The sequence below is a fragment of the Wolffia australiana genome, chromosome 6 (genome assembly GCF_029677425.1).
Source record: "Wolffia australiana isolate 7733 chromosome 6, ASM2967742v1".
Classification (NCBI taxonomy): Eukaryota; Viridiplantae; Streptophyta; class Magnoliopsida; order Alismatales; family Araceae; genus Wolffia; species Wolffia australiana.
The window spans coordinates 15,759,848-15,831,936 of record NC_135840.1 but is presented as its reverse complement, the minus strand read 5'-3'; the positions used below and the strand labels follow the sequence as shown (position 1 = coordinate 15,831,936).

Below are 72,089 nucleotides of genomic sequence, written 5' to 3'. Positions count from 1 at the left end.
AAGGCCTAGTTTTATACTTCATGGGATCCACTAGGTGTTAGTGAGATCTGTTAGGAGATACAATAGTCAAAAAAAGGCCGAAGAGGGACATAATATATACTTATAGGGTTAGATAATAATGAAGAACATATAGCTCCACCAACATTACCTTTTAAGCTGGAGGGTGTATATTCTTTATTTCCAGCTTGGAAATAAGGCGTTGTGATGTAGTGATGTTGTGCCCTTTTTTGAACACCAGCACATTCATCTTCTGAATTGACATATGGTAAGCTGATTAAGTCACTCTCTAATTTTTCTTTAATAAACCGTCGTACCAACTCTATGTACTTGGGGCGATCAAGTTGAACTGGGTTCATAGCTATATCAATTGCAGACTTGTTGTTGCATAAGAGATGGATAGGAGTCAAATGGAATTTGAGGTCTTCCATGATGGATTCGAGCCATAGTGCTTCACATATGCCATGTGCCATGGCACAGAATTTTGCCTCCACATTGGATCATGACAGGATCAGCAGTTTTTTACTTTTCCAAGAGATGAGATTCCCCCCTAGGAAGGATCAATACCCTGTAGTAGAGCATTAATCATCAATGATACCTGCATAATATGCATCAGTAAAAATTCCAAGATTCGGATGATTTTTCTCTTCAAGTATCCAAGTATACACAATACTATCCTTTCATGCAATTATCTATGATCTCACGTAAATTGGCTGACACGTCTGATGGCATACGAGATGTCACGCAAGGTGTGTTAAAGATAATCTAGTTTTCCCACTAGCCTTTGATACCTGCCCATGTCAGTTGGTGGGGTATATGTTCCTAGCCCTAACTTAAGCCCAGGATCCACTAGTATAGATATAGGTTTACACTTAAGCAACCCCTATCTCAATTAAAATCTAAAGTGTATTTAAGCTGGGATAATACAATCACTCCATCTGAGTGTGTCACTTGAATGCCAAAATACTGAAGTTTACCTAACCGTTTGATCGCAAAATCCTTTGCTAAATGATCATTCAACCTCTCTACCTCTATTAGATCATCTCCTATAAAAATCATATCATCTACATAGACAATTAACATGACTATGTTGGCATATGTATGTTTAATGAAAATGTGGGATCATCATCACTTTGTGAATAACTGATGTGTTTCATTGATTTGGTTTATTCTCCAAACCACACTCTTGGAGACTACTTGAGGCCACACAAGGTTTTATGTAGTTTGTAGACCATATTCTGGGTTGTATCTGTGTTGAAGACTGGTGGGCTATTCATCTATATCTACTCCTCTAAGTTGCCATCGAGAAAGGCATTATTGACATCGAGTTGATGCATATTCCAACTTTTAACTGCGGCAAGGGAAACCAGAATCTGGATTGTCTTCATTTTTTCCACTAGGGTAAACATCTGTAGGTAGTCAATGCGTAAGGTTTGTGTGTAGTCTAGCCTTTAGGAACTAGTCAGGCTTTTGTACCTATCGGTGTGACCATTGGGACAATACTTAATGGTAAAGACCCACCTACATCTGACTGGTCTTTTTTCGTGTGGCAGCCGAACCAAAGATCAAGTTTCATTTTTGTGTAGAGCTGACATTTCCATTGTCATGTTCCTATGGATATTTTGCAAGGCTTCAGTCACAGATAAAGTTCGGTAAGTAACTAAGGGGAGATGTATGCCTGAACAAGGTATGGACTTTCCACTTTCCAATCCACCATTTTGGTGACAAAGGTGAATGAACCTGGATCAGCCCTCTGACACCAGGCCTGCTTACCAAATATTCATATTCAATTCTACTGCAATAGGTGTAGGAACAGATTGAATGACATGTTCCTTCACTGTAGTATTGTGGGTCATAATCACTTTGATATAGAAGTGCATTTAATTGTGCACTGGTAGCAGCTGGAAGTATCATGGTCAGATACATATTTTTGTCACACTGACTTGAAGTACTCATATGGAGTAATACATGTTCATGTAAGGTAACATCTAGTGTCACATAGTATTTTCGGTTCTAAGGGTCATACAGATGATACCCCTTGTTTGTCATAAAATAACCTACAAAGATACATCTTAGTGCATGGAGTTCAAATTTCGTGATGGCACAATGATGTACAAAAGCCTTGCAGCCAAAGGTTTTAAGTGGAAGTGAGGATCGTAATCGGATGCTTGGTAGGTGTTTTTGAAGTTCATTAATGGGTCTCTAATGTCCCAAAACTCTTCTAGGCCATGTATTTAACAAGTGTGTGGCAGTAGACATGGCATCACCCAGAGATATTTAGGCACATGATTATAGAAAAACAGAGCCCTGGTGACACTAAAAGAGGCCTATTATGTTCAGCAACACCATTCTGTTGTGGGATGTTGACACATCACATCTCATGAAAAACTTCCTGTGTTTGGAAGAAACTTCATAAATCATGGTTTAGATAACCCTTACCATTACCGAAGAAATATTGTTGGATGATCTTGTTAAAATATAAGAGAACCATTTTGAAAAATCTAATGATTGGTAGAAGGGAGTCCAATTTCAGAGACATTAAGAATACCTTAGTTATCTTTGTACACTTGTCTACAACGGTGATAAACCAATGATTGCGTCCCATAGCACATCTAGGAGATGGCCCCTTGATATCACTGTGAATTAATTCAAACCGTTATACACATCTCTGATATAACAGAGGATAGAGAGCATGTGTGCTTAGCAATTTGAAAATATTCACAAACAAAATCTAAATGGTTTACGCAAGTACAAACTTGAAAAAATAAATGCAAAGTTGAAATAGATGGATGTCCCAGAAGTTGATGATGTAGGAGTGCCTCTCTCGGGGGTGGCATGGTTCTTTGAAAGGCCGTAGCGACAGATTTAAGGTGCACACAACATGATGCTCCTCTAAGTAGTACAACCCCTGCCATTGAGCAGTGATTGTAATCCTTTGCCCAATATACTTATTCATAATAATACATCCATTTTTATTAAAGTCAAGTCATGCACAATGGGTTCTCTCAGCCAACTCAATAAAGTCTAATTAGCTAAGAGAGATGGAACATGAAGGGTGTGTTTAAAGGACCTCATGATGAATCAAATAGTAGGTGCTAAATGACATGCTTGAGTGAATTGTTAAATGACTAAATGATTAAATTTATCATTAAAACATAATTTACCAATTAATTCATGAACTTGGCCTAAATTAGTGAGTGAGTATTTATAAGTACTCTTTTAGACTAACCCCACTTGACTCTATGAATCAAGTGGAACGAATCTCACTTCTCTTTTATAGTTTTTGACATTTTTCAGATTTAGGTCTCATTTGATGATTATTGGGCTACGGAAAAGGGGTTCAAGAAGGCCCAACCCCGTTCAGAGCCTTAGGAGTGGCCTAGAATTGCATCTTGCATGACTTTACTGAGCCTTCAATCTCATTAAGGCCAAATCTTCAAAAAAAGGCAAGCCAAGTGAGCGACCATAATGAGGAGTGACAACATGCATTTTTAGTACCTCTAATGATAATATTTACATATTTATATGCATTAAATTACTCATATTTGCATGTTATCAAGCTTAAAATTATTGAATCTATTTTAGAAAGCATTTCTGAATTTTCTGCATTTTTTGGGATTTTTCTCACAATAGATTGTAAAAGAAAATAATTTTTGAGACATAATATGATTTTTGTGGAATTTTATATATTAAATTTGAAAAGATAAGATTTTTCTGAGTCAAAATATATATTTATACGTATTTTTGGGGCTTTAATCTATTTTGAATCTTTGAAGATTTTTGCCGTTATTTTATCTTGCGCTGCCACGTGTCATTGTTCGATTTGTAGAACAACGATGAACCACAGTAATCACTGATGATTGGCGACAGCCAATCATTAATTTAGTTAATGATAGGCGGCTGCAAATCATTCAGCTAGGCAATCATTGCTTCGCAATTTTCAAAGCAATGATTGCATTTAAGTCTGACACATCGAATCTTGAACGGGGCGACGTGGATGAATCAAAAAAAAGAATGCCTTTTCTTGTAAAAAATGCTGCGAGAACAACATTTTTGATCCCAACGGCGCTGACGTGGCGCACGCACGTCCACCCAAAATAAAGAAAAAATTCCTTCGTGAAGAAAAATATAAAATAAAAATAAATAAGATAGAAGATTTGCACTAACATGGCAGCGTGCCTGCGCGCGCCTCATCAACGCGAATCTTCTTTCTTCCTTTTTTTTTATCTTTTCTTTCCTTTGTCCTTTTTTCTTCTTCCTAGAGTACGTGGCATGGAAAATTACAAGCGCGTGCAAAAGACCAAGTGGTGTGAAATCTGGAGGGCTTTGAATTCTCAACGTGCATGGAAAACGACACCGATAATGAGGAGAGAGAAAATATCAAAGGATAGGATTCTTTTACCTTCAAATGGCCATACCTTTTGATCTAGAACTCTGATTTAGATGAAATTTTCAGCGTTGCTTCGTCTCCCCCTCCTATTTCTATCCATACCATCTGATATATAAATAGAGGCCTGGATCATTGTAAAATTCAACTTGAAATTGCTTCCTACTTGTATGGGCTGATTGAAAGATACTGAGTTTTGAAATCCATCAAGAGTGTTCTTGGTATCCTGGGTGTGTGGTGAGAAGCATTGGTGAAGAAGGAGAGCTTATTGGCACTCGTAAATCATCATGATCCTGGCGGAATGTAAGGATCTAAGGTAAGTATCCTCGCCTTATGTTGTCTCTTTCCTGATGCCGTAGTTAACGTAATCAGGGTTTATCTTCGTTCTTGTACTCCCATTTTACTCTCTTTTCCCGTCTCTTCATGCTCGCCATCGTACCATTCCAAATCCAATCGCTATGGTTATTCATACCATCATCCATCATCATGTCCATCACGTACACTTACTCTTTTATTTATTTTAAATTAACTTATAACTTACTTGTTTTTAATTGATATCACTAACTTACGTCCTCGAAGCTTACTTTCATCAATCCTCTCGTTCATCATCACTAGTATAAGAAAGTAACTCCTTGATCATCATTCCCTATGGAGACGATCCGTCCTTATCACTAACTATGTATTTTCAAGTACGGTTCAATATATATATATATATATATATATATATATATATTGAATAATCTCAATCACGAACGATAATTTTTGCCCAAAAATTGAGATTACCAATTGGCGCCGTTGCCAGGGATGACGACGAATCACAGTCCAATTGATATCATATTTTTCCCAATATCCATTCCCTATGGTGATGACCCGTACTCATCACTGACTAAGTATTTTTAAGTGCGGATAAAAAAAAACTTCTTTTTAAAATGGATTTAGCATTTATTGTATTGCCTCAATATCAAAAAAATTAATATAATATTTAATTAAGAATTATATTAGAAAGAGAAACCTTTTATTCAAACTTTACTAAAATCAGGAATTTATATTATTAAACCAGCAATAAAAATTTTTATTCTTTATACTAATAAATAAATATTTTTATTGAATAATCTCAATTACCAATGACAAATTAAAACCCCTAAAATTAAGATTATCAAGAAGCAACAAGAGGACTCAAACCTGATTGGTGGACACCTATTCACCAAGATTGAGATGCAGAAAAGATATGGACTACTCAAGGCTTTGGGAGATCCAAGGGTCATCATTTCTCTCTCTTCCCTATATAAACCCCTCACAATCCAGTGTAATGCTGATGGCAGATGTCGTCAATGATGTCATATGGTTGGCACCAAGTATGATGGCTCTGTACCGAAAATAGATAGTGGTATCGAACATCGACGTTGTTGTCGTCTGACAGATTATAAATCCTAATTGGGTAATATGTAACTACAATGCAATGCGTGAGTCATCCTACGTGTTGTACGTACAGGCTCTGACTCGAGGGAGGCACCGAGCTCCGAGCTTGGACAGGGTCGAAACTCGTCAGAGGGACGAAGACGTCTACGACTGAATGAAATCAATATGTAGGGCTCGCACGTAACAGATGAACTCGTCCGTACTAATAAAGACACTCACTGATCGTAGTTTACACTCAACTTATCTCTGTCACCTACCTAGCCCGAGCGCGGTGGACTCAAGGATAATATAACGAGCATGCCGGGAACAACGTACCTCATTGGTGCATGGCTTGTTCTGCAGATTTCTCGTCGATGTCAGGAGACGGTGCGGGTGTGGTGGAGAGGGGCTAGAGAGGGTAGGCGGCTCGACTGGCAACAGGGGCTGGAGCGGTAGGGGAGATCGGAGGAGAGGGAGAGAGAGTAAAACCAAAGGTCGGCGGCAGGCTGCTTGAGTGTCCGACCAGTTGTGGCGAGCGCTTTCTAGAGTAAATAGCACGGCGAGACCTAGAGATAGTAGTGAGCAGCAGCACGCGACACCGGAGTTGTGGCGTGCAGGTTTCGCGGCAGTGACATTCGTTGTGGCTCTGTGTGGCAATCGATCGAGCAGGTGGCATTGAACTAGAGGGGCGGGCTGTGATAGGCACGGCCACGGGTGGATCCGTGGTATGAGTCGGGTGGCGGACTCAGGCGAGAAGTGGTCACTCATGGTACAAACAGTACCGAGGACAATGGCGACATCAAGCTCTGTTTGATTCTGCATGCATCCCTTGAAGCCTTGGGCAGAGGCTTCGCAAAGGTATCTCCTCAGCAGTAGAGAAGATCTTCTGGATGTCCCCCCCCCCCTTGGGCGGATCCATCGAGCTGTCCACGCGAGGGCACTTTGGGGTCCGCTGACGAGCGATGAATATCGACCGCAAGGTCGATGAGCCATCAAGTGAATTGAGTTTTCCATGCCTGGACACTTGAAATTTTCTGTCCAGCAGTGACTATTGACCACAAGGTCGGTGAGCCGTCGAGTGAATTGAGTTCGCCGTAGAATTGCACATGGTCAGTGGCGATCTACGGCACCACGGTCGTGCACAACGATTGTTGTGGAGTGGTATTTCTGTGAGTGTGAATGCACTCGTCGATACGCCTGCGATATCTCAGTTGGTGGCTTCACAACACGGCGAAGGAGGAGAGGTGAGGAACCACGGTGCGGCACGGGTTGCCTCGAATCGCACGGGAGAGATTCAGTGTGGTCGGAGGCGATGGTTGGATCTCGCAGGTCCCCTCCCTCCTTCAATTTTCAGCTCCTCTCCCTTCTCTCTCATTCTCCCCTTTCTTCTCTCAAAGGGTGAGACCAAGAAAAAAAATAACAACACAAACTTCTTCGATTTCTTCCTGGTCTACCTCCCAGGGCACTCCCCTCTTCCCTTATAAAGGGGGAGGTCAAATGGGCCCTTAAGTGGGTCAACAAGGGGGAAAGTCTGGTCCATTAGAGGGGGGAGCTTATATAATGGGCTCCCCCATTAAAAAATAAAAGAAAATGAAAACATAAAAAGAAAACGAGGGGGGAAGGACTAGGAGCCCCTCCAAGTGACATACTGGACGTGTCACAAATGTGACAATAATAAGACTACGAATACAAAAAAAACACAAAATATGACTAACAAAAACGAGGAAAATTAAAATGCAATAATGAGCATACATTCACCTGGGTGTTGACGATGGTGGCAGGCGGCGCAGAGTACGACATCATCCACGATTCGAAATGGGGTGCGCCATCATATCTCACTCTTGTTTCAATCTAAATCCAAGATTTACTGGCATGTGTGCAATTGTTCTTGAGTCCTCTGAGCTTTAGTCAGAGTTGGGTAGAGCACGGGCGTTCCAGAGCAAGAGCTGCTACAGAAGTGGAAGAGTCTTTGATCATTTGGGCCTTGGCAGGTGTGACAAAGAGGTTTGATCACTATTTCTTTCCCTCATCCCTTTCTATTTGTCTGGAGGTTACTCTTGGAAAAGCTAGCCAACATCCAGACGGTTCCTTCGCCTCCAACATCTAGACGGGTAAATTTATTTTATTTTTGTTATTTTAAATTCAAAATAATTTCTTAAAAATGCCCAAAAATCACATTTTGTCTAACATTACCTTCTAGCATTAATTTTCATCTGGATAAAATTTCTTAATTATAATTTTAGTAAATCTAGTTACTTTGCTTTATAGGTGATAAATTATAAGTACGAAACAAACTTATGCAAAACTACCAAAAAAACATATTTTGAAACTAAAAATTCATTAACTATTACTTTGCTCTTGGAAGATCGACCCTTACTCTCCCTAGGCTAGTAAGATTTATAAATATTGGTTTTTTAACTTAGATTACCTAAAGACTATAATTAGTGACTACTTAATCATTAATCCACTCCAAATTTTGAGTTATCAACTGGCGCCATCATGGTGCCCGCCATCTCAAGTCATCGTCCGCGCCAACCGCCACTGTCATCAATAGCCGGGTGAAGCATGCTTGTTTATCGCATTTTAATTTTCATTGTCTTCTTTAGTCGTATTTTGTGTTTTCGTACTGGTCAGTTTGTTTTCGTTGCATTGTGATGCATGGCATATGTCCGTGTTTTCATCGTCATGGGGAGGGGTCCTTAGCCATTTGGACCCCCTTCCTTGTCTTTTCCCTTTTTCTTTTTATGTTTTAATTCTTCCTTTATTTTTTTAACAGGGGGCCCGTTATATGAGGGACCCCCTTATGGATTCAAATTTCCCCCTTTTTGTTGACCCATTAGGGGGCCCAATTGACCTCCCCTTTATAAGGGAAGAGGGGGGGGCCTAAGAATCAGACCAGGAGAAATTGAAGGAAAATTTGTGTTGTTTTTTTTCTGGTCTCACTCCCTCATTCAGAGAAGAAGAAGAAAGAGGAAGGGAAGTTGCAGGAGAAGAGAGGCAGTGAAGCAAGGGAAGGAGAGAACAGGACCGGTGGAAGGAGCCTCCAACTACCCAATTCTGAGTCAATTTTGTGACACCGAGTCACCTGGCGCTTTCAAAACTGGACTCAAATTTTTCCGTTCCCCGGTGGCTCCAGCCACGCCTACATCTGGCAGACAACGCGGTCCTTACCATGAGCTAAGTTCACCCTCACATTCAATGATCAAGAGGGGGAAGATGTAGCTTGTTGGCGAGCTGATGAGCAGGGACGGGGTTTCCATCTCTTCTTGACCGGCTGACTCAACATCGAGCTTGCACTGGTCAATTCTGCCAACAGAGAAAGGCCCCGCCTGTCGATCAAGAGAGTGCCGCATCCTGTCAACGAGCTGATGAGCAGGGATGGGATTTTCGTCTCTTCTTGACCGGCTGACTCGACATCGAGCATGCGCTGGTCGATTCCACCCACAGAGAAGCCACTTCCGTAAGTCTAGAGGACCCGTGCTACTAGCACTCCTATCAACGGTGATTGAGATTCTACAATAGAGAGTTTGTGGCTCCATCTGGACGCCTATTGGTGAACACGTAGACGTTGATAGAGTCCTCGGCCGCGAGTCCCCTATCAGTGCAGTCCGACAGCCATTTACCGGTGGATGTGCCATAAACGCTTGATGACTCCCTCAGCCCTACGCGCTGAACTGCCACCACCTCGCCCGAGTCATCACAGATTCCCCACGCCAAAACCGTGCCAAGTGTTTGATCAAATTTCTCCATAGAGTTGGGGACTTTCCCCCCCCCCCCATCTTTGATCTCAGCGTCGGTCAACGCCACCCTTGGCGACAGTCGTGGGATCTACCTGCACCCCCCAACCGCCGTTCGCTGTTGCTCGCATGTTGGACTGACTCTCCCGTGCATACTTGCCTAGAAGTGCACCCCAGATTTAGTCTCTTCTAGTGCCAGCACCGATTGCTATCCGTGCCTCTCTACACCCTCAACTCCTCTGACCTTTTACCAAGCGTTCCTGCATCCTATCATTAGTCGAGCCGCCGTTTGCTCTCCTGCGCCTCTCCATCACACCTGCTCCGACTGCCGCAATTGTTGACGACCCTGCATGACGAACCCCGCACCGACGAGGTACGCTGTCCTCTTCCACCGCTCGTTTTATTATCCTTTGTAGTATAATTTCATCTTGACTCCACCACACTCGAACAAGGTAGATGAGAGAGGTAATTGAGAGAAATTTTGAAACAACTGAGCATCTTAACGGTACAGACGACTCCGACCATTATGTGCGAGCCTACGAATTGATTCCGTCCGGCTGTAGATGTCCTCGTCAGTCTGACGAGGTTCGAGAGGCCACCGTCGTCATCACCCGGTGACCCCATCCAAGCGCGGAGCTCGGCACCTCCCTCGAGTTGGAGCATGCACGTACGACACGTATGATGCATTTCATCGTAGTTACATCAACCCAATTAGGGTATTATCCGTCGGACGATGACACCGTTGACGTCCGACATCACTACCTAGGTACCGAGCCATCACCCTCTGTACCAACCGAACGATCCCCCAGACGATGTCCGGCATCAAATTGGTATCAGAGCATCGTCTCAATACCCGTCCAGATGACGACCCAATTGTCATCCAGCATCACGCCGTTGTCGGGGAGCAAGGTGTTATAATTAGTGGATTTATCATTTCACCTTTAAATTTATCTCTTTTTATTTAAGGGTGACTATCACCCTTAACCAAATTACTAACCATTTTTTTAGCTTATGGATTTGACAAGAGCTCAAGGATCATAGAAAGCTTTCAACGAAGACCTTGCATCACTACATCAGAAAGAAGTCTCACAAGAGGTTACCTCTACCCCTCCCTCTAAAGATCTTTGCCAAGGTAAAATGACTGATAGTGAGGGACTTCAATTTCCTATGGAAAATAAAACCCTTAAAGAATCTTACAAACCAACTAGGAGTAAGGAAACTACTAAAATCCATGCACCCTTAGGACTTAATTTTTTTTAAAATTGACATTGGTTTTCGAAATTCTTTACCTACCTTTAATGGATTACCCTCGGAAGATGTTTTATCATACCTTGATGAGTTTACTGAAAAATGTTCCATCTATCAACTCCATGGAATCTCCTCGAAAGTTTTGATGATGAAATATTTTTTGCTAACCCTCAAAGATAGAGCTAAGGAATGGTTTAGGAACTTGGGGATCACTTTCAAATCATGGGAAGAAATTGAAAACTGCCTATTGAATAAGTTCTACTCTCTTGGAAATACCAATTCTCTTAGAAAAAAGATTCTACTTTTCTAACAAGGAGAGGAGACCTTTAATGAGGCTTGGGAGAGATTTAAGGATCTAATTCGAAGGTGCCCTCATCATAGAATGACCATAAATCACGTAGCTCAAATATTTTATGAGGGGATAAATGATATAGCTAGAACCATGCTAGATAATAGATGTAATGGAAGTTTCCTGGATACAAGATGTCAAGCCAATCATCAGCGAGAACTATGATCCATTGCCGTTCGACGAATTGAAGGGTGACACGTGGTGGCGAATAAAAGAGTTTAAAATATACTTAAAAATTATATTGATTAAAATAAAAGCCTAAAATACATTTAAGTATATATTTAGACTTAGAAAATCATATCTTTCAAAATTTAATGTCGCACAATTCCAAAAAAATCATGTTCTTTCACAAAAATTATATTCTTTTAGAATATATTGGCTAAAAAATCCCAAAGAACACACAAAATATGTAGAAAATTCAGGACTTCATTCTAAAAATAGATTTAATAATTCTAAGCTTGATAACATGCAAATATGAGTGATCTAATACAAATAGACATGTAAATATGATCATATTAAATTACTAAATATGCATGTTATCAGATATCCTTGTGGTTGCATGGTAGTGCCTATGGGTTTTTATTCTTGTGGAAACCTCCTGGGATCTCTTCATGTCTATGACTTAGAAATGTCTTCATACAACTAATAATATGAATTTTAAATGCTTAATATAACCATATCTACCTGAAAATGATTTTATATGCACGCTATCAAGACTATAATAATAAAATTCATTTTTAAATAATATTTTAATGCTTTAAATGTCTAATTATTTTGAACGATTATTCTGACATCAAATTCTTAAAGAACATAATTTTTTGAGTGAAAGAACATAATTTTTAATCTAAATTTCATTCTGAAATAACATGAAAGTGACAAAGTCAAAATACAATTTTTCTGACATCAAATTTTTCTGACATAATTGTTTGACATCAAGACTTGCATAATTTTTTGGCATCATATTTGAACACATCCTTTCTAAAATTTTAATTAATTAATATAATTTTTTGGAAATTAGTGGCTCTTTGAATTTTCTGAATTTGGAGGAGATAGAAAATTGGAGGGTTGATAATGATCCAAATTCAAGTTGCAAATTCTGACGAACCAATTGGAGATGCATGCAGTAAGATTGAGTCCCGGATTTTTGTAAAAAGTATCTTTGAACTTATCTCCTAGAGAGGCTGATTGAAAGAGAGTGAGGTTTGGAAGTGTTGGGTTTTTGCCATGGTTCATCCATAAAAACATGATTACATGGATGCACAGTCGTGTTAATTGACTCAAAACTGATCTCTGAAAACATACAACAAATGTACCTTGTGGGGAACTTGTTCCACCATTGACTTTGTTACTCTAAGATCAATGTGAAGCCATTCACGAGCCTGGCCTCTAGAAGTAGTCATGCGATCACTTGGCACGTGGATCTCCACATCTTTTGCTTACACCCTCCTTGAAAATCTTGAAGATCTTCTTACCATGAAGACACTCTCCTTGGTTGAGTGGAGAAGAGAGTGGAGAAAAGGGGTCTAAATTCTGGCTGGCTAAGGTTCTTAAAATGAGTGCCCCTTCCCTATTTATATTTTACTTAAGTTTTTCTAAAAAACCCATATATTCACCAATCCCTTATGGTCTTATGCGTGTGACCCTCTAGGCACAATTATCATTCTTGTTAATAACTTTAGCGGCCAAATAACAATTATTGATCAACCTTGCAATTATTTATATCAACATATAGATTAATTACCTAAGGATCAATTTTAACCCAATCATTAGGTTAAGTTTTCAGCCCATGGGTTGCCAAGCTACATCTCGTGCTCTAGAAGATACCGAGTAGTGTCGAACTCTCTCATTGAACCTTTACCATCATCAATTACCATCTATGTATAATCCATCATCCACGCGAGACTCTTGAAGGACATAGGGTATGGTTTATCGCCAAACCCTAATACATCATTCGATTAGTACTGATGCATAACAGGGATCATTGGAGAACTCCTCCAATATCCTAATTACCCTGGCCTGGAATTTTCTGCATCATCTTCCTTGAGTCAATCTCCTCTTATACCAAGGGCGGATGATCCTGTCTTGAACACTCAATCATCTCAGTAAGCTTCTTCCTACATCTGTGTTATTACTTATTTGAATCCCAACATTAGAGGTTCGTAAGTCATAGTCAAAATGTAGTCGTCCATTCACGAGATGTCCTTGGTGTCTCCGGTTAGTGAAACACTTATACAACCGTGACATGAACCAACCTGATTGACGTTTAGGTATAATATCATTCAGGGATTTGTACACATCAATTCAGTGAACTCTTTATCTGAAGAGCACCCGCTATATGTCCTTAGTGTCCCCACACTATAGCCACATGATCAGTTATATTTATCGTATAAGTAGGATCATTTATTACAATTGTATCTAGATAATTCGATGTCCATCTCCATTATCCATCAAAAAGGATTAGTGATCACTGTATTATTATCTCATCATAATTCACTAGGTCATTGCACGTATTCATGGAATTCATTATAAACATCGCATGGAATACTAATGAACATCATTCAATGGAGTTAAATATACATGGTGGTGTGATTGGCTTGACGGCCACATAATATCCATCATTATGTGTCTTCCATGTTTCCTTCGGCACACAGTGTACATGACTCTTATGAGGTAACAAGATGCCCCTTTCACTACTCTTTCGTGATGTGATGTTGATGCAGGACAGCTTGGGAAAAGGACGACTGTGGGTAGGACGATGACGGGTGGAGAATACTGGACGGTTAGGATCGATGGATAAAAAAGACCACAGAATTCCACGCGAATGAATTCAGAACTTAAAACCGATGAAATACTGGTGGTGCAGTCCCGTTCCTCGTTGAGGGCGGGAGTACTGTCTTCAACCACCGCGATGATGCCGAAGCACCAAATCCAATACTCATATTCACATTGCGGAGGAAACTCACGATAGAGAGAGAATTTTAGGAAATCCAAATCAAATCAAATCTGTTAGCGGTGGAGGATTCTCGGGGAATACTGGACGAAGAACAAGTCGACACCAAAGAGTTCAGGCGTACCTCGGCACTGTAGTGCGTGAAGAGATTGCGGGGAATTCTGATCGCGTCAAGACTGGACGACTGCGGGCGTTGAACCGCCCATTGGACGAGAGGGTCTGGGCGTCCGGGTGTTGTGCGGCCCTAGCAGAAGACAAGACGGATGAGTGCGGACATGGGCAAGACAGGCGCACGCGGGCAGGCTTGGGACGGATGGTCCTAGGGCGGCCTTGGGGCGGCCCTAGGCGGGCGGCCTGGTGTGGCCTAGGCCGACCCTGGGCAGGCGGTCTAGGGCGGCCTTGGACGGCCCTGGGCGGGCAGTCTGGGGTGGCCTTTGGGCGGCCCTGGGCGGCCAGCCAAGGGTGGCCTAGGGCGGCCCTGGGCGTGCAGCCTGGGGTGGCCTAGGGTGCCCCTAGGCTGGCGGCCTGCGGTGGCCTAGGGCGGCCCGGGTGGGCAGCTTGGGGCGGCCTTTGGGCGGCCCTGGGCGGGCAGCCTGGGGTGGCCTTGGGTGGCCCTGGGCGGGCAGCCTGGGCGCCCTTGGATGGCCCTGGGCGGATGTCCTGGGGCGGCCAAGGGCGACTTTGGGTGGGACGGCATGGGGCAGTCCTGCGCGGCAGCCCTAGGCGGCCAAGGGTGGGCAGCCTTGGCAGTCCTAGGCGAGGGTAGAGAGGGGAAGAGAGAAGAGAGACAAGAGGGAAGGAGAGAAAGAGAGAGAGATGGAGAGGAAGGTGGCCGGCGACGCAAGGCGGCGGCGGCGGTGGTAGGGTTGAAGAAGGGATAGGGGAGGCTGGGTAGTCCTCCAAGAAGAGTTAAAAACAAACTCAATTCTTGAATAATGACTGCCTAACTGTTTCTTGAAACAACGGCCTATACATATAGGCCTTGGAGGAAAGAAAATACAATCTAAAAATTAAAGACGAGGGACGTGATTCGTGTCACGTCAAGGGGCAGTTGTTGATCTGCCTTTGGCGACGTGTCACGATTCGTGAAGGGACGTGCATGCGTGGAGACATGTGTGGAGATGTGCGTGGGGATGGCGGCATGCCTTCGGCAGTCGTGTTGCTTTCAGATGACGGTGGTGGCATGTCCGTAGCGGAGGCGTTGACTTTGGTTGACCGTGGTGACGCGTCCGGTGTCGATGCTTTGGCGTCGTCGCCACCACATGTTAGAGGTTCCCATTTACAAGGATGCTTCGCTCATGTTTTTCCATTTTTGCTTGAGTTGTATCATGCTTCTCACAACTATTTTAATTTCTGCAAAAGAGCATGTTCTAGTGGGGCACGAATGCGTTAGACAAATATAATTTCAATTTGCCCCTTTTTATGGTATAAACAAACTAAAGCTATTTGCTTTTTATGATTGATGCATGAATTAATTTCTATTAAAAACTATGTAGAGTGCATGGAGGTATATCTACAGGAATAGTTAGGAGTGATGGTAATGTTCTATTTTTAGATGTATATACTTTTTCAAAAATAGAAGATACTCGTCAAATTTTCAATGACCCCGTCATTTGAAAGGGAATAAAAGGAGGCCAACCTTGGTCACTTTGAAAATAGATACAACCTTAGAACCTAAATAGTATCCCACCCATTTTATACTCCACCACCCCTAGAGACAGTTCCAAAGACATGACATCGAAGAGGGTTAGATTGGCCTTTCCTTCGAGCTCAGGGCATATTGGTGTTCCTTCAATGGGACATCAGCTTGAAATATTTTGTTTTACATTTTCTAAGATAGATTTTAATCTTTTCCTCAATTTTTTGTCTTTTTTTCTTATTTTGTGTTCCCCCTTATTTTTTAATTTTTCCATTTTGGCAACTATATATCTGTTTGTTAGTCTATATGTCTATCTATCTATATATATCTAAATATATATCGATAGATCTATCAGTCCATCTATATATCTACCTATCTATCCATCCCCCAGTCTATCTACTCATCTATCTATCTATGTGGGCTATCCATCCATCCATCTATCTAAGTGGCTATCTATCTATCTATGTGGCTATCCATTTGTCTATATATGTGGTAATCTATCTATCTATATACTGATATTCCAAAATTTTGGTGTTTTAAATAATGATTTTTAGACTTTGTTTATCTTATCAATGTGTGAGGATTTGAGATTATTCAACAAATAAAATTACCTCACTAACCTAGGGTAAGTAAGGGTCAAACCACAAGGAGCAGGTATTTTAGCTTAATTTCTATTTCAATTCAATCAATAGTTGTTTTAAGATTTAACAGATTTAAGATTTCAAATTTTTTAGAGTAAGAACAAAGATTTAATTATCTTAAAAATAAATTTAAAAATTCAAAAGTTGAATTATTATCTCAGATAGATCTGGTCTTAGTCTAACTCCAGTTCTATTTGAGGTGCGCGTCGAGCACTACGCGTAGCGACGCGCGGCTGTGCGCTACGCGCGTAGCGGCACCCGGCGCTGTGCGTGTCACAGTGCGCGGCCGTGCGCTGTGCGTAGCGGCATCCGGCGCTGCGCGTAGCGGCGCCTGGCACTGCGCGTGAGCCGCGTCCAGCGTTGCGCGAGAGCGGCGCTCGGCGCTGCACGTAGCGGCGCCCGGCGCTGCGCTTGGGCGGCGCCCGGCGCTGCACGTAGCGGCGCCCGATGCTACACTTGAGCGGCGCTCGGCATTGCGCGTAGCGGTGCCGGGCGCTGCGCTGCAATACAAGTATCTAATACTTTGTTGAAATTTCAACAAAGTCTTAGATTTACTTGTATGCACATCGTCGTCGAACGCATCACCACGATCAACCGGAGTCAACACGCCTGCTATGGACCCGACGACGAAGTCTACCCGCCACAGTCAACCAGAGTCAACACCAAAGTCCGTCTGACGCAACCGTCGACTAGCACGTCTCCACCCGCGCACGTCCCTACGCATGTCATGTCACGACGCCAAAGGCAGATCCACAACTACCCTTTGGCGTGACACGGCGCACATCTTTACTTTCTCGTCAATTTCTGTTTCCTCCAAGGCCAATATATTGGCCATTGTTTTCAAGAAACAGTAGGCAGTCATAATTTCAAGAATTGAGTTTTGTTCAACTCTTCTTAGAGGACTGCCCAGCCTCCCCTATCCCTCTTAACCCTAGGCGTCGCCACCACCGCCGCAGCCGCCGCCTCGCGACGTTGGCCTTCCATTCTCACTTCCATCCCTCTTCACTCTCCTTTTCCCTCCCTCCTCTTTCTTTTCTCTCTCTTTCTTCACGCCCAGATCGCCCAACAGGGCAGTCCCTGGTCGCCCTAGGCAGCCCTGCCAAGGCCGCCCAACAGGGCATCCCCGCCAAGGCCGTCGAGGGATGCCCCCAGGTCGCCCTCAGGCAGCCCGCCAAGGCTGCCCCAGGACATCCCCAGGTTGCCCCAAGGCAGCCCTGCCAAGGCCGCCCAGGGACGCCCCCAGGCCGCCCCAACAGGGCAGCCCTTGGCCGTCCCTTGTAGCCCAGCCAGAGCCACCCAAGAACGCCCAGGGCCGCCCTCAGGCAGCCCCACCAAGGCCGCCCAACAGGGCAGCCCCAGGCCGGCCCAGGCAGCCCCACCAAGGCCGCCCAAGGACGCCCCTAGGCCGCCCCAACAGGGCAGCCCTTGGCTGCCCCTGGTAGCCCCGCCAAGGCCGCCCTCAGGCAACCCCGCCAAGGCCACCCAATAGGGCAGCCCCAGGCCGCTCTAGGCAGCCCCGCCAAGGCCGCCCACGGGCGCCCCTGGGTCACCCCAGGCAGCCCCGCCAAGAGCGCCCAAGGATGCCCCAAGACGCCCCCAGGCAGCCCCGCCAAGGCCGCCCACGGGCACCCCCGGGGCACCCCAGGCAGCCCCGCCAAGGCCGCCCAAGGATGCCCCAAGACGCCCCCAGGGCAGCCCCGCCAAGGGCGCCCCCAGGCTGCCCCTACAGGGCAGCCCTAGGCCACCGCCCAGAGCGCCCCAAGCTGCCGGTCGTTGTCAACGATGTCCGATGCTTCGAGCTGCGCGCGCTACGCGCACTCCAGGTGCATTGCGCGCCCTCTGTGCACTCCACGTGCGCGTCGGCGCTCTGCGCGCTCAGCGCCCGCGCACTGCTGCGCGCACTCCGTGCGCTCTGCGCACCCTACGCGCGCTTCGAGCTGCGCGGGTAGTCGCCTACGCCTGACTCTGCGACAACAACACCTACTCACTACCAGGGTCGTTCAATGCCCGGAACGCCCAGAATCTTCCTCGTCCAGTGGGCCACTCAACGCCCGGATTCGCCCAGCCTCGTCACAATGAGAATTTCTTGCATCCTCTTCACGCACTACGATGCCGAGCTACGCCTGAAGTCTTTGGTGTCGAAAGTGTTCTCCGTCCAGTATTTTCTCGAGAAGTTTCCACCGCCGTCAGAATTAGATTTGGTTTGGGTTTCCCACTTTCTCTCTCTTTCGAGTGTTTCTTCGTGACGCGAATTCAGATATTGATTTCGGTGCTTAGGCATCGTCGCGGTGGGTGAAGATAGTACTCCCACTCTCGACGAGGGTCGGAGCTGCACCACCAGTTTTTTCATCGGTTTTAAAGTCTGAATCTGACCGCGTGTATTTCTGTGGCTATTTTATCCCTCCCTAGAAGCCCGTCTATTACCCTATACCCGTCATCATCCATCCGTTTTATGCATTTGACTTGGTTCATTTTTATGCATAACTGCCATTTTGGCTTTGTCCAGGCGCCCTCCTGATGCATAGCTGATCTTTGACTTGATCCAGGCGCCCTTCTTGATCCATAACTGATTTTTTTGACTTGGTCTTGGCGCCTTCCTTGATCCATGTATATTATCTCCAACTAAGTATTTGTACTTATTTAAACAAAGATGAGATCTAATCCACTTGATTCTATGAATCAAGTGGGGTTAGTCAAAAGAAACATATATTAAATAGTAATACATAAAAAACTCATCATTATATATGCTTAAATAATGACAAAATTATATTTATCATATACCCCCCAACTTAGATCATTACTAGTCCCATAGTAATGAAACACAAATAAAGATAAATGATGATCATCCATTGACTCATTGTTTTTTATAGCTCTTCCTTTTAGCTCATCAAAAGAAGTCCTTTGTCAATTGAACATGGTCAGCTTTCAGAGAAATTCCCAAAAGATATATTTCAGCCTTAACCAAAACTAAATGCACTTCTGATCTATGAAATACATATAAGTACATATATATGGAATAAGGTTGAGTTAACACCCCAAGCGCATTACTGAACAGGGCGTGGAGAGCAGTGCTAGTATTTTCTCTTTACTGACGGCTATAATACAATCGGCTCAAGCATATGGGAGACAGCTTTTCCACTTTTCTTTTATTGCTCATTTTTCTGCATTTTTGTCCTTTTTGGGATGACATATCAACTTTTGTGCAGCTTTTCTTTATTTCTAAATTTTTAGTGGCGCTTATCCACCACCCATATGCTGTCCTTAGTAGATCGGCAGCTTATTTCCCCAAAGAGGTTTTGTATCCCTCTATAGCTTAGGGAGCTTCACTCACATCAATATTTAATACTGCCTTTGAGTCAACACTAGCCCTTCTCTCCACTAAAGCGAAAATTTTCATGCATGTAAGTGTGAACTCAACCTGAGGTGGGTGATAAGGTGAGAAAAATATAATGCTAAGAAATGTGAAATCAAACTAGTATGAACATCCATGCACTTAGGCTTATTTCACCTTGGCTTTCCTTTGGCTGTCAAGTCTTTTAACTCCAAACATCCTTGACAAGATTTTAAGTACTCGATCTATCATTACTTAGATATCAACTGAGATCATCATCCTTCTTTAGAGAAATAATTTTATGATACCCCCCCTCTTTAAAACATGGCGTGTTCCTAAATGCTTTATGATTAATATAATTGAAACAATAAGAGAGAGGGAAACTAACCAAGGATGTGGAGTTTGTGGAGATAGTGGATTGAGTTTGTGGAGATAGTTCGTGAAGATGTTGTCTGAACCGTTATTCAGTTGATGCTTTGGAAAATTAAACCTGCAAACTTAACGAAAGAAAAAAAAACAAAAAGGAAAGAAAACAGTAAAAACTAAACCATGCTAGCATTATTCGGAGACTTACCTAGAGGTATATTGATAGGTCCATGTAAATCCTCATTTTGCAAATAGGGCTTAAGTCTTTGTCCATTTACAGTGAAGCATTTTTGAGATTGGGGATCTATAATTACCACTGCTCCATTCTCAAAGACTTCCTTGACAATAAAAGGTCCATCCCACCTAGTCTTTAATTTTCCAGGAAATAATTTCAACCTTGAATTATAAAGCCAAACTTTCTGATTTTCAACAAATATCCGTCTCCTAAGATTTTTATCATGAAATGCTTTCATTTTGGATTTATATATTTTCGAATTCTCATATGCCTCATTCCTAATTTCTTCCAGCTCATGTAATTGAAGTATTCTATGCTTTCCTGCTTTATCCAAAGAACCATTAAGCTTCCTAATTGCCCACAAAGCTTTATGTTCTAATTCTAAAGGTAAATGGCAAGATTTTCCATAAATCATTCGAAAGGGAGACATTCCTAAAGGAGTTTTATAAGCAGTCCTATAAGCCCATAATGCCTCTTCCAATTTCTTTGACCAATCCTTCCCATCAGGACGTATTATTTTTTTAAGTATTTTCTTGACCTCTCTATTACTCAACTCTACCTGACCATTAGCTTGAGGGTGGTAAGGAGTTGTGACTCGATGATGTACTCCAAACTTCTTCAAAAGATTTCTGAAATTATAATTTGTAAAATGAGAACCTCCATCACTAATTATAGCTCTAGGACACCCATATCTATAAAAGATATTCTTTTTCACAAAATTCACCACTACTTTACTATCATTGGCCTTGGTAGGTACAGCTTCCACCCATTTTGACACATAATCAACTGCCATCAAAATATACCCATAACCATAAGAGTTTGGGAATGGCCCCATAAAATCTATTCCCCATAAATCAAAGATTTCTACTTCTAGAACAGGCTTTAAAGGCATTCGGTCCTTCTTATTAATATTAATCGAGGCTTGACATACTAAGCATGTGGTGTAAAATTTTTGAGCATCATGAAATAAATAAGGCCAGAAAAATCCTGATTCTAAAACTTTATGAGCTGTTACCTTAGCAGAGTAGTGTCCTCCTCCTGGTTTTGCATGACAAATTTCCAAAATACTTCCCTGCTCTGTTTCAGGTACACACCTTCTTAAGATTTGACCGATTCCTTGATGAAATAATTCTGGCTCCTCCCAAAAATAAAATCTGCTGTCTTTGAATAAGTTTCTTTCTTTCATGTGATGTCCATCCTGTAGGTATTTTTCCTGAAACAATAAAATTCACCATATGTGCAAACCAAGGAAGCTCTGTTCCTCGTGCTGTTAGAACATGCTCATTAGGAAAATAATCATCTATTAAAGATGGTTGAGTACCACTTATCCTAGACAGATAATCAGCAACTACATTTTCACATCTTTTTTTATCTTTTATTTCTAAATCAAATTCCTGGAGTAATAGAACCCATCTAATCAATCTAGGTTTTGCTTCTTTCTTTGATAACAAATATTTAATTGCTGCATGATCAGAAAATATAGTAATTTTACTTCCTAAAAGATAAGATCTAAACTTTTCTAAAGCAAATGTAATAGCTAGTAATTCATTTTCTGTAGTTGTATAATTAAGTTGTGCATCCATCAAGGTTCTATTAGCATAATAAATGGCCACAGGTTTCTTATTTTTTCTCTAGTCTAAAACTGCTCCTACAGCATAATCAAAAGCATCACACATCAATTCAAATGGCAAGGTCCAGTCAGGACCTTGCAAGATGGGTGCTTGTATGAGTGCTTCCTTTAATTTTTCAAAAGCAGCTTTTGCCTCAACATTTAATTCAAAATCATTATTTTTAGATGATAGAAGATTCGTAATTGGTTTTGAAATTTTTCCAAAATCTAAAATGAACCTTCTGTAGAAACCTGCATGGCTGAGGAAACCCCTAAGGGTTTTTAGATTGGTTGGAGGTGGAAGGCTCTGGATGATCTCTATTTTTGCTTTGTCCACTTCCAGTCCACGATGGCTTACTAAGTGTCCCAGAACTACTCCCTCCTGCACCATAAAATGAGATTTTTCCCAACTTAGTACAAGGTTAGATTCAATACACCTTTTAAAAACTTTAGTGAGATTTAACAAACAATTCTCAAATGTACTCCCAAAGACAGAAAAGTCATCTATGAATATTTCTAAAGATTCTCCTACTAAGTCTGAAAATAAAGCATTCATGCACCTTTGGAATGTTGCTGGAGCATTACACAAACCAAAAGGCATACGCCTAAAAGCATAAGTTCCTATAGGACTAGTAAATGTTGTTTTCTCTTGACCTTCAGGATGAATGTTAACTTGATTGTATCCTGAGTATCCATCAAGAAAACAGAAAAAATTTTGCCCAGATAATTTTTCTAAAATTTGATCAATAAAGGGTAATGGATAATGATCTTTCTTAGTAGCTTTATTGAGTTTTCTATAATCTATGCATACTCTCCATCCTGTAGGTAATCGTTTCTGAACCTCTTCTCCTTTCTCATTTATCTCCACAGTAATTCCAGATTTCTTTGGTACCATATGAACAGGACTTACCCATTTACTATCAGATATAGCATAAATAATCCCTGCTTTTAACCATTTCAAAATTTCCTTCTCAAAGACTTCTCTCATGTAAGGATTTAGCCTTCTCTGATGCTCTCTACATGGCCTAGATTCTTCTTCCAAAAATATTCGATGTTCACAAATAGAAGGTGGAATCCCTCTTATATCATCAAATGTCCATCCTAAAGCTTTCCTATGATCTCTAAGAACCCTAAGTAGATCCTCTTCTTGAGTTTGGGTAAGAGATGCAGATATAATCACAGGTAAAGTCCTCATGGAATCTAAATAAGCATATTTAAGAGCAGATGGTAAAGGCTTTAGTTCTAAAGGACTTTCTATCGAAGTGGTTTTTGTATCCACTTCTTTTATACTCAATAAGTATTCCTCTATTTCCTCAATATCTTCATTTTCTTCTTCACAAAATTTTAATTCCTCACTACTTCCCAATGGGCATTTTATCATTTTGGAAATATCAATTTTAACTCGTTCATTCCCAATCTTAAATTCAACAGTCCCCTTATCCCAATCCATAATTGTCCTAGCTGTTACTAAAATGATGGGAGCTAAACTGATATCTCCTTTCACTTTCACATCTGTAACAATGAAATCTACAGGAATTTCACAATTCTCCACATTAATCATGACATCCATCAATTTGCCCTCAGGTTGTCTAACTGTTCCATCAGCCAGTAATAGACCCATACTAATTTCCTCATTCTCCAAATCCATATTCTTCATACAAGGCTGTAGGGATAATTGTAATACTTGCTCCAGTATCTAGTAAAACTCTAGAAAATATTTTTCCTCCTATCTCACAAGTAATAAATGGAGCTATTGGGTCTCTCATTTTTATAGGAATAGAATTCAAAATACTAGAAGCATTTTCAGATAATTTCACTACCTTCCTAGGCTTTCCACTAGTACATGAATCCTTAAGATACTTTTTTAATGAGGGAGCACACTTAATCATATCTTCTACAGCTACTGACATGGTGGCTTGCTTAAAATTTTCTAAAAGCCTAGTTTCATACTCACAAACTAGCTTCTTTCTGTTTAGAGCAGAGGGATAAGGAATGTCTTGAGCATGAGTTGAAGGTAAAGGTTCTTTCTTGTGAGAAAGCTCCTTATCTTCATCCTCATACTCATTTTCATTTCTAGATTTTTTTAAAGACACATGAGGATCTGGAAGTTCTTTTCCATTTCTCAGGCTTGAAATTGCCGAAATTTCAAGATCCTCATGACTCTCTTCTTCATGAAAAGACTCTTCTATATGAAATAAATTACAAGGATTGATACTAGGTTGAGTTGGAAATCGACCTTCTTGGGAGTTATAGTCAACTCCCTTACCTCCATGTTCAAATGATCCCATTCTGAAGCTTTCTAGCAATTTTCTGGTTTGCTCTTGAGATTCTAGCATTTGCTTTGTTTGAAAGTCCATCATCATTTGCATCCGCATTTCCATCTCTGTTCTAAGCTTTTGATTCTGTTTTTCTATCATATCTGAAATCACAGGAGTTAGTGAAGAAAAATCCTGAAGGAGTTGTGATTGAACCTGATATGGTTGTTGAGGTTGATTCTGAAACTGGAGTTTTGGTTGAAATTGCGGTTTATTTCCGTGGTTGAAGCTTTCTGCATTAAAGTTGTTTCTCTTCTGTCCAGCCCAAGAAGGTTGTTGTTGATTGAATGCATTGACCTCTTCTTCTATGGTTTGACAAGCTCCATCTTCATGATCCTTGCTGAAACAGAGAGAACAGATTTTAGTTTTAACAATAGGAGAATTATTTAGAAAAGCATTTTTTAAGGTTGAGGTTAGCTCTTCTAGTTTCCGGTTGGTCTCCTTGATTCCTGCATGTAATTCGGATTCTTTGGTGTTGACCTGCTAAGCACCTCCTCTCTTTGGCTGTGAGTTCCTTCCATTGTGGTTTGCTCCTATTTCCTGCAAGTCGGTTTCTGCTACTCTCTCTAGCATATCAAAAACTTCATCTTCATAAGCAGTATAAAAAGTTCCTCCAGTAGCTAGATTTACTTTATTTTTCATAAAAAAATTGAGCTAGTTGACAATTTTCAAGACCATGATGAGGACATTTTCTAATTAAATCATTAAATCTTTCCCATGCCTCACTAAATGCCTCATTTTCATGATAGTGAAAATTATAAATTTCTCTTCTATAAAAATTTGTTTTGGAAAGAGGATAAAATTTTTGTAAAAACTTATTCTGCATTTCTTCCCAAGATCTAAATGTAATGCCTAAATTTCGATACCATGCAAAAGCTGTCTTTTAAAGTTAATGGAAAATATTTCATTTTTAAAGCTTCAGTGGATAGACCTGGTACATTTTGAGAAGAACATCTAATATGAAAGTCATCTAAAAATTCTAATGGATTTTGTGAAGCATGACCATTGAATTCTGGTAGGGAATTTATTAAAGCATTGTCATACCTGAACATGACTCCTTCTCCAACATTTATATTTATGTCAGTTTGCCTTATGCTCCCTGATGGTGTTGATCTATCAAGCATCGTTCTCCTTCTATCTTGATGAGGATGTCCTTCTTCTGCCATGCTTTACTTCTCTTGATCCTGCTTTGTGATTGATGAATCTGGAAATGAGTACCTTGGTTGAGTCACCTCTTCTTCTATCCTTACACAAGCTTTAGACCTTGTTACTACCATAAATCTCAAACCAAGATGTTAGAAATATAATGAGCTGAGGGGTTTTAATCCTTCAGCCTATAAGAAAAATAAACAGAAATAATTTTCACTGATTAACCGTGCTCCCCGGCAACGGCGCCAGTTGATAATCCAAAATTTTGGTGTTTTAAATAATGATTTTTAGACTTTGTTTATCTTATCAATGTGTGAGGATTTGAGATTATTCAACAAATAAAATTACCTCACTAACCTAGGGTAAGTAAGGGTCAAACCACAAGGAGCAAGTATTTCAGCTTAATTTCTATTTCAATTCAATCAATAGTTGTTTTAAGATTTAACAGATTTAAGATTTCAAATTTTTTAGAGTAAGAACAAAGATTTAATTATCTTAAAAATAAATTTAAAAATTCAAAAGTTGAATTATTATCTCAGATAGATCTGGTCTTAGTCTAACTCCAGTTCTATCTGAGGTGTGCGTCGAGCACTACGCGTAGCGACGCGCGGATGTGCGCTACGCGCGTAGCGGCACCCGGCACTGTGCGTGTCACAGTGCGCGGCCGTGCGCTGTGCGCAGCGGCGTCCGGCGCTGCGCGTAGCGGCGCGTGGCACTGCGCGTGAGCGGCGTCCGGTGCTGCGCGAGAGCGACGCTCGGCGCTGCACGTAGCGGTGTCCGGCGCTGCGCGAGAGCAGCGCTCGGCGCTGCATGTAGCGGCACCCGACGCTGCGCTTGAGCGGCGCTCGGCGCTGCACGTAGCGGCGCCCGGCGCTACGCTTGAGCGGCGCTCGGCGCTGCACGTAGCGACGCCCTGCGCTACGCTTGAGCGGCGCTCGGCGCTGCACGTAGCGACGCCCGGCGCTACGCTTGAGCGGCGCTCGGCGCTGCGCTGCAATACAAGTATCTAATACTTTGTTGAAATTTCAACAAAGTCTTAGATTTACTTGTATCACAATGATATTGAAATGATAATTATTGAACAGATTTGGTTGGATAAGTTAGAAAGTTACAATCCTGTACTTTCTAACCCAACTAAATCTGTCTTAAAAGAATGATTAAGAAATTACTGAATTCTAAGAAATCACATTTACCTTGTGTCACACCCCTGATCGGCTTGGAAATGATCTTCCTCCTTAGAATCTTCTCAGCTTTGCTCCTTCACTCCACTCAATTGTTCATCAACAATAGAGGGTCTATAGAACTTTGAGAACAAAACAACTCTCCACTTTTTTCCATAAAAATTCTGGACCCTCCTAAACATTGTTTTTGAGAGAATATTTATAGGATCTCTTCTCTTTAAACTGCTTTGATCATTTGAATGGTCCAGCTTGACTTATGATCGCCATTTGACTTGGTTCATTTTTATGCATAACTGCCATTTTGGCTTTGTCCAGGCGCCCTCCTGATCCATAGCTGATTTTTGACTTGATCCAGGCGCCCTTCTTGATCCATAACTGATTTTTTTGACTTGGTCTTGGCGCCTTCCTTGATCCATGTATATTATCTCCAACTAAGTATCTGTACTTATTTAAACAAAGATGAGATCTAATCCACTTGATTCATAGAATCAAGTGGGGTTAGTCAAAAGAAACATATATTAAATAGTAATACATAAAAAACTCATCATTATATATGCTTAAATAATGACAAAATTATATTTATCATATACCTGCCTATCTATCTACCTATCTATCTGCCTATCTATCTATCTCTCTGTCTATGTGGCTATACATTCATCCATTTATGTGGTTACCCATCTATCTATATATGCGGCTATATATCTATATATCTATGTATTGGCCTATCTATCTACCTATCTATCTATATGTCTGTATATCTGTCTATGCAGCTATCCATCTATCTATCTGTCTGTTTGTCTGTCTGTCTATGCGGCTATCTGTCTATCTATCTATCTATATGTATATCTGCATGTCTGTTTGTACGTTTGTATGTCTATGAGGCTATCCATCCATCCATCTATCTATCTGTCTGTATGTCTGTCTATGCGGCTATCCTTCTATCTATTTGTATGTCTGTATGTTTGTCTATGCGGCTATGCATCTATCTATATATCTATCTATGTGGTTATCTATCTATCTGTTTGTCTGTCTGTTTGTTTGTCTATCTATCTATCTATCTATCTATCTCCTAACTATCTATCTAACTATCTATCTATCTATCTATCTATCTATCTATCAATCTATATATCTATATATCTATGCGGGTATCTATCTATCTATGCAGCTATCCATCTACCTATCTATTTGTCTATATATTCTATCTAGCTTGTGTGTATAAATGTATAAATATTTAATATTTAAATAATTTCTAGAACTCGCAGTCTCCAGTATTACTTATAAAGCTCAGAGAACTTCGCGTCCTTCTCTGAATCAAGGAAAGAGAAAGATGATCGCAGTTTCCAATCACTGATCTACCCTGAATTCCTTCTCCTTCGCCAACCAAGAAAATCCCATCGACTGGATCTCACTATTCCATGTTGAATCAGAAGATCTTCTCCGGCATGTTCTGATCATCTCCGCGATCAGTTCTTCTCTGAGAAAGGAATGGGTACAGAATCGGAGACCACTTCCAGCGATAATGGGACGGTTTGGGAATCAGAAATTGTCTCTCTGGCGGATAACAAAGCGGAAGAGATCGTCATCGGAGTTGATGGAGGTGCTACTTCTACCATTTGTGTATGCTTGGCTTTGTCCTCTGTTCTTCCAGATCCATTGCCTGTTCTTGGGCGATCTATTGCCGGCGGCTCCAATCCTAACTCTGTAGGAGGTAATACACTAAAAATTCAGAAAAAATAGCTCAATTCATCCATCTTTTTTCTAATTTTCTCATCTGCAATTCTCGATCTCCCAGTAACTTCGGTTGATAATGCGAGATTAATGCGAATGTATTTGTTCTTTTAATTTGCGCTCTGCTTTTCTTCTAAACTCTGCTTATTTTTTCTCATAGTATATATTCATCGCATTTTGTTCTCTTCATGCAAAGTTTTCTAACTCTATAGGAGGTAATACTATAATAATAATAATTAGTTAAATTCATACATCTTTTTTTAATTTTCTCATACTCTACGCTCGATCCTCGTTAATAAAACTTTGCATTAATGACCAATCATTTCTATCTACCATGGGAATTTCGCATTAATGGCCAATCCTCTGTTTATAAAAAATAGTTAAATTCATCCAACTTCGGTTGTTAACTGAGGATTGGTGATTAATGCGAAATTCCCATGATGTCTTCACCGATTATTGTCCATTTTAAACAGAATATTTGTTCCTTTTTTGCGCCTCCGTTGTTTCAAATCGTGGCTTGATTCTTTTTCTCTTAATGGCCTTTTTTTCTATGCTCAAATTTTCTTTATTCTTAAGTTAGTAGAATAGTCATCTTCTTTATATCTTATTTTATCTGGGAATTTTCAATAATTAATCTTACTATGTTTTTTTCTTATACTTTTAATGTGGTTGTAATATTTAGAAGCTGCTGCCAGGGAGACTCTGGAATGGGTGATGTGTGAAGCTCTTCAGAAGGTTGGCCGCAGTCGTTCTTCTGTAAGAGCTGTTTGCCTTGCTCTATCAGGGGTGAATCATCCCACTGATCAACAACGAGTTTTGAATTGGCTGAGGTTTCTTTCTCTTTTTTTGTTGTCATTAATGTATTTGTTTAGATTATTTATTTCTCTATTCAGTTGTTCATTTATTTGTTGCGTCGATTTCTCTGGATTATTTAGTTTCTGCATCCATGGATTTTTCTCTCCAGATTTCTTGAGAAGGATCAATCTATAATAAACTTTAAGAGACATATTCTCCAATTTTCCAACATTTTAGGGACATTTTTTTATTTGATTATTTTATAAAATAATCAAAAAATCTTTCACCTACTGCAATTTTCTTGTTATTAATGATTTATTTCCAATAACCCAATTTTGGTTGTCTCTCAAAAATTGTTTATATATTGGATCTTTCAGGGATTTATTTCCTCATAATGTGAAGCTGAGAGTAGAGAATGATGCCGTGGCAGCTTTGGCCTCTGGTACAATGGGAAAATCCCATGGATGTGTTTTGATTTCTGGAACAGGCTCAATTTCATATGGATCAACAGAAGATGGACGAGAAGCCCGGGCTGCCGGCGCTGGACCCATCCTCGGGGATTGGGGAAGGTCACCTAACATTCATTTCGACAAAAGTTCTGATATTACTCAATAAAATCATGTTGAGTTTTTTCCCATTCGAGACCGGCCCTCACTATCTTGACTTGAATTGTTTTAAAATGCATGCGAGATTTGGTTCCGTGAAATCTTACATTTGGTACTTATGGTTTTACTTAAGTCTGTTAAACAAAGTGATATTGTAGCATTCCCTTATCATGATTACAATCCCTGTATAAGAATAGGTAACACTGTCATTTAATTGAGTTTGGTTTTATCGTCATCGACTGGACCCCCTAGGGACACAGGATTTGTCCTGCTCTCGTCTATCCCTATCGTTCTCCTTCATCTCTTGATTTTTCTCTATTCCTCTTTGAGGTTTTCACATTTCTAGTGTGCACTCTCGATTCCTCTAGTCGTCTAATTTCTACTCATAGTTGTGTATCTAAAAAAATATTTGTTTTACAGTGGATATGGAATTTCTGCTCGGGCATTGACGGCAGTGGTGAGAGCGCATGATGGACGTGGAAGAAAAACCAGCCTTACACAGGTCATCCTTTGTGAGCTTGGTCTTGAATCGCCAGAAGAATTGATTGGGTAATCTCAATACAGTTTTTTAAATTTCAACTTTTTAAAGAAACCATGGAGAAACCATTGAATTCTCAATGGGAACCACAGATGGGAGTTCTCGATTCCTCAAAGAGTAGTTTAGTCAGTTCACCAATAGAGGGCTATCTTGGAAATTTATCTTCTACAAATAGTTGTATCCGTCTTCATTGAGGGCAGCAAAGAAGTCAAAACAGAATTAGCCACTATGGGCATGTTCATCCTTTCTCATATTTCCGCCAAATGTTGTATCCCTCCTCTCTGGAGGGCAGGCAAGAAGATTCGGTACGTTTTGTTTGTTCAGCAATGTCTGAACCATAGTTTGACCTCTTTCGGCCGTAGTTTGCCCAATCCACCAAAACCATCCCTTCATGACGTCGATCCCGCCGATCCTACCCTCTTCTTGTTTCATGATACTAACCACGTTGGTTCATATCACGATCTCATATCTCGTGAAGTCTCCCTGGCACCCTCGCGCCCTGAGACTGTCTTCGTCCCTCGATCTTAGGCTGACTCCCACTGGATCAATCCCTCCCCCATCCGAGTCAATCATCATCCTTTTCTCTCTCTAAACTTCCAATATAAACATCAGATTCCTATCTGAACCATTAGTTTCTGTCCCCAGTAAATCTTTCCATCAGACTTATTTTTGCAGATTTTTTTAAAGAGGTTCATTTTCAGTAGAACAATTATGGCATGTCTTGTTATTGATATTGATGTGGCCAGGTGGACCTATGCCGATTCGTCCTGGGCTAGAATTGCTGCTCTTGTTCCGGTGGTTGTATCGGCTGCCGAGGCGGGGGATCCAGTGGCTGAGAACATTCTTCAAGACGCTGCTGCTGAGCTAGCAGCCAGCGTAAAAGCCGTTGTCCAGAGGCTTGGACTGTGTGGAGAAGGTGCAGTTTCCACGCAGGAATCTGAACTTAATAAAAATATTCTTTTTATTTTCTCATTGCGTGTGATGATCGATATCGATATTGATGTTTTCTTGCAGATGGAAGGGGCTGTTTTCCCCTTGTCCTGGTTGGTGGTGTTCTTGAATCCAAGAGGGGTTGGGATGTTGGCCAAGAAGTTTTAAACCGTGTTATGGAGGATTTTCCTGGAGTGATTCCGATCAGACCAAAGGTCAGCTTCTTCAATCCTTAGGAAATATAAAGTTTGATAATCTAACTGATGGGAAACATAGTAAACAAGATAAATGGAGGGCTTTTAGAACTTTCCTAGAAACCCATAGGAAATGCATGAACAGTTCTATACTTTGAACGGTTCTTGCCAGAAGTAAGGGTATTATTGTTGTACTCTTACATTTATGGCACATATCCCTAAATAAGAGGTAGTGAACCCTTCTTCGTTACTCAGTTTGGTTTAATCTTCATCAACTGCCTGACTCCCTTTTCTCCATCTCTGTTCTTCTATCTTGTTTTTCTTCCCTCTCTCTCGTTTTTGACCCCCGATGGAGCCCAAAATTTCTAATAACCAAGCTTAACAATGCGAGTGGGAATCATGAAATGTGATTCATACTGTCATGAAAAATAAATTGAATAATGAAATAATCTACCCGTTCAATTCTAGTAATCTCTTCCTTAGATAGGAGTGGTTGCATGATAACTCCAACCCTAAAAAGTCATCCCCTTCTAATTAGATTCTATCTCTAATTTAATCAAATTTGTGTAAAACTTTTTTTCTTTTCTGGTTACAGATAGAGCCAGCGATTGGGGCCGCATTGCTGGCTTGGAACTCCATCACTGCTAGTGATGGCAGTTGACTACCTTCAAAACGTCCACCATACCTATTATCAAAGCTAGTAAGACATGCTCATGAGAAAATTAGGCTGATTGTCTCATTTAATATCTCTTTTCGTAATTTATTGTACAGAAATGCATGCTTGCTTAAATGTAAATTTCTTGACCTTGACTTTTACTATTTGTTTTTTTTCTGATGTTCCAGAGATGAAATGTTGTGGAAAATAAGAAGAAAAGGACCCATAAATAGAATAAATAGATTCCTTGGTAAGCTGAGATTTCTTACCTGACTTCATAGATGCCTGATATCACTAGCTTCCTTCATTAATAAGAGAACGAAACAATGGGTCTTCTTGTTTGTGGGTTACTGATCAGAAAGAGCCAATGGTATTATCTCTTCCAGTCAAAACAACAAGAGCAACATTCGAATCTGACTACGACCGTGATGTATAGTGCATGTCATTGATCTTAAATCAGTGAGAATAAATGGAAGAGAAACACTTAATAGATTAAATAGATTTGTCGATTAGTTGAGATTTCTTACCTGATTTCATAGATGCCTGATATCAACAGCTATTGAGAGAGACAAGGTCAAAGGTCCTTCCTGTTATTGAGTTACCAGCCACAAAGTGGCAGAGACACCATTTCCTCCGGTCAAGAATACAACAATGGTAATAGAATATGACCATGGTGATAGGATCCTATACCTCCAAGGGTATCTTTGGCATTTTGGCCCAGTTGGGGCACTTTAGTCATTTGATGTTTAGGTTAGATTGTTTTCTTCCCTATAAATACGTGTAGCCCTCCATTTAGGAGGGCAATCAAGAATTAAGGTAAGATAGGCCTCTTGATCCTCCCCGTGTCGGTCTCATCCCCTATCCCTGTGATCGTCTCACCAGATCTTCAGCTGCGTCCCCTCTGATCCGATCCCTACCCCTGACGATCAGTTCTCTTATAGTCTCCGCCAATCCCCAAAACCCTGTCGTCAACCCCTCACCACGTCTTCAGGTGGCTCGTCCCCGGTTGATTCTTGCCTCTGATGATCATTGACGTTGTTCTCTCGAAACCCGGGAATATCTACCCCACATCTCCTCTACTCCCCTCTCTGATAGGAACCTATAACAAGGTTCCTATCAAACGGCAGTGATGATTAATTCATGTTGGTGATCTTTATATTAGTAGGAATACATGAAAGAATTAAGTCAACACCATGGCTACTAAACCTACTGCTGGACATCATGTACATAAAGAATCGGTTAATCCCATCCCACAAATGGGAATTAAGAGCATCCATGAGGCTGGCCCTCATCTATCGTCAGTGCGCCTCACTGTTCACTTCATTAAGCTTTCTCTTGACCATTTCCAACATCTCCATAACCTGAAACAAGAAAATTGAGATTTTTCTTTCCATCCTTAGATTTCGGCAGCGAGTGCCTAAAATGGTGTCATATGACTGCATATGGGCTTATATCATAGTAAAAAATGTGTCACCACTTCTGCGGTGAGTTTGTGCAGGTGATGACGAAAATCGTTGTCATCATCCAAAACCTGTCATCACCATCATCCACAGCTTGCATGACGGTGACGACAACGATGACTAGAGTTGATGAGAAAGATAAATTTTTGAAAGAAAATTCAACAATATGGCCTTAAAACAAGATGAGAGCAGAGCCTTATTGTTAGATTTTCTTCAGCTAGTTGTGATAAAGAAACTTACCCCAGTGTAGTGTTGCAGGACTGGAGAGTAGTGATCGAGGGCGATATATACTTTTTCCAGAACACTCACAAGATCATCTACTTCATCCCCTAAGCGGTCAACCTGAATTGGATGAACAGAAGAAAATTGAGTGTCTAATAATAGTTTCTGGATGGACGGTGATGGAGGAATATCCTTATAAGATTAATTTAAAGTAACATTTTTTTTTGTGGAAGAATTGATGCAGTCACTTTTTACTTCTCCCACCATTTTTTTTCTTCCAAATTTAAAATCCTACTTTCAGTGAATTAAATAAATGGATCTCTTATAAAGGGTCCGACAAGGAGATGCTACCTCATTTTCAGCCCGTTCATGATTGAAAAGTATGATCTCAAGTTCTTTTTTGTGCTTCAACACCTTTTTTCTGGAGTTATTTGCCAACTTTGATAGCTGATCACATTCATTGAGAAACCCCTCCAACCTGTAAGCACAGAAAATGGTGAATGAGTAGCTTTGACGAATTTAGATGTTAGCATCGACTACAAACATAAAAATAATACTTCTTGATACTAAACTAGAAAACTATACTAGCATTCTACTGCTCTGAGTGGTTGCATCCTCAGTTGTATCTTGATGTTCGAAATGGGCTGAGGCCCCCAAAAACAAAGAATAACATAAGCCCAATACTTAATACTGTCCATCAAACTGGAGCAGAGATGATCTAAGCACTGCACTTCTTACGGGGGAATTTCACTTAATGTTATTTTTAAGGATAGGAATGAAAATTTTTATCTGTTTCATATTCATCACGCCTGAGAGTGAATGATCATTTGCCACTGTAATGAGAAATGAATCTGGAGAATCTGATATGCTCCCGAAGGGTTTCCTGCCGCTACTGTTGTCTTATTATCAAGAAAGGACACCTCAAATGTCTTTGGAGTTTGTTTCAAAAGATAAATTTTCACTAAAAGAAACTACCCATCATGAATATGAGAAAAATCCATAAAAAAATTAGTAAGAAAATACGACATGAAAGAGACAATTTATACAACCACCAGAGATGACGATGATGAAAATAAACTCGAAAGGATAGGAAAGTACAAAGGCCTTTAAGGATAAACAGTTCCAGAAATAAAAAGGAAATGATAAAAGAAATAACCTCAAACTTTGCCTTTCCAGCTTCCTCAGGACAATTGTTTCAAACTCGGCAACTGATGTTGACATTTTCTGAATGAAAATAGTCATGGTTTCCATCTTTTCGGCCTGTTTATCAGCCCTCCACCTGATAAAAGATAGCATAATTTCTTTTTCTCGGATAATGTCATAAAATCTTCCACAGTCAACCTCCAATCGTTCAACATTGCACCTTGCCAATACAAGTTCCTTATTGAGATCAGATATTTGTGCAACAGATACACGAATCACATTTGATGCCTCATAAAGTATGGACTTCAAAATATCTGATTCCATTATATACCCCAACACTGATATTTCTAGTTCACGGACCTCTGCCTTCAGCTTAGAACACTCTTCCAACTGTTCATCAAGAACATCTTCTCTTTTCCTTAAGTTAGATTCCATTTCTATTATGTACTTGTCCTTCTCTGCTATAAGAGTACGCAATGATGAAATTTCATGAATGAGCTCCTTGGATTTTTTGACCTCTATCGAAATGGCAAGGTCTTTTTCAGATACCAAAGTTGACAATGATAAGACTTCTTTCTTTATTTTCTCTACCTTTTCTAGTTCATCACCCAATTGCTTTGACTTCTTTACCTCTGCTGACACTTTTTCAGCTAAAAGTTGACCCTTCTCCATTTCTGATTTCAAGATCATATCTTTTTGTGAGATGATAGCAACCAAAGTTTTTTTCTCATTTCTGTGCAGTATATTCAATCTAGCCAAGTTCTGGGCATCTGTAATCAATATGCCCAAAATGGAATTGAAAACTTCTCTCGTGATATCAGTCACCATTTTTACATCTTCTTCTGTAGACTTAAAATCATGAATCAACTGTTTCAAAATGAATTCATGTACTTGGCTATTGAGAAATGCTTCTATCCTTGCACTCTCAAGTTCAGATTCAAGTTCTTTTTTCTCCTTCAAAAATATTTTTTCCATTAATGAGTAACTTTCCACCTTCTTGTTCAGCTCTTTTCTTTCATCCACCAGCAGATTATGCAGAGTCCTGTTTTCTGAAAAAAGCTCATCGATTCGTTGCTGAAAACTAATTGTTTTATCACTACATTCAACGGAAGAAAATTTCTTTGCTTCGCGCAATACCTCGTCCAGCCGAAGATATAAATCAGGCAGCCTCTTCTTTAATGCCTCCAGCTCCTTCTCTCTCTTACTATAATAAAGATCTCTCTCTTTGAAGATTTGGCGCTTTAATCTAAATAATTCTTCAGTTTTTTCGTGGACTGAGGACTCGAGCTGTCTCTTTATCTCCCTTATCTCTGCCTTATAATGGCCCATAAGCTCTTCTTTAGACATGTGGGCCAGAAGGTAGGAATTTCTATCATCCAATACAGTTTTTCCAATAATTTCCTTAGAAATATCAAATGCAGAACTCTCTCCGTGAACTTTTCCCACTGAATCGTCTTTACTCTTGATATGAATCCACTCTTCATAAGCCTCCTGCAAACCAGATGATAGATGATGATGATGCTCTTGTTCAACGAAAAGCATGGACTTGGAAACAAATTCCAATTCCTGGCGTAAATCTTCAATCTCTTTGACTTTCTTTAACCAGAAGTCATATCTAGATTCAAAGAGGCTTCTCTGCTCGCATAACTGCTTCTCACAATCCTCCCTTACTTCTCTCAGCTTTTCTTCAATAATAAAGACATGAAATTCCTTTTGGATCTCCCCCTGCCACAACTGCTCGTCCAGAGAACTCAAAACAGAGTTCATCTCATAGAAATTTCTAAATAAAACATTAAAAATTTCTGTTAGTGAATTGATGCTGATGTCCATCTCAATCAAACTCTCTTCAGATCGCCCATGATCTGAGCTCCTCAGCTTCTCAACTTCTCCTTTGAGCTTCAGAATATGATTATCCGAGGAAATCTTCAAGTCGCTCATCAGTTCATCATTCATCTTCCTTGAACAGAAGGAGGATTCGTAAAGTTTAAGTCTTCTCTTCAGCTCATTAATCTCTTCATCCTTTGAAGATATGGTCTCAGCTGACCCCTCTGCTATGGCATTGATCATGCCTTTGACGACGGAATCACTCACCATTCTAGAAACAGTCAACCGAGAGTTAATATCTTCCATATAGGAGTCAAAGTCTTCAAGAACGTCAGATGGGTCAACATCATCATCATGATCATCTTTATTGATGCTTGCATCATAGATATTTATCATAGAATTATGAACACGATAAGCCAATCTTGGATCCCCCGTATGAAGACTAGGCATATGCGGCTGTCATCTAATATTGCAAGAGATTATGTCAGGGGAATGAAACATAGTTTACAAAAACTGGAGAAAATAAAATATATAAATAATTTAAAATGAATTTTTATTCAAGAGTCTTAGGATAGGTCGGGCCTGATTTGCCATACTCAGAGAAAATGTGACAGAACTAAAATTATTTAGAATTGCTGAAAAAACAGGAAATTAATGTAAATGATTAAAATGTTTTTTTTACTTGATGGATCAAGGATAGGTTGGGTCTGATAGGCCACACGCGGAGATAATACGAGAGAATTGAAATAAAGACTATCATAGCAGCATAACATGAGGGCATGAGATAGATCAAAATGAATTTCCACCCAATTGTTCGGGGAATGATGGGGTCTGATAAGCCAAAATCGGGGAAAAACAGAAGTGAAAACAGAATCCAGTACATTTGGTGCAATCTGATTCAATATTTTTTGGTTCTCAACCACAGGTTAGAAAATAAAGGTTTTGAGTTTCTCCCCTACGTGAATGAAACCATGATAAAGAAGGGAATAATTTTTTATTACTCAATTATTGTTGAAAGTCAACCCCAATGTTACATTATGAACATCAGGGATCGACAACGAAATGATCAAATTTTCAGTCGTGTTTCATATTTACCAGGAACTTATCCAAAATAGCCGCAAAAAGATGAAGCTACTCTCCTCTGTTTGTATTTCAAATTATTACCCTCCAAAAATCTTCGCAATGAAAGGAGCAACAAACTTTGGGTAGTGCGACATCTTCTCAGAAATTAAACAAGAAAGTACAAGCTACTCTTCTACAATCCACCTGAGTTTCAAGTTATTTCTCCATCGGAACGAGCCAACGTTCAAATACCAAACAAGCAACCAAGAACACGTTCAGACTGAAGAAATCAGCAAAAACCAACAGAGTTCATCAAGAATCAAGCAATATAACAAACAAAACGCGTTTCGGGATCAGCGCAACGCCCATTATACACTATAAAAAGAGTAATCACAGATCAACGCGAACGATGTTTGGTGACTGGGATGAATTGAGAGCAACAATGCTAGAAGAGAGAGTAATTCGGACCCACCTATTCCTTGTCTCCTGGCGAAGTTCAAAATTCGCTGTCAATTCTCTCCGCACGATTTGTCGCCGCGCTTCGTTTTTCGCGAGTAATCTCCACGTCAATCCGCGCAACTGTTGAAGGCGAAACGGCGAACAACTTTTCCCCTTATCCTCGGAATTCGTCGGCAGGTCGAGCCAAAAAGGAAACAAGTCCACACAAGCCGACGCAGCCACTCCAAGTTTGATTATTATCTGCAAAGAGAAAATTCATTATTTAACCGCAATTTGCGTAGATTCTCAGATGTAGCGCCGCCTTTGAATGATTCAGAGTGGAGAATTTCAGGAAAATTTTAACCATAGCCAAGGTTAAAATTAACTTCTAACCACAATTCGCGTCGATTCTCAGAGCTAGCGCCAGATTTAAATGATTCAGAGTTTAAGAATTTCAGGAAACTTTTAAGCACAGTTGTGGTTAAAATTCATTTTTTACCACAATTTGTTTCGATTCGCAGAGCTAGAGCCAGCTTTGAATGATTCAGAGATTACGAATTTCATGAAAATTTTAGGCACTATTGAGGTTAAAATTCATTTTTAACCAGAATTTGCGTCGATTCTCAGATCTAGCGACAGCTTAGAATGGTTCAGAGTTAAAAGAGTTTCAGAAGGAAATTTTACCGTGCGTTGGCTCTCGGATCTGGCGACAGCGAAAATCTGACGATTGTGCGGTTCAGAGCGAAAATTACTTCGCGCAGTAAATGCCACTGGCGGCAAGGCGTAACGGACGCCATTTGTGACGATTGATCTATCTATCTTTCTATCTATATCTACATATATCTTTCTATCTATCTCTCTATATATATCTCTATCTATGTATCTATATATATCTAACTAGCTATCTATCTATCCATCTCTCTATCCATCTATTTCTCTATCTATCCATCTATCTATCTATCCATCTATATATCCATCTATCTATCTATTTATCTCTCTATCCATCTATTTCTCTATCTATTCATCTATATATCCATCTATCTATCTATCTATTTATCTATATATCTAACTAGCTATCTATCTATCCATCTATATATCCATCTATCTATCTATCTATTTATCTATATATCTAACTAGCTGTCTATCTATCCATCTATATATATCCATCTATGTATCTATCTATTTATCTATATATCTAACTAGCTGTCTATCTATCCATCTATATATATCCATCAATCTATCTACCCATCTATCTACTACCTGTCTGTCTATCTCTTTATCTATTTATCTATCAATCTATCTATCTACCTAAGTATTTATCCATCTACCTAACTACCAATCTATCTATTATCCACCAATCCATCATTTATCTATCTTTACAACCATGTAGCTATCTATATCTCCATATATCTATCTTGCTACATAATCATCTATCTAGCTACATAGGTATCTATTTATGTACCTAACAATCTAAATATCCATCTATCTATTTATATATCCATATATCTATCTTGTTATCTATGCATCTAGCAATATATTGATCTATTCAACTATCTCCCTAGAAATCTAGGTAGCAATTTATATATGCATCTAGTAATACATTGATATATATAACTATCTCCCTAGATATCTAGCAATATGATATAGAACGACTACGGAGTGATCGACTAGGGAGTGGACGATGAATGAATGGACGATTGGGTTGACGGGGCAAACTATGGGTAGAGGGACGACAAGGGATAAAACAGCCACAGAAATCACACAATCGGATTCGGAATTTAAAACCGATGAAAATCTGGTGGTGCAGCTCCGACCCTTATCGAGGGCGGGAGTACTGTCTTCCCCCACCGCGACGATGCCTAAGCACCGAAATCAATATCCGAATTCGCGTCGCGAGGATACACTTGAGAAAGAGAGAGAAGAAGCAGAAAATCCAAACCAAATCTAATTCTGACGGCGGTGGAAACTTCTCGGAAAAATACTGAACGGAGAACACCTCGACACCAAAGAGTTCAGGCGTACCTCGGCACCGTAGTGCGTGAAGAGGATGCTGGAAATTCTCATCGTGACGAAGATGGACGAATCCGGGCGTTGAGAGGCCCACTGGACGACGGGATCTGGAGTTTCCGGGCATTGAATGACCCTAGTTGAGACTCGACCTGGTTGCTCAAAGGTCGGAGTGCTTGGGCGTGGGCGTCGTTGGCGGGACTACTGATGTGCGCTATGACAGGGTGTCGCGGATCCAACTAGTGGTCAATTGGCGGGGGGTCAAGGGGGGAGTCGCCCCCTTGCAGGGTTCGGGGCAGCGCCCCGAAACCTAAATGGTATGCGTTGTTGTAAGAGGCTTGGAGGGCGTCCGGAAGCGCGGGTGACAGAAATCCGGCGTGCACGGGGGCCCTGGGCGGCCCGGGGCGAACTGCCCTGGGCGGCCTGGGGTGCAGCCTTGGGCGGCCTGGGGCGGGATGCCCTGGGCGGCCTGGGGTGCAGCTTTGGGCGGCCTAGGGCGGGATGTCCTGGGCGGCCTGGGGTGCAGCCTTGGGCGGCCTAGGGCGGGGTGCCCTGGGCGGCCTGGGTTGCAGCTTTGGGCGGCCTGGGCGGCCTGGGGTGCAGCCTTGGGCGGCCTGGGGCGGGATGCCCGGCGGCCTGGGCGATGCCTGGGCGGCCTGGGTTGCAGCTTTGGGCGGCCTGGGCGGCCTGGGGTGCAGCCTTGGGCGGCCTGGGGCGGGATGCCCTGGGCGGCCTGGGGCGGGATGCCCTGGGCGGCCTGGGTTGCAGCTTTGGGCGGCCTGGGCGGCCTGGGGTGCAGCCTTGGGCGGCCTGGGGCGGGATGCTGGCGGCTCGCGGGATGCCTGGGCGGCCTGGCAGCTGCGGCTTTGGGCGGCCTGGGCGGCCTGGGGTGCAGCCTTGGGCGGCTGGGGCGGGATGCCCTGGGCGGCCTGGGGTGCAGCCTTGGGCGGTCTAGGTGGGATGCCCTGGGCGGCCTGGGGTTGCTATCCTGGGATGGCGAGAGAGAGAGAGGGGGAGAGAGAGAGAAGCGAAGAGGATGGAAGAGAGGTGATAGGTCGGCGACACGGAGGCGGCGGCGGCAGCGGCGGTGGCGGCGGCAGCGGCAGCGGCGGCGGCGACGGCAGGCGGCGGCGGTGGCGACGGCTAGGGTTAAGAGGGATAGGGGAGGCTGGGCAGTCCTCCAAGAAGAGTTAAACAAAACTCAATTCTTGAAATTATGACTGCCTAAGTGTTTCTTGAAAACAATGGCCTATATATAGGCCTTGGAGGAAAGAGAAAATGACGAGAAATTAGAGACGAGAAATTAAAGACGTGCGCTGTGTCATGCCAAAGGGCAGTTGTGGATCTGCCTCTGGCGTCATGTCATAACGCGCGTAGGGACGTGCGCGGGTGGAGACGTGCTTGTCGATGGTTGCGGTGTGTTGACTTTGGTGTTGACTTCGGTTGACCGTGGCAGGTTGACTTCGGTTGAATTCGCCGTTGGGTCCATAGCAGGCGTGTTGACTCCGGTTGACCGTGGTGACGCGTTCGACGGTGATGTGTTGGCGTCCTCGCCATCACAATATATTGATCCATTTCACCATCTCTCTGGATATCTAGCTAGCTATCTATCTATGTATCTAGCAATATATTGATCTATTTAACTATCTCTCTAGATATCCAACTAGCTGTCTATCTATATATCCATCTATCTCTCTAAATATCGGATGCTGATATCGACTATCAGAGCTGTAAGAACAGGTATCAGATTTTGTAGCATCTGCTTGCATTATAAAATTTGGATGCTGATATTGGATATGGGTAATGTATATTAGATTTTTTGATATCCAAGTCAGACTTTTATAATTAGTAAAATATCCAAAAAATAAAGAAACATAGTATGTAAAACTTATATTTTATAAGTATATGGCTTCAGATTATAATGTTATAAACTTTAACACTAGAATGAAAGAGAGGGATGGGATGTCAGCGGCAGCAGTTAGAGGTTGGTGGATAGAGCAAAAGAGGAGAGAGAGAGAGAGAGAGAGTAACAAATACAGAATAGGAAATTAAAAACAGAAAGAGAGAGAGAGTAAGAAATAGAGAATAGGAAATTAAAAACAGAGAGAGAGAGAGAGAGAGAAAAGGAGGTTGAAGACAGAGAGAAAGAGAACCGGGACATAAAGAGAGAGAGAGAGAGAGAGAGAGAGAGCAGGGGGTTGAAGATAGAGAGAAAGAGAGAAAGAAAGAAAGAAATAGCAAGGGGTTGAAGATAGAGAGAGGAAGAGAGAGAAAGAAAGAAAGAGATAGCAGGGGGTTGAAGATAGAGAGAGAGACAGACAGACAGAAAGAGAGAGATAGAGTCATAGAGATAGAGAGAACAAAAGAGATGGCAGGCGGTTGAAGATAGAGAGACAGACAGACAGAGAGAGAGAGAGAGTGAGTGAAAGAAAGAGATAGCAGGCGGTTGAAGAGAGAGAGAAGAGAGAGAGTGTGACAGAAAGAGAGAGAGAGAGAGAGAGAGTGAAAGAAAGAGATAGCAGGCGGTTGAAGACAGAGAGAAGAGAGAGAGTGTGTGACAGAAAGAGAGAGAGATACGGAGAGATCATAATCCATTGATTCAACAGTTTTACATATCTGATATCCAAACGGAGAGAGAGAAAGAAACAAAGAAAGAGAGAGAGAGAGAGAAAGAAAGAGAGACAGAGTAAGAAAGAGAAAGCAGAACGTTGAAGACACAGAGACAAGAGAGAGAGGGAGAGAAAAACACACAGAGAGAGAGAGAGAGACGGGGGGAGATAAAGAGAAGGAGAGTGAGAGAGAGGAAGAGAGAGGGATAGAGAAAAAGAGAGAATGAGAGAGAGGGAGGGAGAGAGAGAGAGAGGAAGAGAGAGAGAGAGAGAGAGAGAGAGAGAGAGAAAGAGAGAAACAGAGAGGGGAGAGAAAAAAGGGAGAGGGAGAGAGAGAGGAAGAGACAAGGAGAGAAAGAAGGAGAGAGAGAGAGAGAGAGGAAGAGACAGGACAGAAAGAGGGAGAGAGAGAGAGGAAGAGAGAGAGAAAGAGACAGGGAGAGAAAGAGGGAGAGAGAGAGAGAGGAAAAGAGAGAGGAAGAGACAGGGAGAGAAAGAGGGAGAGATAGAGACAGAGGAAGAGAGAGAGAAAGAGACAGGGAGAGGAAGAGAGGGGGAGAGAAAGAGGGAGAGAGAGAGGAAGAGACAGGGAGAGGAAGAGAGGGGGAGAGAAAGAGGAAGCGACGGAGAGAGGAAGAGAGAGGGAGAGAAAGAGGGAGAGAGAGAGAGAGAGAGAGAAAGAAAGAGGGAGATAAAGAGAGAGAGACAGAGAGACGCAGAGATGGAGAGAGGAAGAGAAAGAGAGACAGAGAGAGAGAAAATGGGGGATAAAGAGAGAGAGAGAGACAGAGAGAGGAAGAGAAAGGGGGAGAGAGAGACAAAGAGGGAGAGAGAGAGAGAGAGAGAGGAAGAGACAGAGAGAGGAAGAGATGGAGAGAGGAAGAGAAAGGGGGAGAGAGAGAGAGACAAAGAGGGAGAGAGAGAGAGAGAGGAAGAGACGGAGAGAGGAAGAGAAAGAGGAGAGAGAGAGAGAAAGAAGGAGATAAAGAGAGAGAGAGAGACAGAGAAAGGTGTAAAGATCTTCGGTGGAGGTTGAAGAGGAAGAGGAGATAGAAGAAATTGAGAAGAGAAGAAAGAGGAAGAGAGAGAATAGAGGTGGAGAGTTAGATCGTTGTATTCCTCCAGATTTGAAGCTTTCATTGGTGGATTATATAACATCATACTGTAGTTGTAAAATAGAAAATATTTTTTTTATTTACATATCCGTTGTAACAGACACAACGGATATATATTTGAAATAGACATTTAATCTTGTCTATTATAATAAGTGTGGGTGCATCGATCTCAGCCGTTGATCAGTGTGGTGGTCTCATCTGATATAACGGATCGCCATCGCCGCTGATCACCGCTGCGCACTGCGCCCTTGGCCACCGCCCTACGCCCCGGCCGACCGCACCCAGCGCTCCGGCCTCCGCGCTCCTTTTCCTTGGCCGCCTGCGCCCTTGGCCGATGCCCCACGCCCAGACCGCCCAGACCGCCCCGTGCCCGAGGCCGCTGCCCCGCGCCAGGCCTCCTCGCACAAGCGCCCGCCCGCACAGGTGTTCGCCCGCACAGGCGTCCGCATGCGTAGGCGCCCGCCCACACAAGCGCCGCCCCACGCAAGCGCCCGCCTGCACAAGCGTCCGTCCAGTGCAGGCACCCGCTTCAGGCCGCCTGCACAGGCGCTCACCCGCATAGGCCACCCGCCCACATAGGCGTCCACCCCACGCAGGCGCCTGCCCGTACAGGCCGCCCCCCTGCACAGGAATCCCCGGCCACTGGCTCGCGCCCATCGTGCCCCCAGACGCCCTCGCAGCCACTGGTCGCCATGCGTACAGTTTAGGTGTCAGGGTGCTGCCCTGCACTCCGCAAGGGGGCGACTCCCCCCGTGACCCCCGCCAACTGACCGCGCACTTGGATCCACGACACCCTGTCGAAGTGCACGTCATTCGTTCCACCAAAGACACATCAAGAATTCCCCGCAACTTCTTCACGCACTATTGAGAGCCAAGGTACTTCTACACTCTTTGGTGTCGTGTTCTTCGTCCAGTATTCTTCGAGTGTTCACCCACCGCCTTCGGATTAGATTTGGATTTTGAATCTTCAAGCGAATAGATTGAATAGGCCTTTGAATCTTCTAGCAATCGCTCGTTCGAAGTTATTGATTTTGGTGCTTTGCATCACTACGGTGGTTGAAGACAGTACTCCCGCCCTAGACGAGGAGAGGGGCTGCACCATCAGTATTTTCACCGGATTTAGTTTTCAAACTCGATCGTGTGATTTTTGGTCTGTTTTATCCTGTCGTCCCTAGTCGTCCAGTATCCAGTTCCGTCATCACCTAGCTCCATCACATCTAGTCATCCTGCATCAGTAAGCTTGTGGTTTCCCTCCAGATCTATTCTGTTGGATGCCTAAAGATAGTCTTATAAATTTGTGACATTCTCTAGATCTATGTCCATATTGGGAACAGATTTGGCAACGAGGTTGATAATTCTGGTTTCATTCTCGGCCCCTGTTCAAGCTCTACTGTCGGGAACGCTAATTATCTGACCTTGAATTGCGATCCTGCTTGGTTGGGTGTTTCTGGTAGTTGTACCAGTTGTCATTTCTTGACCCTTACCCATGATTGTTGTTCTTGTAAGAGTGTTTCTGGACCAAATTTTCCATCATGGGGAAACCATTTCCGTTTCCTTTGTGATGATGTACTAAGTAATCAGCATGGGCTTTTAAATTTGTAACAATCTGCTCAAAACTTTATGTGATCAAGATAAGCATTGATACTGATAATGAAAGATGAATATTCTGGGGGCAGGCCTCTCAAGAAAGTGTAAATTTTTTAAGGTTCGTTGACCGGATGCCCCACAATCTCCAGAGCATCCACCATTGACCTGAAATGCTTGATATATTCATCAATAGACATCGTAAATTTTCCAATGTTGGCTAATTTTCTGTTTAACTCTATTATCATGGATTGGCTTCTTCCAGCAAAAGTGCTTTCCAATGCTTCCCAAGCTTCTCTTGCACATTCGGCTTTAGCAACACAGGGTAGAATTTGCTCAGAGATGGTGGAGTGAATGAAACCAAGAACTTGCTGATCAATCCTCCACCAGTTTGAATTCTGGATTTTCCATTGTATTTCCTTTCTGAGCTGTGATAAAGACAGGGGGAGATACAGTCCCGTTAATAAATCTATATAGTCCATACCCATTGAGAAGATGCTGGACGATGTTCCTCCACATCTGATAATTATTTGACTCAAGCTTGATCGCGATGGTGACTCCAGGAGGAATGACGATGGGCACTTGCCAAACTGGCGTTATGCTTGAGGAACTTGAAGTGTACGGAACTGCGACAAAGGAAGAATGCCTTCCTTCTCCCATGCTGGAATCACCTGGCTCTGATACCAAGTAAAGATCTTCAGTAGAGGTTGAAGAAGAAGAGGAAATAGAAGACATTGAGAAGAGAAGAAAGAGGAAGAAGAAGACACCAAGAATAGAGGTGGAGAGTTAGATCGTTGTATTCCTCCAGATTTGAAGCTTACATTTGTGGATTATATAACATCATATAGTAGTTGTTAAATAGAAAATATTTGTTTTATTTACATATCCGTTGTAACAGACACAACGGATAAATATTTGAAATAGACATTTAATCTCGTCTATTACAATAAGTGTGGGTGCACCGATCTCAGCTGTTGAATCGGTCCTGTGGACCCCCTATCTACGATGTAATCCTATTCTATATTTGAACTTATATTGAATCCTATCCACTAACTCTCTAATGAGTATATGATATTTAAGTGATTGATTACTAACTAATCTTGGTTAAGTCCCTAGCAAGCTGGCCTCCGACTGTGGCAAGTTGATGCTCGCACTTGGGGGTGCTGACTCCTTAACAAGAGGAAGAGATGGAGAGAGGAGGAGAAATAGGGAGAGAGAGACTGAAAGGAAGAGAGAGGGGGAGAGAGAGGGAGAGAGGGAGAACAAGAGGGAGATAGAGAGAGACAGAGACAGAGACAGAGTGCGGAAGTGACTGAGAGAGGGGGAGAAAGAGAGGGAGAGAGGGAGAACAAGAGAGAGAGAGAGGGAAAGAGCAAGTGGGGGAGAGATATCATAATCCTCTGATTGAAGAACTTTACATATCTGACATCGAAAACAGGTTTCATATTTTTGATATCTGATATCCAATATCCAATAGCGGCATGTTCCACATATAAGTAAGTGTGTCTTTTAATCTATATATCTATCCATCCATCTATATATTTTTATATATATCTGGCTGCATGCATATCTTCGAACTTACCTACCTAACAATCTATCAAACCATCAATTTGTATGGCATTCATTTGATTTATAAATCTATAAAGCATTAAATGATATTTAAAATAGATATCATCTCAGAATACCACAATGATATAATTTGCCCAAATTTCTTTGAGTTGGATCAGTTGAGCAAAATCCAAGGCTGCGTATTTAGGAGACGAGATGAAGAACAATTTTATGACACAAAGATAGGTCAGAGGAATTGTGTAGTTTAGTGGAGCATTCTTCAATGATGCACTCAAATCTAATTTTTTAAAGTCATGAATGTAAAATTTATACCATAATTAGTTGTTGGTGAAAGAATTCTAGGCCCATGATCATCGAGCACCAACGTATGATCAGATATTGCAAGAAATTTCATGTCCCATGAGATGGTTGTTATTAATATATTAAACTTGGTTGAGCGAACTCTAGGCTATAATATAGTTGTTGAGGTTATGATCCTGATGAAAGGAATGTAGGTTTATCCAATTCTATCCATGTGAGAGTCGTGTAAAATGATTAACTTTAGCGGGAGCCCTTATTGATGAATACAATATGGTTGAGGGATCTACAACATATGATGATGTGCTAAAGATAATTTATTGGACCAAGTGGTGGCATCTGCTTAGAAAATTGTTCTCTTTTAAATGAAAAGCAACATCGTCCTTCAATTCCTTCATGACTCCTTCACATTTCACAGTTCATCTTAAAATAAATAATATTTAGGTCAACCTGGTTTAATTATTTAACTTGATTTAAGAATGTAAAGGGTGAATATCTAAAAAAAAATTCTTAGCCCATAGATGGTATTAACAATGAGAAAGTATCTCATGTCCTAGTAATGGTCAACAGAAGGAGGCGTGTTGAGGTAGATCTCCTAAAAGTATATGTGCAATAACAAATACTTACATAGGGAAGAATCACATGTAGTGTCTCGTTGAAATAACTATGATCAAGGTGAACCGTGGAGATGTTTCAATTGCCAAAAGTGGATAAAATTTTAAGAAAATAAAATGTGAAGTTGAGATAAGAAAATATGACAAAGGTTGTGATGATTACTATGTGTATTTTGAATCTTGTTCTTGTCTTGGGGGATATCTTATTGTTAGAAGAGTTTTTATGTGCCTATCATAATAAATAATCTCTTGTATAATAAACATACAAAGACATTCGATAACTATTACAACAAATGGGTTTTTCATTTATTTGATAAAAAACTTATTATTTCGACATTAGTATTCAAGAAAATATATCCATCAGATGTTTATTATAATTATCTCCCACTTGTTATTTATTCAAAGAAGATAATAAATATGTGAATAAAGCTTATCATTATAAGCTTGAAAATATTTGTAAAGGTAGATTATGTAAGATGCACGAGTGGGATAGTTATGGCCATTTGATTTTGAATCATATATCAAGAAGCTAATGATGTGTTATCACTAAAGCACCATTGTCTATAATTTTCAAAATGAAGTTCATGATAATGTCACGTTAGTGTTAATGCATGCTGATATGTAGCTGCATACCTAAAAGTATATTAAACTTTTTAATAATAACGAAGAAAAGAATACTTAGAGAATTCACATAGTTAATGATAGATAATGATGTCCCAAATCAATTGACTCAACCACAAACAGCTCAGGTGAATGGTTTGTCAAATGTTGAAAATTACACCTTTCTAGAGATAGTGTGATCCACCATGAGTTACCTAAATTTTACTAGTTACCCTTTGGATTAATTCACAATCATAGTTATATACATATCTTCACTTGTTACCAAGAAAATTTATGAATTCCAACTATAAGACGTGGAAAAGTAATGAAACCCAGCTTTATGTATGATAAAGTGTGAGAAGCCTATCCAATGAGAAGCATGACTCAGATAAGCTAGACTCAAGCACTCTAAGTTATGGATATAATGAATATGAAAATTTAAAAATAAGTTTTAGATACTAGTTTCCTCAGAGCAAATGATAATTCCCTAGAAAAAGAACTACCACTATGAAAAAAATGTATTTTCTATGAGAAGATAGTGGGAATAAAATTTCTCTAAAAATTATTTCTCAATCTGAAACCATCAAAACCTTGATAGACATTACGTGGTCGTTAAACAAATCACCCATATATTTCATATTTAAATTAATCACAATTATATAATAAATATTGATTCATTATTATTATCATGTGGTGTTTATAATGAAGTCATTAAATAAATACAATGACTTGGTAAACATTAATTAGGTTGATTCATGGAACGATCTTTAAGTGGTCTTATGACCTAAGACACCAAAGACATCTTTTGGATGGACGTTAATATTTTGTTTATGATTTACTGATGATGACATGTCTGGCCACAATGTGCACGCCACATGTACTGCCACAACTATTGACTTTTCTTTGACTTTTTTTTGTTTTCTTCTTGATCTACGAATCACATTTATTTCAATTTAAATCATTCCTTTTTTACTGGTCCATGTCACCCTTGCCAATAAAACAATCAAAAACTGATAGATAATGATTGGTGCATTATGGTATCATGATTCTCAATGACATGATGTGCCATAGACCAATCTAATGGCTGGGAGATCTTTCATATTGATGGTCCTTTGATAGTGGGTTGAGAGAGCTTTAAATCTAAATTTTGATGCCTAATTGGGGCATCTCTCGTCCTCGGAAGAAGGGACAGTGGCAGAGACCTTTTAGCAGTTTGTGAGCCATCCGTGGTCATGAAAACCTTGAAAGGTCTTGGATCATGAGGATGGTTCCGGAGAAGATTTAGGGAGAAGAAGAATATTTCCAGAATGGAGGAGAAGAGAGGGGGAAGTTGCAAACCAAGGTAAGGGGGCGGCAATCAGCATCCCCATTCCTTGTTCTTGAAATCAGGCAGATATGATACTCTTCATTTTCACTATCTTCTCCTACTATCACCTTATCCCTTCTTTCCTTAACTAAATATCTAATCCCTTTTATTGTCCTTATTATAATCTGAATTTACCTGAGTCTAACTCAACAATAAGATACATCTCTAAAGGTCAATCTCCTTGGAGACAACCTCACTCCCATTATACATATTTCAGTGAGTTTCCTATAATTACAATTTTATTTTATTTACGCAAATTAAATTACAATCTCATCAAACTTACGCATATAATTGACCCCATCAAGGGGGAGAGGGGGGGGGGGCAGGTCTGTCTAGTACGAGCACTTGAAATGGGTGCCCCCCTTATTGATATTTACTTAAGAAATTCTTATAAAATTCCTTATAACTTAAGTATATCCAATAATGTCCATGTCTTATGCATGTCACTCTTTGGGCCCATTTATCAATCTCGTTTTTAAGTTTTATGGCCCAATAATATTTATTTTTTAACCTTATCAATTAATGATATTAATATATATATAAGTTGATGACCAATTTAACCTAATCGATAGATTCAGTTTTTTGCTGGTGGGAATCCAAAGCTACACCTTGTAGTCTAGATGATATAGTGTAGTGATTGAACTCTCTCATGGAACCTTTGCCATTATTGGTTCTGTATACATTTAATCCTTAATCTGTGGGTGACTCCCAAATAGCTTAAATAATGGTTACCCATCGAAACCTAATCCATCTTCCCAGTTAGTAGGGAGGCATACCTTCTCTAATATATCCACTACCCTCACTATGTATAATGCTTCTTGTTCCTGGAGTCAATCTCATCGTATGCCAAGGGCAGATGATCCCATCTTGATCACAAAATCACCTTCATTTGCTTCTTGTTATATCCAACTATGACTAATTAGAATCCAATGTCATTCCCATCCATAATATTTATCTTTTCTTCATTTTGTAGTAAATGACATGCTGATGTGTCACGTTCACGTCCGAAATAGGGGAATATTCCCCCATGATTGTCGGGCGTGGTGCATTTTTTGGCGTCACAAGTCAGCATATCTCTTTCTTAATTAAGAGAGATCATCCCCATCCACTTCCCAACTTCTCCTATTAAGAGAGATCATCTTAAATCATGGCCTCTCTCTATTGGGCCCTCTCTAGAAAATAAAATAGAATCTCTCTAAACATCATAATATATCTAGTTTCCAAATCTAACTTTTCCCTAAAATAATAATCTATTTACCCTTCTACTTTATTTCTCCATTCAAATATCCTTCAAACAATCATATATTTATGTTCATCCCATTATCTTCCATTCTCTTCACTTAGCCAAAAATTGGCCCACACTGGGATCCTCTAGGGTGATTTGTGACTTTTTAAAAAAAAAATCACCCAACACCCATGACAGTCTATCACACCCAAGTCCACTGCCTGCTACTGCTAACCTCTATGGCTGACGATTAGAAATATACTTTTTTGTATTTCTAAGTATGTAAAAATTAAATAAATATTTTCAAAATATATTAAATTCATATTTATTCATTTTATCTCTTCATATATACATATATCCAATATTAAATTAAATTAAATTAAAGTTTATTTCTGTAAAACAATACTAAATTTATTAAATATTTAAAATTAGAATATATATTAAATTATATGTGTTAAATACAGAAAATAGTTAAAATACAGAAAATATTTTAAGACTTATGTTATTTAAAATATGGAAAATCTTAAATATATGTGTTCACTTCTAAACTTATTTTTTTCATTTCAAAGGTTTGAAAAAACTCTTAAATTGAATTTCTCTATTCTTGTGAATTTACCCCTTGTTTACATATATTATGTATGCATAATTTTGATTAAAAATAGTTTTACATGAGTCTAAAATAAACAATGAAATCAAAACCGTAAATTTAGATTTATCACATATCACCAAGTGTCACGCGGTCAAATCTCGAGCTATGTCAATCGCTCGAATCTGGTGCGTGCCGGCCATAGTACTTGGAGCAGAACACTAAGAAGCCTCGATCTCTTGCAGCGGAAGTCTTTTGCAATAGCTTAAGTTCACATAGAAGGGGTTAGAGGAAAGGGAGGGGACGTAGCCCCATAGAGGAATAGGGTCATTGCATTGATGATGTAACACGACGGATGTCGGGATCGAACGGCTCGTGTTACGCCATAGGGAGGGCAAAGACAGTCATGTCATATAGTGTAGATGACTAACATAGACATAATGCAAGTGATGATGCAACAATAAATCCGGCGTCGACGTACACCAACGACCACTAGGCTACGGTAAGTGTGATTTGGGAATGCCACTAAGCTCCCAATGACCCAGAGGACGGGTTGAAGGCGGATGGTGCGAGTACAACTGTTGCCACTCGTGCGTGCACCTTTCAAAATGTCAACCAAGATCGTACCGATAAAACCTATTCCCACTGACATATTCCTATCTATCACTAACCTAACCCCGGCGGTGGAGAAAATGTTTTGGAGGCACTGAAAGAAATAATATAACGCAGAGTGGGTTTAGGAGCGTAGTAGTAGCGGTAGATGCAGGTATGCCTGATTCGGTAGCAGTAGAAGGCGAGTAGCACGTACGCCTAAGGACGGCCCAAGTAGGTGCGGTTGAACAATAAAGGAAGGCAATGGGCGTGATGGCGTTTGCAATGATGGGCATGGCAACATAGTGGTAGCAAGGCACGACGGCGTGATGGCGTAGCGGCACGGCGGTTCGATAGCGACAAGACACAGATGCAGCAAGGCACGGCGGTGCGGCAAGGCACAGCAGTAACAAGGCACAATGGAGCAGTAGCGGCGATACAAGGTGGCACTGTGGCGGTGACGCACGTAGACCCACCTGACGATTGCAGTTGCGACCGCGATAACGGCTCGCGGCCACGAATGTGGTTGCGGCGACGACAGCGGCATGTACGACACATGGAAACAGTGGGTGCAGATGGGAAGGCCTAGCAGCAACGGCGGTCAGAACTCCAGTAGGCCGGCAGCGGATGCGGTGACCGCGGCGGTCTATAGTGCCCGCTAGGATTGCGGCGGCCGGGGGCGGCTGATGTGGCGGATGCGGCGACTGTGGCACCCACGGCTACTGCGGCGGCTGTAGCAACTACAGCGGCCACGAGCAACCTGAGCTACCAGGGGCAGCCCTGAGCGGCCGCGGACGGCCACGGACGGCCTGGGCGGCCGCGAGAGGCCTAGGGCGTCCATTGGCGGCTTGGGCAGCTGTGGGCTGCCGTGGCTGCGCAGGCGGCCACAGCCGTTGGCGGCGCTGGCGGTGCAGGGCGGCCGCTGGTGGCATTGGGCGGCCTAAGGAGCGGCGGCCGGAACTCCAACGAAGGCAACGGCAATGGTGATTTTCGGCGAAGATGGTGGCGGTTTTTGGCAAACTCTAGGGTTTCTTTTCTCTCTCCTAACTTCACAGTGGCATTTTCATAAATATGGCAAAAACTAAAAAATCAGGAAAAATCTTCGAAAATCACATTTTCAATCTTTTCTTCTCTTCTCTTCCTATGGGCGGGCCCCACCTTTGATAACGGCAAATATGGGCCTCCCCCCTTAGAAATAAAGGGGGAGAAGGCCCAATTAAAAGTGATGAGTCCCCCTCAATAGGAGAGAGAGGCACACGAACACGCCCACACATGTGCTAACACACGGGCAAATGTGTAGGTCCGTACAATGGTCCAAACACATGCGAATAAAAAAAAACAAACACATACGCGGCCGACATACAAGGCCTACTAAACAAAGAAAATATAAGGAAAGATAACGTCAAACCTTTGTGGCCTTTGAGGAGGCCGGGTACTCTGAAGGATGGGTCTCACGCATGAGCCCTCGCTCGATGAAGTGGTTCGCCGGGTCCTTCGAAGCAAGATGGTCCCCCATCAATTGATATTATAAGATGTTACATCCTAGTCGTGATCATTACATGGGGGAAGAACAGGGATGATACCAAAGTAACGAGATGAGGCACCTTGCGCCAAGTAGTGTCGTCCATGTGCCTCGAGGCCCGCCTCTCCCCGTACGCGCGCCTGCCAACCCTGCCGCTACACGTGTCCCGAGGCCATGCACCGCGCGCCCACAGGCCTGGGGAACACACACGCCACCCCTGCCTTGAGGATCATACACGCCACCAGCACCCGCGCTGACACCTATGCCGCCGCATTCGGCACCTCAAGCCGGGCGCAGTGCGCCCGGCACTACCCGCGGGGAGGCCATCCCCCCATGCCCCCTCGGTGCTCACTATGTGCCACTGCCTTGGTCTCTTGGCAGGATGTCTCCCGCCCCACGCCCCGCACACGCGATGCACGCGAGGCCCGCACGGCCGTTGTCGGCTCCCCGCGCAACTCCGCGCGCTGCCCCGCAACACTACTGCCCGGCCTGCGCGTCCCGCACCCACGCATGGCACTTGGCGCTCCCATGCGGCACTTGGCATTGGTGCTCGCGCTTGGCGTTGGCGCCCGCATGCTCACACTTATCAGCCTGCATGCCCAGCAAGCGCAGACTTCACCTGATCTGTCCCCCCTAAGTGCAAACGAGCATGTGCACCATCCGTAGTGTATCACCACTATAGGGGCGCTGGCATGAAAGATCAGGTTGGGTGTCACCACCCTTAGTGCGTCGTAGCACTAAATAAGACTCAGTCCTTACATATCGTGAGTCTAATGCCAACACGCCCTCCCAATAAGCATGCATGCCTCTGAGCAGGGAATGCCACCTAGTTAGGGGCCTGACACCTAGCGTAAAGCCCCAAAGTGTGTGGCATTCCTGCACAACAGCCTGCGTGCTAACTGTGGGGATATGTCCGTGTGTTGGACTCACAAATTAGAGACCAAGTCCTTAAGTGCGACACTACAACACACACCACGGGTGGTGATGCCCCACCCTGATCTCTTAGGCCAATGCCTTTACGGTGCGTGTGCCATATGGCACTCAAGCGCGGCAGATGAGAGGAGGCCCACGTGTGCTAGGCACGCGGGTCACCGAGAGTGTACGTGCGCTGGTGCCATGCGATGTGCGCACGTGCGGGACACGTAGGCTGGATGGCAGTGGCGCACAGGGTCACGACACGCAAGGCGGGAGACATTCCGTCATGAGACTAAAGCATTGGTGCATAGTGAGCGTTGGGATAGTGTGGTCGCATAGCGCCCCCATAGGTAGTGATGAGTGCGCAACGCCCAGCTTGAGGCGCCAAGCATGGTGGCATATGGGCGGATCGAACGCGATAGGTGTTAGCGCGGGTGCTGGTGGCGCACATAGTGTTAAGGCTGGGATAAGGTGGCAGATAGCCAAGCGCCATGCCCGCAAGCACATGATAAGCCAAAAATAGGAGTGAATTATCTAATTAAAATCCCTTATCATTGTTAACTTTATCTCATACAATAAAATTTATAAAAACCTAAATTAATATATATGGTGATATGGGTATCATCCAAGCGAAGCTAGTAAGCCAATTCACTTAGTGATCTACTTGAATAATTTAACCCTAATTAGGATTAATTTCATCTTGAATGAAGATCAAATCACCCTAATTAGATAAAAAATTTAGAAAGGAGGATAAAAGAGATGGGTATTATAGAAGAAGTAAGGATCTTTGAATTGACTTCTTTGATCCAATAAAAAGGATCAAAGGAGTCAAGTAGAGGGATTAAGAGAAAATTTTGGTTTTAGTTTGTTTTGGTGAGACTGGAATCTAAACTACCTACCTACTATCTCATAACTATAATTCAATCTTTCCTAGAAATTAAACCCTTTTTTATTAATTTTTTTTTCTTATTCTTAATTCTGCAAGTGGAATAGTTAGATCAATTCAATATGGATTGTTCTTAATTTTGTTTTTATTGTTCTAGTACGGGCTTGTACATGGCTCTCAAGCCAAGTAATTTACAAAGTTCAAACCAAGGCCAAGAAGAATAAACAAATTTTTCACTAACTAATAATCCCAGTTACAATAAAATTCAAATACAAATACAATGAAGTAAAAAATACCAAATCCAGTTGATCAAAGCTGATTCTCCACTCTTTTCTTGAAGCTGTGAAAGTGGCCCTTCTAGAATGACCTCCTGAACTTGAATTTCTCATTTTATACTTAGTTTAAATGGTAAAAATTACTATTTTACCCTCAATAATTAATTAATTTTATCCATTGATTAGGCTTTATCTGAATGATCCAACCGTAAAGATAGAAAGAGGAGGTCAAGACGAGCAAATCCATAAAATTTGAGCTTAATCTGACTTCAGGATTAAGTGTTATTAATAAATGAGTATTGACCAATCAGAGGCGTTGGATCAATATTCATTTATTTAATTAAAATTTCATAATGCACACAATCACATGTCACTTCCTGATTGGCTATAAATAGTATAGATATTTGGCACCTCCTCTCTTGGTGTGCCATGTACCCCCATCCTGAAATTAAGCAAAAATAAAAATAAACGAAGTACATATCAATTTGCACTTACATGTTCGCTTTTACCAGTGACAACCAATCCGGTCGCACCACGTCATCTCCCGTGCGTATGTTTGTGTATGTGCCGCACAGGCGGTGCACTTACCACCCAAACAATGGACTTCTACTGGCAGTATTAAAGTCGTTGGCTTCCTTTCCGACGGCCGAGATTTTACCACGTGGTGTCGCGAACTCAATTTTTTGACATTTTGCGCAAAAGTCCCTGCTTTAATTCATGCGCGCAAATGGTTCTTGCCCAAAAAAAGTTGGAGATATGCCCCTCCGATTCTCTCTCCTCCATATTTCCCATAGAAAACCATAGAAAATCCAGATAATTATATAAGAGCCTGTAAATAATTTTTATTGGATTTTTACACCTACAACGCGCAATCGAGAGTTGTTTTTAAGGCATATTTGCAACCAAAATTTAAAAATAGTTCCTTGTACTTTAGAAACTATTTAAAGACCTATTTTTCTTATAATTATATCATTTTTCTATTTGAAAAATTCATTTTATGCTCAAATAAATTCCCAAAAAAATCAACAAAATTCCATAAAATTCTAGAAAATTCTCTAATTCATCCCCACATTAATTAACATTAAAATTAATTTCTAAAAGTGGCATTTTTATATAAATAGAGTTATTCCTAGATTAAATAAATTTCATAATATTCATAAATTAACATAAAATTAGGGTAAAAATCTGAATTCACTTGGAATATTAATTAACATGTAAATATATGTTAACAAACCTATTTTAAACTCTTTAAGTAGATAAAATTATTCTAACTACTTGATTTGAGCACAGAATTTAGAGTGTTGTCACTGGTGGCACACAGAGTGTCAAGACTGGGATGGGGCGGCAGATGGCCGAGCGCCATGCCAACGGGTGCATGGCACATGGCACAAGGGCACTTGCGTAGCGACGAGGTCAGTGGGCACCTCAAGGCGCAGCGAGCCTCAAGGCGCTGGAGTGACACTACCAAGGCGCATGGCACCTCACCTCGTTACTTTGATATTTTCCCTCATCTTCCCCCATGTAAAGTCCATGACTACGATGTAACCTCTTTACAATATGAATGAAATGAACCTATTCCTGTAAGGGGGTGTGTCCCCACCTTCTCTCTTAACCTCTTCTATGCAATCTTAAGCTATTGCGAAGACTTCCGCTGCAACAAAGCAAGGCTGCTTAGTGTTCTCTCCAAAGCACTGAGACCAACACGTGTCAGATTCGAGCAGTGTTTCAAGCTCCGGATTTGACCCCATGACACCTAGTTAAATTTAAGGGTGTAAATATTTTTTTCATAGACATTTTCTCTTCATCATTATGTACCTACCCTAGAAAGTTTCAAAACCCCGTTCATAGTCTTATATGTGCATCCATTTACCTCCAAATAATCAAAGGAAAATCAAATTTTATTTGATTCAAAGGGATTTGGTACATGCATCACTTTCCCTAGGACTTTGATCACTCCACCAAACATATTTATATTCATTGTATCTAAGTGAAACCATTCAGCATGAGGACATAAATGATAAGAGAGTCAATAATGAATCATTGGTGAGTCTATCAATTCATCAGCTACAATCAAGATAGAGTAGATTTCTCCATCTCTATTCTCCTCAGTCCTCATGACATGAGTAGCGTTTGTGTTGCTAACATATATCTTCTCATTTATAACTTCGGACAATCTCTCCTAGGTGGCTTTTGCCATGACATTTATTACAGGTCCTATTCTTAAACCAGGTTATCCTACACTTGTACTAGTGATTCTCTCTTCCAAACTTCCCCTTATCCTTCTGCCTTAAATGTTCCTTCTTATTCTTCACTTAGTGCCTTGGTGTGAGTATCTTAAATCACTTTATTCTCCTCATAATACTCAATCAAATTTGTAATTCCATCTTCAAGACCTGGTGATTTTCTTCCATTCAACAAATACGTCACAAGGTGATCATGAGATTTAGGAAGTGGGACAAGCAAAATTATATTTTTTTCTCATTAGAGAATACATGACGTAGGACGACTAAGGAAAAAGGGCAACTGAGGAGATGGATGGATGACGATGGGTAAAGGGTAATAGACGGGTTTGTAGGGAGGGATAAAACAGCCATAGAAATACACGCGGTCGGATTCGGACTTTAAAACCGATGAAAAACTGGTGGTGCAGCTCCGACCCTTGTCGAGGGGGGGAGTACTGTCTTCACCCACCGCGACGATGCCTAAGCACCGAAATCAATATCCGAATTTGCGTCACGAATGAACACTCGAAAGAGAGAGAGGAAGTGGGAAATTCAGATCAAATCTAATTCTGACGGCGGTGGAAACTTCTCGAGAAAATACTGGACGGAGAACACATTCGACACCAAAGAGTTCAGGTGTACCTCGCCACCGTAGTGCGTGAAGAGGTTGCGGGGAATTCAGATCGTGACGAGGCTGAGCGAATCTGGGCGTTGAGAGGCCCACTGGACGAGGAAGATTCTAGGCGTTCTGGGCGTTGAACAGCCCTGGTAGTGAGTAGATGTCGTTGTCGCAGAGTCAGGCGTAGGCGACTACCCGTGCGCGCGAAGCGCGCGTAGAGTGCGCGGAGCGCACGGAGCGCACGGAGCAGCGCGCGGGCGCTGAGCGCGCGGAGCGTCGGCGCGTGTGAGGAGTGCGCGGAGGGCGCGCAGCGCACCCAGAGGCGCGCGTAGCGTGCGCGGCTCAAAGCATCGGACGGCGTTGACGACGACCGGCGGCCTAGGGCACTTTGGGCGGCGGCCTAGGACTGCCTTGGGTGGCAGCGTGGGGCGGCCTAGGGCGGTGGCCTTGGGCTGCCTTAGGCGGCAGCCTGGGGCGGCCATGGCTGGGGCGGCCTAGGCGGCCCTGGCTGGGACGGCCTAGGCGGCCCTGGTTGGGGCAGCCTAGGGCTGCTCGTGGGCGGCCCAGGCAGGGGCAGCCTGGGGCTGCCTTGGGCGGCCCGGGGTGGGGCGGCCTTGGGCGGCCCGGGATGGGGCGGCCTTGGGTGGCCCGGGCTGGGGCGGCTTGGGCGGTCTTGGGCGACCCTGTTGGGGCGGCCTAGGGCTGCTCGTGGGCGGCCCTGATAGGGGCAGCCTGGGGCGACCTTGGGCGGCCCTGGGTAGGGAGGCCTGGGCAGCCCTGTTGGGGCGGCCTAGGGCAGCTCGTGGGCGACCCTGGCAAGGGTGACCTGGGCAGCCGTGGGCGGCCCTGGCAGGGGTGGCCTGGGTGGCCTTGGGCGGCCCTGGCAGGGGCGGCCTGGGCGTGACCTTGGGCGGCTTGGCAGGGGTGTGACCTTGGGCGGCCTAGGGATGGCAGGTCTGAGAGAGAAAGAGAGAGAGAGATGAGATGAGGAAGAGGAAGAGATGGCCGGCGACGACGATCGGCAACGCAAGGGGGTGTTGGTGGCGGCGGCAACGGAGGCGGCAGGGTGGGGTTGAAGAAGGGATAGGGAGGCTTGGGCAGTCCTCCAAGAAGAGTTAAACAAAAACTCGATTCTTGAATTATGACTGCCTAATGTTTCTTGAAAACAATGGCCTATATATAGGCCTTGGAGGAAAGAGAAAATGACGAGAAATTAGAGACGAGAAAGTAAAGACGTGTGCCGTGTCACGCCAAAGGGCAGTTGTGTATCTACCTCTGGCGTCGTGTCATGACGCGTGTAGGGACGTGCACGGGTGGAGACGTGCTTGTCGATAGCTGTGGCGTGTTGACTTTGGTGTTGACTTCGATTGACCGTGGCGGGTTGACTTCAGTTGACTTTGCCGTTGGGTCCATAGCAGGCGTGTTGACTCCAGTTGACCGTGGCGACGCGTTCGACGGTGATGTGTTGGCGTCCTCGCCATCAATACATCCTCCAACTTCATCATATATGTAATCAATTGATTAAAAATAATAATATGAAAAAATATATAGTCACCTTCTAGCATATGGAGCCCAAATAATCCTCTCTTCAAAACCCAAGAACATGATATATGGTACAATCAGATAAATCCGAATGAATAGTAATGACTTTCTGCTAAATTTTGTGCCACTCTACAGCCATAACACTATCAGGTCTTGGTCTATCTAAAGTCAATGTGAAATCCTTTGTATTAACAGACCATACACCAGATACTGCCATGGGTTGGATTAGAAGAGCTGTGTAGCTGTGCAATGTCCAAACAAGATGATACTGACACCATATCAATTTCAAATAAAAATGCCCAATAGCTCTAGCACCACTTGTAAAATAAATCCCAATACGCTATGGTAGATGAGGAAAATACAAATCCGAATGAAGTCAATATAATGGCATAATACAGAGGTACTAAATACCTGTGTTCACTGTTGTACTACCAATGATCTATTTCTACAGTGCTGGGCATGGGCTTGGCAAGATAAAATTTCATCTAATAGCTCCCAAGAAAAAGGAAGATAGAGTACAGAGATGGAAGATGAAAAAAGACAAGGGATAAACCCCTCCTGAAAACTTCATTTCACCAAGAAAAAATAATATCACACAACCTCACTAAAAATATAAACAAATCAGCCCCTGAACTGGCCCATCTAAGAAAAACGACCAAAAAATAAGGTGGAAACACAACAGTAGTTTCCCATTGGTGTTCCCCTTTTATAAGGGCATAAAATAATCACATTCCCTCTTTCATGAATTTCTCTGATGGATGGAAGTCTGACACATATGTAAGAAGTATAAAAACTTCATCTTTATTCTGATTTTAATTATGGATTGTGTTTTCAGTAATGGATCTTCCATATTTACCTTGTTTATCGGATAATGTTCTGAATCATGTTTCATTTTACACCTTTTTTATTCTCAAAAACGTTTTATAACTACATTCATGTTCATAAGGCATTGATATCATCTTGAAATATAATCCTAAAACTTGGATTTCTGTAATCCAATTTTTTATTGCATTTTTACTTCGGATATTTTATTTCAAGAGAAGTATATGTAATGTGGAAATGATCATCTCAAAACCAATAGGAATTTCATAATTTCAAGAGCCAAGGCCCGAGAAGGTTTTTGGTTGTCAATGTGATTAGGAAGCCAAGTTATGTTGTCATGTGACATGGGAGAGATCAAATGTTGTGGAGAAAGTTCTCGATGAAATACCAATATGATATGAACTATTGATAATGTAACCAAGATGGAAGAAAAGGAGCCAGCAATGTTATCGATGGCTTTCAACAAACAAGATTTATAAGTTCTGCTCTGGGTTATTGATATCGAAATGAGCAACCATATGATCAGTAATAAACCCTTTGTTCTCTTATATCAATGAAGTTCCCGGTGAGGCGGTCAGATCTTGAGATGGCTTTAAAATTAATACATGTTGGAGATGAAGCATGCATATCCTGAAGAATACTAATGGAATTTTAACCTTGGTTAATGTTATATTCCTAAGTTAAAGGAGATGCATCCTTTCTCTAGGCGAGCTCAATGAGAAAATGTGTAAAACATTGATCGAGAATGGAGGACTCATACTCCATGATCTAGGGGGTAAATCATTAGCCAAATTCAAGAAAATAATTTGAATATTCTACTATTCAAAAATTATTTCAAATATAAAATTTATTAGGAGAACTGGACATTCATGATAATTAACATATGTATTTATAAATAGATACTTTACAATATGTGAAATGGAGATTGACTTGCAAGACATATATAACTCCATCAGTTCTGTCATCACTTCCCTCATTAAAACCCATGATTTAATCTTGGTTCAGGAACCTACTGTACCATATTGCGAACTCCAAAGGAGGAATATAAAAGACTAATTATTTTTCTCCCTCATTATTTCAATCAAATGCTAATAATCATTATATACCATAACCTTATCGAAAAAACATAAATAAAAAATATGTTTCACACATGCTCACACTTGTCTTCTGGTACAATTTTATGATGCATCTCTTAAGATGATTATTAGTCTCACCTCTGTAGGTTAACTTTTTGAGTTCAATTCACTAATCCATAATTCCTTTTAGCCAGAAGTTGTCTCAAAATTCATTACACTTTTGCCACCTTTTGCAGGCCCTCTAGAAAAATTGATAAACCATAATTTGGGTTCAAAAATTCATTTTAAGGCTCTGATTTATGCAAAAATATTTATAAAAAATTCCTTATAATAGGTTAAATGAGGGTTGAATCCACAAGGAGCAGGTAATGAGAGATTAAATTGCATTTCAAATATATTTTAAAATAATTCTCTTAGACAATTTATACTTTTTTGTATTTTTAAGTATTTTATAAATAAGAAAACCAATGAAATAAATGAAAAAAAATTCAATAAATGAAATAATATTTAATTTTTTATATAAGTTTTTTAAAAAACTGTGAGTGTTCATACTAGAAAGAGGTTATGAAGGCACAACTTTGGCAGAGTACATATTCATATGTATACCCTAAAGTGAATGAAGTTTATAGAATGAATAATTTAACAAGGTCCATTGATCCTTAGATTTATGTTACAATGTGAACCAACTTCCATGATAAAAAAATACTAATGAAGAAAAAATATAATGCAATATTAGTGACAATATCTTATTCCTTTCAGATTAGGTTTTTTTGCACTTCAAGCATAAATCTTAAGGAACACAAACCAATATTTTTCTTTCAATATTAAGTCCATTTGATTTATTTTCTATATTATATTCTTCTCATTAAAAGAGAAAGAATTATTTTAACCCGTCATATGTTTTTCCAACCAAGAATATTCTGAAGGATGAAAGGTTTTGAGGCACAATGAGCCAGATAAAAAGTTATGTTATTGTCAATACAAATTTTATCATTAGGTAAAAAAATTATAAACTCATTAATTTTTTTATTTATTGATCATAAAGCTGTATTACCAATTAGTATATAAAAATAAAAACAAATAAAATAATACGATTACATGATGGTTCAGCTCCTTAAATAGCAAGCTTTTACGATAAAAAATTAAAGCCAATGCTGATTGAAATTTCATTGTGGTGCTCTGTGATGAACTCAAATTTGTGTTCATTAGTCAATGAAATGAAATTACAAAATCACTAACTCAGATTAGTGTGTTAATATGGGGTTGGTATTTGAATTAATCAAATGAAACATTGACCATAAAATAACATGACAAGGCAGTGATGAGAATATTTGTCTCCATCTGAATCCGATATGAAAAATGACAAATTAAACGTATTCTATAAATTATAAATTATAAATTAATAATACATTGAGAAGAGAAAGATGATATGTAGGGATACAATAATGCATGTAAATAAATGAATATAAGTAGAACTCATATAAGTGAAAAATGATGGATTGATGTGAATGGATTGTCACCAATGGACACATAAGAATTGATTGATGCTGCGAAGATGATGATGACTTAATTAAAAGGATACTCACGTTAGATCCTTAGAATCCACCAAGATCAAGGGTATTTGCCACACCATGAGCTCCTTCACTTCTATTTTGTCTTATAAATTTGATCAAGGATGGGAACCAAGAAAATATGATGGAAAAATTCCAATATGATTTTTACATAGATAGAGGATTCTATTCACAGATCAGATCACATGGATGGGTAGAAGAGAGAGAAGAAGGTTCCCTCATATTTTCAGCCCAAAACTCCTCGATCATCATTTATTATGATTTGAAGTTTAACCATTCTTAGCCATCATATTTTCTCTCTCCCCGTCGATCCACAAGCCACATCACCCTAGAATTTTCTAAAGCTTCTGCCATTTTTTCCATATTTTAAATCTTAAACTGAAGTTTGTCCATTGACAACAAAGCACCCTCTCAGAAATTTAAATATTTTTCTGAGTTTAAATTTGTGAAAATATTTTTCCATATATGGCAATGTATATTTTAATTTTTTTATGAGTTAAAAAATAATATATGGAATTATTAAAACGATTTAGGGATTTTTCCAGGTATAGTTCGAGGTCTTCATGTGTCACAGTCCTATTAACTTGGGATGTGGATAATTCTTGCCAAGAAGGTGCCATTATGGCATAAAAAATTACGATGACACTTTTTGAGATTTTTGTTGTGAAGGGAGTGGATAAATGAAAAAAATAAATGGAATTTCAATCAATCCAAATTATGGCATAAAATATTTGATTGCAATCAATGCAAATTCAGAGTCCGAGAAGGCAGAAACATGTATACCAATGGAAAAACTGAGATTATCACAAAATAAATTAACTTTTGAAACAAGAAAGCCTGTACATGAGGTAATTTTTTATTTTTAGAAAGATAACAATGCAGATTATGATTGAAAAGTTTAAAAAGAGTTTCATTCCAACTTTAAATGCATTTTCCTTTACAAATACGGTGTCTCAAAATTCCATAAAAGTAAGAATATCATAATGAAAATCAATATAATCATTTTAAGCTCACTAACACACATATATAATGAAACATGGAAACTTCATGGTAGTAGTCTAATAATTAGTCTGTTGCCTTTCAAAGTGTTATTTCCAGTCATTTGCATACTTAGAAGGGGTATCTCATATATCTTCCTAACCATCCCGAGTATGTTGTGTCTAAACAGGTCACATGCTTTGTGAACACTCATTACTTGGCCACCTCCCACCTTCATTACTGACGCAGCCTTAGTATAGGAACAGTGTAGGAACAAGACTTGAATCAACAAGCCTTGCTATACTTGGAGGAGCCAAGTTTTGAATCCAAAGAACTACCTTCTCCGACCTTTGATTCCACAAGGGATTGTGCTTGAATCCACATACCATGAAAAGCAATCTCAAGCAAAGAGAACACTCAGACGGAAGAAACAACAGTTTCAACAAAATAATAGACTTCAATAATGATCCTTCAAGGGTACATGGGGGCCTTATATAGGCCACAACAAGTGCAATGTCATCCATAATGACTGTACCCATGAAAGGACAACTCAAAACATTGAGAAAAACAACTCTAACAAGCTAAAACAAAGGATTCTCTGCCTGACAGACATGAGCAGAGATATCTTGAATTCTGGGGCATGTAGAATCTGTTAGGAGATATTTGTGTGGCTCAAGAAGACTCTGATGGGACAGAACAGAATATATGCAGCTCTGACAAGTTAGAGCAGAGATCCTGGCAAAATAAGAATCTGTCAAAGGATTCTATCAGAGAAAATCTGTTAGAGGCTTTTGAGGGGCTCTAGGTACTTTTCTGCATATCATGTCAGTTCTAGAAGAATCTCCTTCTTAGGCCAAAAGTTGCTAGTGGGCTTTAGAAAATGGGCTTCTGGCTACATCAATTATCGTCACCCTTATTCGTCGATATTTCTCCCAACTCCCTCTTTTGATGGCCTTGTTATCATAGTTTTCCTCTCCTTCTGCTCCCTTAATAATGGATCATGAATATATGTCTCCATCAACCACTAACTCATTCTTCTCATCTGGTCAACATCCTTGACACAACCTCAACTCGACGACATATTCATGGTATGTGGAAGGCAAGCTAATCGCAGATTCCATATCTCATCTCGTGTTCATTAATACAATGTGTTCATTTATTATGTGTATAAGACGGAGATCATTAGTCTTTAAGCATGTATTCAAAATATTCTTATTCAAACGATACGTGAAAAGGACATCAAAGTATGCGGATAGAATAACACTCTCTAGTCTCATTTATACGACAAGTATGATCAGTCACCTAGCTAATAGTATGGAGACTCTAAGAATAGATTGTGAGTGCTCTTTAGAAGAAAGAGTTCACTAAATTGATCTATACGCATCCCTGAATGTTTTCATACCAAACTATCAATCAGGATTCCTGTCATGATTATATAAGTGGTCCTTAGACCTAAGACACCAAAGATGTCTTGGGGTTGTATTTTGACTATGGCCTACGCATTCCTAATCATAGGACTCTAAACACTCTGGTTACATAAAGAAGTTCACAAAGATGATTGAGTCGTCAAGATGGGATTGTCCGCCCTCAGTATAAGAGGAGACAGCTCAAGGAAGATGACATGATGAAGTCCTTAGTCTAAGTAGAAGTGTTCTCCAATGATTTCTGAATGCATCAAGACTAACTCAGATCACCAATTTGGGTTTGAGAATTGACCATACCTTATGTCATCCTAGGAGCGTCAAGTGGATGATGGACTGTATGTATACGGTAATTGATGATGGACAGGTTCCATGAGTGAGTTGATAAACACTCCTTTGCATTCTGTAGAGCACGAGGTACAAATTGGCACCCCATGGGCTAGAGACTCGACTTGTGAATTGTGTTAAATCGATCCGATATTAATTAATATATATATGATAATATATTTAATTAATTTTGAAGGCAATAATGGTTATTGTGCTACAGGAATTCATTAACTAGAATGATACATGGGCCTCAAGGGTCACATGCAAATGGTCCAAAAGACATTAGAAGATATACCTAAAGTATGGGGTTTTATGAAAAAGCCTCACTTATTAAAAATGGGGGAAGGCCAGAACTTTTCACGGCTCTCCCCATTTTTATTCCTAATGATATTGTCACATCATAGTGGAGGAGACGCAATGTGTCATGGACCTATGTGGATACATCTAGAGGCTAAACACATGAGAATCTTGACGACCTCATTCGAAGATCCAAGAAATCACAGATGTGATACGTGCCCATGTGATTGAATTCATCTTTTTTAATGTCGTTTCAGTTCCATTAGTCAGTTTTCCGCTGTGAATCAATCTTAGTTTTCATCCATATCAAGGGCTAGAAACCAACACCTTCACATTGCCATTGTCCATCATGAAGGCAAATTAATTTTCCTACTTCATCTCATTTCTAATTATATAACTTAGGGCCATCATCATCCCTCCTACTGTGCCTTTGAGTCAATTCCCAAGTATAATCATGAAGCTATGCAGGTATCTTAGTGGAAGGGTGTGATGTATGTTGAATACAAAGACCTTACAGATTTGAACACGCAAGAGTTGGTTCCTTTTCTTTTTTGGGGCTAATGTTCTTAATTTACATGGTTCTTTACTCTGAATGGTATTCAGAGTATTGAGATAACTCATCTGGTGCATGAGTATTTAGTCAAGCTCATGTTATCCCATCCATCTGTGAATTCATATCCGTATTCCTCAACCTTGCCTAGAAACTTCCTGACTTGGATGTGAGGAATATGTTTCTAACCTAAGTGAGATATTCATATGGACCAATTGTCGACACCGGAGTATGATGTTCAGGAGGATAATTGTAGTATATGCCTCCTAAAATTTGTTACTTTTTCTAAGGAAGATTCTATAGCATGTTTTGATAAATGCAGTTACCTTACGACAGCGTAATATTTTATGGCTTGCTCTATGGATCCCACAATTTTTTGAAAATGGACGCAGGTATGGATTCTTAGTCATGAAGTATATATAGATGATATTATTATTACTAGATATGAGGATATTACCTTATCTTATTTGAAAAAAAAATTGTGTTAATAATTAATTAAAATAGTCGTATACTATATTCCCTAATCATCAACAAAATAAAAACCATTTTAAAATTTAACTACATTTTTTTTTTAGTATTGCCACACATTAATATGGTTCCTGTAAAGATTCTTTACATTGGATTCAGTTAAATTGCCAAGGGAACAAGGATTATGTTTAGCCAATCAACAAGATTTGAATATGGATGATAGACCCAATTTTTTTCTAGAAAAACTAGCTCTCTCCTCTTTCCATGGTTGCCTCCCGCACTGAGTTGACTTTAGATTGATAACCTCACATCTCAATCATCTACCAAATATAAAAGGCCACCTATTTTTCCAATACCAATTTTCTGTCTCAAAACCTTTGCAATGAGAAATCATCCACCATATATTACAAATAATATCTTTGAAATTTTTAAAATGACAAAATAAGCAGATCATGCGTCCCTGATGTAGTAAAAATTACTTTTAATTTTTAAATTTATTAACTTCTATATTACACATTCTTGATGTCGGAAATTATTGTCCACCTTTGTATGGCCAAAAAATATATGACTGAAAAAATCTATTTATTCTAGACGTTTTATGATCTACGGCACCACAATTAATTGCTCATAGCATATTTTTTAAGTTTTGAGTGCAGATACCCTCAATAGTTTCATGGTTTCACCTAACTATGAGGTAGATGTATACATAAGAATTTTACATACCTTCATTGAGTAATTTGGAATATATTTTCACATATAGTTTACCTAATGCTCCTTTTCACAAATTTAAGTTTCCATTATCTCAACAACTGATATGTCTTTAAAGATGTGCATCCATGTTATAAAGGTCTTATTTATTTGTCTCTTCCTCTTGTTGAATGCATAACTCATAAATTTTATTTTGTTCCAATTTTAGGAATTCTTGTATCACAGATTGTCATTTGGACTCTTTGGGTTTGATCAACCATCCTCTAGAGGTCAATGACCGATATTCTACGAACTTAATGGGGTATATATACTCACTTCCTACGTAATTATCATTTTACCTTCATCCAGTTGGGGATTTTTGTCAGTCTCCAGCTTTAAATTTCATTTTCTAATCCCTTCCAAAAAGGTTGAGGTTTGATAGGAAAAACTAGATAAGTTTATTTCATTGTAATTAAACCTGTCAGGGATGCCAGTAGGGTGAAATGGACTATAATCTTTTTTTTTTCCCTAAAGACTCACAATTAACAGTTGATGAGGGTCCCATAAATCCCCTTAACCTAAATAGTTACTTTTCAATACTCTAGTTTTCCTAAACTTATTTGTGTGATGCCTTACAGTAAAATACCCCTACTGTCCCTCTAATGTAACAACCGATATCTCAGAGTGATCTTAGGCACTATGATGCCATGTTAGAATTTGAATGTTGAATAAAAGGCTCCAATAAGAAGGATAGAAAGGTTGACAAGATGCTGGCCAGTATTTAGAGGCACAATGTCTAAGGTTTCTCAAAATAAAAATCCTTCAATTTCAACTAACCAATGCTGTTCCAAAAACAGTTTAAGGGAGCAGCCCTATCTTTCTTAAGCAATTTCATTATCAGGTCCTCTAAAAGATGCTTAAACAATGACATTGAACATAAGGATGAACCAAAGGAAAAATAATTAAAGTGATTCATTGTGACACGTTTCAAAGAGAAGTACATAACTTCTAAACGAAGTTACATTTTCATTAATTGGTATACTATCCCATATGCAGTGTGTAGCAAGTGGGTGGAGCAAATATCAGAAGCACTCAGCAAATTTTATTATGTTTGAAGATTACCCTAGGTTGCAGACCAATTCATAATATTAATGGTGGTACTTAAACCAATGTTTTCATGAGCACATTGAGCCAGCTTCAATATAATTTTGTGTAAAAGTAAGGATAGAACATATGGAACATATATACTTATAGAGACCTCGCATAGTGAAGAGCTTGGTTTGGCCCCGCGAGCCCCATTAAATTTTACTGGGTTTGAATTGTCTTTGTCATTGTTTTTCATTACAAAACCATGTACATTAAAATTGAATGTCCAGTGAGTTTTTAGAATACATAACACCTGGATATAGGTTATTTAATCCTGAAACAAACCTCGAGTCTATCTCTTATAAGAATGCTTGGAAGATACGTATGTTCTTGACTGAGGGGATAACATAGTGGAACTTCACTTTGTTATTGTTATAGGAGCAGTGTTACAAAAACAACCCAACAAAAAACAAATAAACTTTTGTATTCTCTATTACTGCTTGAAATTGTTTCTCTCTCCCCATTAACAGTACCTTCTAATGTTGGAAACCAGCCTCATTCTTGGGTTCCTTCTGGTCATATAAAAACTAATCATTCTTCAGTTCTTTCATAGCTCTACCTATTCAAACTCTTATCAGACTACTCAAACCGCAATGAACCCCAAAACCTTGTGACTTTCACCAAATCAATGACTCCGAGATAAATTATCCCTTAGTATGAATTCAAATCAGGGGAAAGGGAAAAAAAATGGGAAAGGTGCAAACAGAGGGAATGCTTTTATGTGCTCCCAGCCCACCAAGGAGAACCTCTGTTTTGTTTCAATAACTCTTTAACTTATATGTATATATATATATATATTATTGGATCTGGGAGACAAATTAATAAGGGCTATAAGGGCAATGATGGCTTTAGGAGAAGAATGTTAATTAACCTAATGGATTGAACTAATCCTTGGCTGCTACACCAGGGGTTTGAATACCTCTAAATCCATGAGGTCATAAGTTATTGGACCACTCTTCAACAGCCATCCAAGTTGTAATCTGGAAAAACTACTTGAGTTTATTTCTTTCAAAACTGCTTTGAATTTGTAACAAATGTAGATCTAAGAGTGACCAGGTAACCTTAGAGTAACCAGGTATTGAAAATAACATAACCTTTTGACTCCGTAACCTTGAGCACGAGAAGAAAAACTATACCTAGTTTTATCTAACGATGACTTTTGTAAGCAGAGGGAAACAGTCAAGCAGCCACTCAAGAAAATGGTTTTGCAAAAATGTTCACTGACAGGACAATATCATTTTTTCTAATCCAAGTAGAATAGCACTATCTTATAGGAGACAAAGATAATCCTAAAGACAGCCATGGGAAGACAGGCCATTAAAACATTGCAAGTATATGTCAACATTAAGGGACGAAAGTAACTTTATTTATTATCATTCAAAGCCAAAAATCCAGCATTCTACTAATCGTTGAATTACAATGATTTAAAAAAAAAAAGATTCATCCCGACAAGCTCTTCCAAATTACTTTGGAAGGAAGAATTCAGAGAGTTACAAAGCCAAAATTATGACTAGCATTCATGTCTCATGCCACATAATATGGTACATGTAAATGATGACAAGCTTTTGCACTGTAGCAGCATGATGAAAAAAAGGTTCTGCCCCCTAACATAAACTTATGAACTGAAAACTAAAGAAACAAAATTTTCGTCCAGGTTATAACTTATAAAATTATAAACTGCTGGGTAGAAATCTCAAATAAGAGATGGCTTCATTTCTCACCTCTGCTCTCTTCAGCTTCCCAGACGAAGTGCATGGAAACCGCTTGTCCCATAACATGAAGATCCTGGGTACCTTAAAGCTGAAAAGCAAAACAAACTCAGTGTTCCCTCTGAAAGAGCCCAAAGTAAGTTTCCACTACCACTAAGATCAAGACAAATGATTACTGTCACCATTTCTGGTTCAAGTGTAACACAGATAACGATGATGATGAAAAAATTTATGAATGACAATGACATGACAAACTCATCATCCTTCCCCAGAAGTGGAGATTCTCCAGAATAAGGTTCCCGCATCAGTCAAGATGATGATGATGAGTTCATCATCATCATACTCGACATTAAGCCATTGGTGACAATTTTCTATACGTCATCCTCGTTGCCACCGTCCAAGAGTCATTGTTCACTCGACTGCCAACTCTATCATCATGTACCATTCGCTATTTAAGAGCAGCAGTAGCATTTCCTGTTGTGGTCAAAGCATATTTTTTTCATAATTTTAGTTAAGTACGAGCATTTTCATCAGTCTTTTTACCTTGACAAGCGCATCTCCCTGCAGTGGGTTTGAAGGATTTTCGAAGACAGTTGGTTGCTCTCCCTTGGAGTATACCCATTATCAACCCACTTCCATCCCTCTTTGATGCGGATACAAGCAGTAACAACCTCTGAAAAATGGTTATCTGGGATCCCAACTACAATCACAGATGAAACACCAGGGTGTTGAAGAAGAACGGCCTCCACCTGTCATATAAAAACAAA

The 72,089-nt window shown here is 40.8% G+C and overlaps 3 protein-coding genes and 2 non-coding genes across 9 annotated transcripts in view; 2 read left to right on the top strand and 3 right to left on the bottom strand.

Annotated features, from left to right (window-relative positions):
• Window positions 1-11,047: 11,047 nt before the first annotated feature.
• LOC144705056 (small nucleolar RNA R71) lies at window positions 11,048-11,151 on the bottom strand. Its single transcript, XR_013581959.1, has one exon. It is a non-coding gene; the product is annotated as a small nucleolar RNA R71 (small nucleolar RNA).
• Window positions 11,152-24,875: 13,724 nt separating this feature from the next.
• On the top strand, window positions 24,876-24,976 carry LOC144705067 (small nucleolar RNA R71). Its single transcript, XR_013581969.1, has one exon. It is a non-coding gene; the product is annotated as a small nucleolar RNA R71 (small nucleolar RNA).
• A 2,854-nt stretch (window positions 24,977-27,830) lies between these two features.
• On the top strand, window positions 27,831-33,894 carry LOC144704246 (Actin-like ATPase superfamily protein). 3 transcript variants are annotated; one of them, XR_013581775.1, is made up of 9 exons: window positions 27,831-28,240; window positions 28,943-29,090; window positions 29,433-29,624; window positions 30,081-30,209; window positions 30,945-31,114; window positions 31,213-31,343; window positions 31,918-32,022; window positions 32,166-32,227; window positions 33,688-33,894. XR_013581775.1 is itself a non-coding variant. In XM_078576595.1 (8 exons), exons 1-7 carry the CDS (start codon window positions 28,018-28,020, stop codon window positions 31,981-31,983), a joined length of 1,059 nt encoding a protein of 352 aa, XP_078432721.1. In that variant the 5' UTR covers window positions 27,831-28,017; the 3' UTR covers window positions 31,984-32,022; window positions 33,688-33,894. The 3 variants fall into 3 exon arrangements, 2 of the variants coding, with proteins under 2 accessions (XP_078432721.1, XP_078432719.1); XM_078576595.1 differs by lacking the exon at window positions 32,166-32,227; XM_078576593.1 differs by lacking the exons at window positions 32,166-32,227; window positions 33,688-33,894 and having other exon boundaries at window positions 31,918-32,157.
• LOC144704245 (myosin heavy chain-like protein) lies at window positions 33,125-38,428 on the bottom strand. Of its 2 annotated transcripts, none has more exons than XM_078576591.1 (5): window positions 38,161-38,428; window positions 34,816-37,089; window positions 34,011-34,137; window positions 33,678-33,779; window positions 33,125-33,338 (listed from the first exon to the last, which is right to left on the bottom strand). In XM_078576591.1, exons 2-5 carry the CDS (start codon window positions 37,074-37,076, stop codon window positions 33,276-33,278), a joined length of 2,553 nt encoding a protein of 850 aa, XP_078432717.1. In that variant the 5' UTR covers window positions 37,077-37,089; window positions 38,161-38,428; the 3' UTR covers window positions 33,125-33,275. The 2 variants fall into 2 exon arrangements, with proteins under 2 accessions (XP_078432717.1, XP_078432718.1); XM_078576592.1 differs by lacking the exon at window positions 38,161-38,428 and adding an exon at window positions 37,893-38,125.
• A 32,672-nt stretch (window positions 38,429-71,100) lies between these two features.
• AAE14 (acyl-activating enzyme 14) overlaps window positions 71,101-72,089 on the bottom strand; it is a 6,777-nt gene continuing 5,788 nt past the window's right edge. The window contains exons 9-10 of one of the 2 annotated variants that reach the window (XM_078577354.1): window positions 71,866-72,071; window positions 71,101-71,413 (exon numbers count right to left, since the gene is read on the bottom strand). In XM_078577354.1, coding sequence (XP_078433480.1) covers window positions 71,284-71,413; window positions 71,866-72,071 — 336 coding nt within the window. In that variant the 3' untranslated portion in view covers window positions 71,101-71,283. Of the gene's footprint in view, window positions 71,414-71,865; window positions 72,072-72,089 lie in introns of those variants that run through there. The other variant, XR_013581907.1, reaches the window with a different exon arrangement.

What these genes read in the sequence shown, in the direction of transcription:
- LOC144704246 (XM_078576595.1), top strand. Translation starts at nt 28,018, where the DNA reads ATGGGTACAGAATCGGAGACCACTTCCAGCGATAATGGGACGGTTTGG. An exon ending in CAATCCTAACTCTGTAGGAG is followed by an intron (nt 28,241 to 28,942) that starts GTAATACACTAA and finishes TGTAATATTTAG; the next exon opens with AAGCTGCTGCCAGGGAGACT. An exon ending in GCTTGGACTGTGTGGAGAAG is followed by an intron (nt 31,115 to 31,212) that starts GTGCAGTTTCCA and finishes GTTTTCTTGCAG; the next exon opens with ATGGAAGGGGCTGTTTTCCC.
- LOC144704245 (XM_078576591.1), bottom strand. Translation starts at nt 37,076, where the DNA reads ATGCCTAGTCTTCATACGGGGGATCCAAGATTGGCTTATCGTGTTCAT. An exon ending in CTGGAAAGGCAAAGTTTGAG is followed by an intron (nt 34,138 to 34,815) that starts GTTATTTCTTTT and finishes CTGTGCTTACAG; the next exon opens with GTTGGAGGGGTTTCTCAATG. An exon ending in TCCTGCAACACTACACTGGG is followed by an intron (nt 33,339 to 33,677) that starts GTAAGTTTCTTT and finishes TTCTTGTTTCAG; the next exon opens with GTTATGGAGATGTTGGAAAT.